At 35.0% G+C, this 72,089-nt stretch overlaps 1 protein-coding gene across 1 annotated transcript; it reads right to left on the bottom strand.

Moving 5' to 3' along the window:
• Window positions 1–20,102: 20,102 nt before the first annotated feature.
• LOC149785005 (putative ammonium transporter 1) lies at window positions 20,103–58,327 on the bottom strand. The gene is made up of 11 exons (XM_089931173.1): window positions 58,267–58,327; window positions 53,118–53,207; window positions 49,734–49,961; window positions 44,904–45,001; window positions 43,547–43,684; window positions 41,724–41,957; window positions 39,968–40,106; window positions 33,130–33,224; window positions 25,451–25,577; window positions 24,674–24,787; window positions 20,103–20,396 (listed from the first exon to the last, which is right to left on the bottom strand). The coding sequence occupies exons 1-11, from the start codon at window positions 58,307–58,309 to the stop codon at window positions 20,287–20,289; spliced, it is 1,416 nt and encodes a 471-aa protein (XP_089787299.1). The 5' UTR covers window positions 58,310–58,327; the 3' UTR covers window positions 20,103–20,286.
• Between the last annotated feature and the right edge of the window lie 13,762 nt (window positions 58,328–72,089).

Below are 72,089 nucleotides of genomic sequence, written 5' to 3'. Positions count from 1 at the left end.
CCACTTGGCGACAGCAAATGATTTCCAATAGCCGCATTGACCACTACAGCGATAAATCCACCGAAGACCATTATTGGTCTACCACTGCCAAGTACCGAAGAAATGTTATCAGAACCCACATTTACCTTGGACTCTTCAGTACCTTCAGACGAATCTATACTCGATTATCAATATTTATTCTTATGCTGCTCGTGTTCCAATGAATAGTATTACAGGTTCAGGATACAGGCAGGAATTTCTTGCACGCACAAGCATTTACTATGATCGAAGGAAATCTCATGCATCAAGATGATAAATCCATACGCCGATTGTGGTTTAGTCAACGATAGTGTCATAGCGTTATTTAAAAGCTCCAAATAACTCTTAGACGCAAGGAAGTTGAAGAATGCATGGACAACATTGCGTGGTCAGGACATTGACTGACAAGATACTCCAATGACTAGCTCTGGGCCCTCGATGATGATTCGCTAACGACATCACGGATAATTATGATAAGTGACTATATCTCAATGTACAAATTGCACAAGATTTAGTTGTTGATCAGCAACCAGCGAAAATAATAGCGACACCTGCTGAAGGTTTTGCTATTTAGGTTGGGATTCTCAGCACGTCGATTGCAAATTAAGTCACAAAGTCAATTTAGGTTTGTAATTCCACTAACCCATATTTTCGGATTTTGCAGGGGGCTTTTGAAAGATAGTTTTGGGGCAGAACACATAGTTGTGCTGGAACGACGTGGTACTGACGATGGGACAATCTTGCGTACTAAAGTTGCAGTAGCGGACACAATTGCAGCGCTACACGGACAGGTTACGATAACAAAATTGTCTTTGCGGATATCCACTCTGATACCATCGTTGACTGAAGAACAACAACTACATAGTTTTATGCAGGGCTGCAGTCAGTATGGGCTGAGGTGGCTAACATTGACACCAGAGGCGGTTCAAGGTGCAGCTGAAGGTCTGTTTATGTGGCAGATAGCATTTCGATATGGTGTTTCTGCACCACGACATGTATTTAGAGTGTTTCAAGATATACGACGGTTGATCTCGCTGATAAGGAACCCAAAAACTTCTGACCGACTTAAAGTTTCTGAACTATCGGTAAGACTAAAGGGACATGAAGAATATCTGAAGAAATCCTCGTAGATTTTCAACAGAAACACAGCATACCACAGACTTTTGAATTTCATGGGACACAACGAGAACTTTGACACAGGGCTCCAGATATCTCAGAAGGATTTCACAACGCTGTCTCAAATTTTATTTTTTCACTGAGACATCTGGATTGATTCAGACATTCCGTCGTAAATATGCATTTTTGAGGACGCTAGAGAGTATTACCAGTTGGTGCTATCATGTATATACAAGGAGAGATGGCGATTTGTCGGACAAAATACTACTTGTTGTTGGGATGGTGGACGAATGAAGATCATTGACGGCTCTGTGGAAAACCTTAAATGCGGTACTGTCACTCTGCGCATTTGACCATACCTTCTTTAACATTATTAACATGCCCAACAGCATATGCAACCACGGAGTCACTATCGAAATTACAGAAAAAGGATGGACATCTAAACCAACTGTTGACTAACAATGCGATAATCAAACACACTGGTGAGTGGGTGGATCAAATGAACTAGCGCTCTCCCATCAACAAATAAAGAACCAACGTATGGCCGAATCCAGATGAGTATTCCCTTTCTACTCAGCAGTACCATTAGCATTTTATGGTCTGCTGTCACCAGGAGAATTTATCAAGTATATCAACGCGAGCGGAAGCGATAAATGCCACGAACAATTACATCTGCACCGCTCTGGGTATCAACGCGGTAGATCCTCCAATTTGCGGGACAAAAGCTATAGCGGCACTTATTGCCGTGAAAAACTCAATCAATCGGGCGAATGCGTTGCAGAAATATAAATTGATGTAACTGTAATTACAGCATGACCACATATATTTATGAAGGATAAAACACACGGAGAGACGACAAACAAACTGCGTTCGGGGACACATCAAAAATTGTTAACAAAATACAATTTAACTGCATTGGTGGATTGTATCGGGGTAGATAAGGGCCAATTTATTTGAAAATCAATTTGACCAAACACAGGCTAGCACCATTAAAGTAACAGATACTGTTAATGTAATGCTAGCGTCGGTCGTTGCCAATTTGGTCAAAATCAACGGGTTAGGTAATTCTTAAAGATTCTGGTATATCCCGTGCGCTTATCGCAGATGAAGTACAAAGTTGTGTTTCTCTCGCCAGAGATACAATGCGGGGATAACTCAACATGAAAAACAATAAAGTTGTTGCTGTGCACGACCCAGAACGAGACCAGAATGTGGCGACAAAATAACAAAATAATACGTGGACGTCTAAATTGCTTTGCAGAAATATGTTCACGACGAAAACGTAAAGGCATTTAACTATTTATGGGAAACAAAATGTCCAGGACAATTCTAAACCTATTGATGAATTTTGTGGAAAGCTCAATGTTGTTGCAACCATCATGACGAAATTGCTACGATACTAACAGTGGAGAAAAATCGCAGGGTACATTTAGATCGTTTCAAACTGTTCTTGATCTAACCATGTATGAAATCAGAAAAATTTCTAATTAAGCTCCCCCTCGCGGGTTAAAAAAGAAAAGATTTGAAAAAGCAAATAAAGAACTCAGATAAACCATTCTAGAGTAATGTGTATGCAAGCCCAAATGTTTATTATGTTCAAATCGGGTTCGTGGCAACTCACTGATTCATCAAATAGCTGTGCTGGAGAGACGGTTCGATTCGGCCATAAGCATGAAATAAGTGGTGGCACACAGCCAGCCATTGAAATAAATAATAATCTATAAACAAACTTTGCTTAAAGGCTTTCTGACACAGTTGCATCTGGAGCAGGTACGTGGGGGAGAAAATCGAGACGAGTATTTTCACTTTTTACCGAAACACCATGGTGAGTAACGAGTGTCATTACAAAATTCATCATTATTGTCCATCACCCCTCCCCTAACTTGGACCGTCTACACAACCGATAAATCCAGAAGAAGGATAATATAACTAGAAAAATATCTCTGTGTATAATCGTTGCGGGAAAGTAGTTTTGTTAATTATTGTTTCAAAATTAGTCAAAAATGACCAAACTATACCTCAAGCAGGCTATCTTTAATGTACTGAACATATCTGCATTGCATGCAGAGTGCCACGGTACACCAACTACAGGTTAATAATTTGAATGTGAGCATTAGAATATAATGGATCATCAAAGCCGACGAATACTTCAGCGATATAACCGTGTAAGCAATCGTGGACGTCGCATGAGGTGTGCTTTCTGTCGCCATGGCAGGGGTTGGTGTAATTGGAATAATCACGTCTTTGACTGTCGGGGTGGGGGGGGGGAGGCCGGGTTTGACTCCAAGCTGCCTGCCGATGAATGTGTCTCTTTGAAGGCCAAGAATAAACTCAAACATATAGTAAGGACGACTGAGGGTAATAAACAAACATTTCGTTGTAATCAAGCAAAAAGAGAATAACAATCATTACTGTTATTATTAAATTATTTTTGCTGTAAAACGATTACATTAAAGTTCTACATTGTCTCTTAATCACAAATTTTACTCGTTTTCATGTTGATCCACTTCACTTCGAATATCGTCAACGATACAACCACGTATAACTAATGCTTCCAAATCAATTTCGGTCTCAGATATTAATGATTCAAATTCTTTGATAGATTTACCTTCACGTTTACGTTGTTTTTCTAGCTGCTGTAACTTATCAAACATTTCTATGTAACCCGCGGTTAGATTTGGATGACGAATGGTGTACCTTTCCGTTTAGTGATCAATGATAATTCACTACTTCTAAAGGAAATTTTGAGTGTATAGAAATGATTAAAATAAATGAGTACATTCGTCAAAGCTCGACTGTCTACTCAACGTAAAGTTTTAAATTGTGTATAAGTATTTACTTGCCCCGAAAGACCCTGTACAGTTCAAACTTTGATGTATTCTCTTATTACTAGTAACATGATTGATGTGCGTTTTGTGGTTGAAGGACTCACATAATCAATTATACATGATAAAGGGCACTAAAGCTGAACCAAATCGACTGTTTGGAGCATACACGTATGAGCTTCATTTCCGTACGACAAGATATTGTCAAGGAACGCTTACAAAGGGTATGTGCTCATCAGTTTTGTTATTCAAGGACCTATCCACTTTGCTGAATAAGGAATCTTTAAAGTTATTGACGTGAGCCACTCTCGAATCGGTTCCTATGTTGCTGTTTTCCCTTTTGAGAGTTTGATTTTCAGGTGCAAGTAACTGCTTTCAAATAGATATAATCTTTCGTTTGTCCTTCAGTTTCAGTTAGATTGGTGTTGCGGTGGTCATACAATTTTGCAAATATGGATTCTTGTATTTTTGTCATTGTGGCATGGTAAACATATCTAGGTTCGGCTTGAAACATTTACAAGAATTTCGTTGAATCAGTTTTCGTTTTTCTTTTTCTTTTGTAAACATCATGTTTATTTCAATCTTAGTCTGGATAATTGAAAACTCCCCATGCCGGGTCTACCTGATATTTACCAAATTCTGTATTATAATTTTAGTACTTTATACTACATCCTGGCTCTTCTTTTGTTTCTGAGTTTATATATATATATATATATATATATATATATATATATATATATATATATATATATATAAATTTTGTTTATCTAGAAATTATTCTTTCATGCTATAAGATCCTGAAGCACAGTCGTTGATGTGTTTAGTGTTTAATTTAATTGAAATTATTAAACTCAAATTTATTTTCTCTGGATATGCAATGTGCTGTATAACATTATTGAAAATAGACAATAACTAGGAATTATATACCTTTAATTATATAAATGTGAAGCAACAAAAGACTGTTGACACATATTTACAATTCAGGTCATTGGTTCAAGATGTAAACTACCAATCCCAAGTATTCATGAGGACACTAATTATGCACTCTAAGAGAGAATAGTGATAGCAAGTACAGCACCTGGCGTGTCCCAGGAAACCTATGTCTATATACCCCCATTCCTGATGTTTCAAACTACAACTGAATCACTGCAGTTGTTATCTTTGTCCTAAGTAGGCGAATCATGCTCTGGCTAACATTGTTGGGACTGGGTCTTTTCAGATACTTATGTATTTTGAATTTGAACATCTGGAATCGAGTATCAAAATTACAATAGCCAGGCATAGTCACATTAAACTTATAATCTTCATTTTTGCAAATCCCGATGAGCTAGTATTTCCAAGAATGGTTTGTGAGAACGAACTGACATCCATTGGTTAGTCCACGAGCGACATCGCTGTCGATATTGGAGTATCGTCATTGTTGTAGAAATAATCCCTGGGTGTTTAATGACTGGTTGTGCATTCCGTGACTGAGCATTTTCGTTTCTTTATGAATGATTCCATGATGGCTCCAAGTTAGTATTGACACATTAGACTTGCCATAATAGATAATTTTATTTTAGGTTTGGGTAGTGCGATCGAGAGTTGCGGGATTAACTGTGGTGATTGGTGTAGAAAAAGTCGCATATAATTCTGGCTTCGCTGATAAAATTGTAATCATTGTGGTGACGCTTTGGGTTGTATTTACAGATACGAAAAACAATGGAAAGTGACTACGACATCAGTGTCGTGATACATATCATTGATGTCCTCAGTGAGTTCTTGCATCAAACAACAAAACATCCCCAATTATTTGCTGTTATTGGTGAGCAGCCGCGAACAAATCGAGGCAGTCTTATTAATTACGTATGGTGCGTTGTTGCCTGCACGAAATGAGTCCATTAGTGTTTCCAACCGATCCACTAGTTCCATTGCTTGTTGTTGGTTCACAGACACGCAAAAAAGACGACGATCCAAATCTAGATATTTCTTTCGTTGCAGTGGAGGAGCTTTGCCTGCAAATGCCCGTTAAACATTCATTCATTGATAGTTTGCTCTTCCTGAAGTTTCTTAACCAGCCTTGGAAGGATCGGATGATCTTTTTGCACAGAGCTTGCAACTGCGTTACGCTAATCTTCGATGGCATTATTTGTGCAAGGTGTGTCTTTTTTACCGCTACAAAGTAATCCTATATCTCCATTGGATCCATTGCACCTCCTCTTCTTCCCCTACGCCGCGTTTGTCCAGTGAAGGTGTCTTCCAAGTAATTAAAAAAGAATAAATGATTGCAGTTTGATCTGCCCCTCATATATACGCACCTTGTCTTCATTGGGTAATAAGCCAGTGTTATAAGCATAGGAATGTGCATTGCAAAAACAACGTCGTTGTTCTAGTTGCCTGCAAACCCAAGCTACTGGAACTTTTGCCAAATGCATAGAACAAAATGGGAATGGCAGCCTTGAATCTTAGAAGCACTGTATTTAGTTGTGTTGTTGGTGGCCTCTTGTTGCCCACCCATTTATGACGGCCATACTACCTTTACTTCACCGGTATTATTATTACTGCTAATATCACTATAATAATAATAATAATAATAATAATAATAATAATAATAATAATAATAATAATAATAACAATAATAATAATTATTATTATTATTATTATTATTATTATTATATTTTAGCATCACCAAAATCCATAATCGTCGTCATGATTATCAGCAGCAGCATACTCTGACTACTTTATCTTTCACCAATTAACCATGCTACTTTACCTAATTTTCAATTAACCATACTACTCTTTGCACTACATTGAATCCCTGACATCCGTTATGACTCTATGATCTTCAACTAAGTAGCAGTAAAGAGGGAAAACCAAATATTTTGTAAAAATCACCAAATATTTCCCTAGAATTAAAAGTTACAATTGAGAAAGACCTTATAGTATTGTGAATTAAATTCCAGGTAGTCATAAACGTTTTATCACAGGTCCAGGTGTATGATGTTCCGATTCGAATGTATTCGAAATACGAATGTCTCGATGTGCCTGTAGTCGCGAACGTGCTAATGTGCCAGTTGCCCGGATTTTGGCGATATGCTAAGAGTCTTTTGATATATCACAATAATATAATCCAAAAACGTTCTTGTCTGAATTCACTATAATTCCTAATTAATGTTCCAGTCAAGGATATCATTGATCACTTTGTAATTCCAGTGAATAATAGTTTTATTCAATAAATCCACACAAACTAAAAACATAGCACAACAATAACAATTATTCTGCTTTTGAAAATACGGCAAGAACATGCAATGTAATGTAAACAACATTCAATTTAAAACTAAGACACGATACTAGAGCCCATATGTAGGTCAGTCTTTTTAATAAAACATTCAAAGTTGTCAGCAAGTTTAGAAATTACCCACTTGAAATATGATGTTATAGACCCAGATCCCAATAACCATGTTTACCTCCATTGATAATGATCCGAATATTTAATTCACACTCATTGATACATAGTAGCTCTGTATTATGATGTTTACAAAATAAATGTCCCTGGTCAGGTAGACAGTGGATTTGATTTTGGACAAGATCAAGCAGAAAAAAATGCATATGACATCTAATCATTAAGGAAATATCAACATTACTATTGCTATTTGTTGTTTTTTTTAAATTTCTAAATTTATTCTTCCATCTATTTCTTTCATTGCATCCGATCATCATTGTTACTTTCATCACTATGACTATAATATAACTTTCATCCTTCCCAATCATAGCCCATACCTTCATCCCTCGAACATTTATCCGCTATATCAGCCACCACAATCATTGTCTACAAATTATCTGCACATATTTGTAAAAGTTTCACATTTATCCTAATAGCCCTTATCACGACTTTTAACTCTTTTCAATATTTGTTGTATTCATTGTCTCGTCCTTTTCTTGGCACTTGATCTATTTTCACATACAAGTTTTGCTAATCTTTGTTTTCTTTGCATCAATAGGAGCAGGTCAGGATCAATATTTTTGCATGTGCTAAGCACCTTTGGTGCACAAGAAGGCACAATTATTTCTTGCAAGCTTTCTCTCTCCAATCAAATGAAGAATGTGCTTTGGTTTGGACTGCTGGATGGGACTCAGTGATAACTTATAAAATACATTTGATCAAATTAATTTCTGTATGTTTGAAGACCCTGTTCGTATTGATCTCTGACAATCTCATATACATGGTTGATACGGGGGATGAGGGTGACAATGTATGTCCACTTTGCACATGAAAGTAAAATTTAAAAAACCACTCATATACGGAAAAGTTTTTTCAGACATGCATGATGATTAGTGCTAGGTAAACATAGATGACTTCAATACATATTAAACTTTTAATAATAGTTAAAGTACAACAGTGATAAATGTCTTTTCAAAATGTTTTTTTGGCTAGAAAAGTGAGAATAAGTGGGGACTTGATATGCATCATGCTTTTATCAATGTAACTGAAGTGACAAAACCTTTTTAAAAAATATACATTTCGATGAAGGAAAGCAATTTTTAACGTAAGTGTCACAGAAAAATCGGAGACAAAATTATTGAGTATTTTTTCACTCAGATAAAACCCCGTTATTAGTGGAAAGTTTTAATGGATCTATTACGACCAAACGGCGGAAAATGTTTCTTAAAAAATGAAATCAGAAAATGTATAGATATATTAAAAGCCTTTAATTTTGGATGCAGTAAATGATACCAATGATAAAAATTGACATTATTTTCTTATAGTCTGTCTTCTTCGTTTCACATAAAACTACTGTATAAAAAAATTAAGGTTCTTTTAATTTTTTATCGTCTACTCTCTCATTATGTCTTTCTTTCTCTACCTTTATATGTCTCTGTCTGTCTATTTGTATGTCTCTCTCTCTCTAGCTTGCCTCGTGGGGAGACATATAATGTAAACCTGCGATAGCGATTTCTTTGTTTCGGTGCAAACCCAAACGTAGATTATTTTTCTCACCCAATATTTTCCTTTAAAGCAAATCTACTCTTCACTTTTGCAATATTGTTCACGCGCAAATCTTAACGGCGGCGCAATAATTTAAATATGTTAATGAAGGCTATGGCGTGACGATTCCATCCGAAGTACACAGTTTGTACTCGTGTGCAACTAAGACAAACATAAAATATTGTATAGTATTGATGCATTATCACATTTATGAAGTAGATTCTATATGAAAATAACAATAAATAATTAATATTTATTACAAGAGAATGTTTCATTATCGTCAGTTCCAATGTAGAAAAGGTTAAATTGTAAATAATGAAATGATACTAGGTACACAGCTCTGAATATGTTTTAACGAAGATTATAACAAGTAGCACGGTGACCGTGCTTGGATTAGTAATGGGTAATAGAGATCTGTGCCACTATGTATCTAACTCTCCTTTTCTTTGGAGGAGATGATAATGTTTGTGACATACTTGTGTTGGAATTAATATTGATTGTAAAATCGCACCCATGTATGTGTGGAACTCCTTACCAGCCACCGTAGACAACGCCAATTCCATTGATGCTTTCGGAGCAGGAGTTGGCATGGAGATTGCTTAGCTCCAAACAAGGGTGTGTTTAACCTGTTCGTAGCCGCATTTGGACCTCCCGTCACATGTACATAGTTCACAACATGTGCGAGTCACATTACTGGAAGAAAAAGAAGAAGAAGAAGAAGAAGAAGAAGAAAACGAAGACGAAGAAGAAGAAGAAAGACACTCCAAATATAGACTTAACCGATAACCATGTGCTGAACTTTCAAGTTCATGGTTTCTTGGAAACTTTACATTTTCTGTCTTGAAAATATTGCAAGTATTGCTGTTAGTTGTGAAAGGATGTGCTACATGGAAATATGGATGTGGAATAACGTGTGGACGTATAAATGATTCATTTTGACAAGTAAGTGCATTATTTGTAATCTTGTTATTGCACCTACATGATTGTTTCAACAAGGGCATAATAGTGATGTTTAATAAAATTAGAAGAAATCAGGTTTGGCATAACACATCCCTGGCTGTTACTAATTTTCTGTAGTTTTCAAGAGAGATGGGATGTTTGTGGCCAGTGATGTGTATAGCCTGAGTGTCTGTAACATTGTTTTCTATTGGTTTCTAGCATAGATATTTTCTCACGCTCGAGCTTTAAATGCGTTTTGAAGCCTGATCTGGCATGTTTGCCTTCAAAGCCTTTTTTTCATTAGTGAGTTAAGCTTTTCAGGGCTCGACTGGTGCCCGTAAAAATCATTTCTCTTTGGCCAAGGTGCATGCAGGTGAGTTACAGCGGCAAGGCAAAATGGATGGTCAAGGTCACAAAATTACCTGGACATTTGCTTATAAAACATTTGTAGAGAGTTACAGGACATCTATTTGGAAATAGAGGGTTATAGTATATCATTGGTTTTTCATTCCTCGTGTTTCTTATGTCCTCGTCTGGCCTCGTCTTCGTGTGTCTCTCGTTAAACTCTAAATATTCTAGTTTATGTTCACACTCTTGCTTTAATGATATCTTCCCACTTTATATTTATGTGTCCTTCACCCTCTCCCCGTACCCCAAATTGCAAAGTATCATTAAACCATAAAGCGTTCAGCAAACATGACGGTGCGCTTTCGCCCGAACGCAAGTATTCAAACAGGTTATCTATGTCATCATCAGTGATGGCGTCTGCAGTTTGTGTTTGTTTCCTTTCCTTTCTTCTTTAGATCTTTCTGTTTACTATTTAGGACCTCTACGGCTCGATAAAAGTCAGGGTCATAAACCAAACTGCAACTGTATCGTTTAAAACTTCCCATCATATCTATAATAAATAATATTTAATTATCAAAAGAGCAGTGGCTATATTGCTAGGGTACCGAATCTCTCTCTCTCTCTCTCTCTCTCTCTCCGTTGGGGGGCTCTAAATTGTTTTATGAGCCAATTTCTTTAATTTAACGTGTAATTTACCTTTTAAAACTATATATAAATCTCTTGTCAATTACATAATATTTATTTTGTGTAATTATCTATGCATCCATGCACTCGTTCACAAATTCATTTCTCTTTTAACAAGCTGGTAATATCTTCATTGCGCTATGCATCATTCTATTAGCTCATAAATTATTCTATAAATTAAAATTGTGTGTTATCAGTCAATATGAAGGCCTTTGTTACCTCACAATGCTCGTAATCCCTTCCATCATTCTGACGAGTTGAAAGGAAAAATCTTGAGAGAATGTTGTGTATGTCACGTGCCGGCACTTCATGTATAGGGCGCGTGTCATTGCTTTTCTACAGAAGATGTATGTGTCCCAATGTTTTATGTTTGTGACAAATTGCTCGTCCACTTCTGTAAATATGCTTTCTCTCTTCAGTTTCTTTTTAATTTCCACTCCTGATTTTGTTTGTTTTTTTACGACGAAAGTTGCTTGGATTTCAGAGACACATTATTTCTTTCGTTTCCTAGTCGTCGAGAAAACAGGAAAGATCTTCTGCTTCATGCTCTGGTACATTTTCAGGAATTACTAGTTCGTGTTTAGCAAAATTTGTGAACATCCATCGTCCAAAGGAAAAATACTGTATAAATGGAATAAGTACCCAGTGGGTGGACATATTTACGATTTTTTCTCTCCTACCTTTAAGAGTCAAGATGTTCCCTAGATTATAGTCCATTTTCTCTCTGTCTTATCTTTATCTTTTCGATTTTAAACTTCTTTTATAGGTTTTTTGGGGGTTTTGTTTTTTTTGTTTCTCTCTTCCAAAAGCTATTTTGGTAAATTTCTCAGTGTCAGCGCTGGTTTAATCGGAAAACAACCCCATTAAGCCAAGCAAGCAGAAGACAACAATGGTTGCGTCCCTTGATAAAGTAGTCCCTACCACGTGGACATGATGACTGACACGACTGGTATGAGATTACCAGACTGGGGTAGGAATAGCAAGGTTAGCAAAACAGGCAGATTTCCCTATCGCATGGGTGAGAAATGGATACGTATGTCTTCTTCTATAATGTTTATATATGAATATTATACCTCTCTACAACTGCTTCAAATTTCCATTAACGTTTTGTAAAACTATATCATCGCAAAAAAATGAAGAAAACTTTAACCAAAACCATTTTTAGTAAGAAACTGCTTTAGTCAGTTCAACCAATAGGCCTATCAGTTAAAATAATTTTGGTCTTATAGATATGACGTAGATATAACATGAACACACAAGCAACATCTTATTATGTGGTTGTAACTATCTGGGACTATTGAATCGTAGTTATTTCGAGCTCTAGTCGGATACAAATACTGTATATCTATTTTCCCAAGTTCATGGAACATTGTGTTAAAAAGTAGTCATTAGAAATAAATTGTTATCAGTTATTCTCATTTTACTGTATGCCTGCATAATTCAACCCATCTGGAATTAAACCATTTTTCATTTTCATTTCTTGTTTTATAGTATACTGTTTCCATGATCTTCTAAAATACTTGTAATAGCCAACTGTAATATGTATTATCTGGCTGAAAAAGACAGTTTACCTACCGTGTTATCATCTGGATGTTGTAAAATATATTTATTTTGTCAAGCTCATGTTAACGTAACTTTCTATTCAACAAGAGTAAATGAAAACAGTTAACATTTACACGACCAAAAGAGTTTTGTCTTGAATTCGAAAAATTGCCTCATTCATATTAATTTTCCTCTTCTAATTTTATTTTTAATTCCTCAATATTTCGGATTTCTGTAGTCTGTGTATGATTAATTTTATTCTCAGATATTGTAACAGATCAGAAACATATCCCTGCGTTATAAAGCATGATATTTTTCTGACCTTCTGTTACATAAACTATTGGGAGCCCCGAGTGGCCGAGTGGTCTAAAGCGCTCTCCGTTACGGATCACTGCCATCTCACCTCTGTCTGCGTGGGTTCGAGTCTAGGATTCAGCCAATGTGAGTTCCTTTCTGTCCCTGTCATACATCCCTTGTAAAGTACGTCAATTTTGTTCCTGTCATACATCCTTTTTAAATTGCGTCCTTTCTGTTCCTATCATACATCCCTTGTAAAGTGCGTCAATTTTGTTGCTGTCAAACATCCCTTTTAAATTGCGTCCTTTCTGTTCCTGTCATACATCCCTTGTAAATTGCGTCCTGTCTGTTCCTGTCATACATCCCTTTTAAACTGCGTCATTTCTGTTCCTGTCATACATCCCTTCAGCTCCAATCTGACATCGTTCTTGCGCCATCTCAAAATGCCCTTCATTTTGGCTAATCAGATATAACAGTTTAAAAATAAAACACTTTGAATATATAACACGTTTTCCTAATACTACATTTATTCAATTCGTCAAATCTAAAATTTAACATGGATACTCTTGCGTATCACCTTCTCAATCGCCATATCGATGCTATGCTGACTGATCTTTTAGCATTCCTTATTTGGAATTTTTAAATTATTGTGAATGTTCTCCAAGTTGTTTTCCAAATTCAATTCTGTGTTCATATTTCTTCATTCATGAAATTACCTTCTCGATTGTGCTAAAAACGTGTTCGCTGCTCTTTGGAACTTCTTCGTTTCTATAATCATGCACGTATCTGCTTTCCTCACTAACTTTTTCTCATCTCTCAACATCTTTCGGTTATTTGACAAGTTTTGCTAATTATTAAGCTCGTGTATCAACTATATATCAGTGAGAAAAGCCACTCGTAAGTAGACTCCAAATACTGATATGCAATTTGTATCTAGATGCATGAGTGTGTGAAAAGAGAGAGGGAGGCAGAAATTAAGAGAGAGAGAGAGAGAGAGGTAATTAAGTGAGTGATCACGGTAAAGTCAAAAGAAAGTCGCGGCCTTACAATAAATCAGTTTTTTAGACAATGTTTTCATGTAAAACCTTTAACTCAAATGAAGAATTGGCTGAAAAACCTCGAGTGCTAAAGTGCCCTCAATTTACCTACCACGCCCTTGTTTGACTCCCCGCCCTCAGATATCTTGTGACGAATCCTTAAAACGACTCTTCATTCGGCATTCACAACTCTGAGCACGAAATGGATGTAACTTTTAAAATGGCTGATGATTCTTGGTCTGTGAATTCACAACCCGTTCTGTTTGATATGGATCTTCCGTCAAAGTTCCTGACACATAGATGAATATTACAGAAATTTAGACTCTTTTCTATAATCGAAATTTTATTTCAAACCTTACCATTTCTTTCGATTGTGTTTTAAATGCCCATTTTTCACTTAACACTTCTCTACAAATCTATTTTGTTTCCGTTTCTACGATTATTTATTGATTGTATCTGAGTTTATATGTGTGTTGCATAATATCCCTGATTTTATCTAAATGTGGACATTTTTTCTTTTTGTAACTGCAGGCTGAAAAATTAGTTGGTGCCAAGTCTATTGTGTCAGCCTGTTTGATCTGAATTTTACCATATTCAGGAAAGAGAGACAGACAGACAGACAAAGAGAGAGAGAGGGAGGGGGTACTATAACTTTGGCTTGGGTTCTTATCTCTAATCAAGGTGCCGACAAGTTGATAACCCTCTAACATTCTTCACATAAATAAAGATGAAGAAGATATCAAGCTGTAAAAGCTATTAGAAGGTAATGTGTTTAATAACTGTCTGTTTCGTACAATCTCTGTTTCATATTAAAAGGTAATGTGTTTAATAACTGTCTGTTTCGTACAATCTCTGTTTCATATTAGAAGGTAATGTGTTTAATAACTGTCTGTTTCGTACAAGCTCTGTTTCATATTAAAAGGTAATGTGTTTAATAACTGTCTGTTTCGTACAAGCTCTGTTTCATATTCGATGATTTTCTTAAATGCGCATACTTCTTTGACTATATCCCGATTAAAATTTTCCATAACCATCTATTGTGTATTTCTCAGTTCAATTTCACAGTCAGCGATTATTTTTAAAGGCTTACTTTCGGGTAATATATCTTTAAAAGAAAATATCAGATTCTAATAAAAACGGAATATTTTTCTGAAACTATACCGTGACAGTCTTGCGAAAGTGCAGTGTTTTCTTGTCAGTATATCGGTACTTGCACGAACTTTGAGAGTAAATATATAAGCGTCAGTGACTAAGCATTAGTCTTAGGAGTTACGATCAGAGATTTTCTTTTTTATATAAACAATTCTGCTATTCCTTTCAGGCTTACTGTTAAACCTCTAGGTCTTAAAATTGTAACAGAAATAGGTAAAACCATAAATTCAAGCATCAATTAAACAAGCAATTAATTTCTCTAAATTACAAAGTGAAGTTTAAAAAGCACTCACAGTATTGTTAACTAAATCCCAAACAATCTGAGATGTCTAATCCAATAGTATGTAATGTTCAGAATGAATTTCAATAGTCTTGAATGTCCAGATATACCACAATAGTCTTTAATGTTACTGATATACCACTGTTAAGTCCAAAATGTCCACCAACTATTTCAGAATAAGTGTTTTCCATCTAAAAGTCAATGAGCACTTTGTAATTTACAATTAATATTTTGAATAATTCCTCTAACATTATAATTGAACTCAACTGTAAGATTACTAGATTCTGAGAGATTAATCATAATACAAGAATTATAGGTTACTGCATTAGTATGTGGAAATATGAATGTTTTTTTTCTGTAATGCTCCACGACCCTGGGAGTAAAGTATTGGTCCGAAAAAGCGAGTTCATATTTTCTCTTTTCTGCTTATGAATGACTGGGCTTATTGGGTCAGTTCATGCATTAAGGACAACGTTATTTCAGTTGGAAATGTAGTCGAAATTACAGTACAGTTTCAGTGTATACCATGGCTTTCATGACGTGGGTCATGACATTCGGATTTTCAGAACTAACCAAGAAATAACATTTGGAGGAAGTTCAAGATACATAAATGTAAGTATATTTATTACCATTCGTATTACCAGCCACAGAAGACATCTTTATCCCATGTCACTAGCATGTTTGCTGTTGGGTTAACCCCATCTATGACATTCGGCTTGTATCGCTAACCTGACATTGTATCAAAATAGTTAAACGGGGACAATTGCAAATCTGCTTTGTGAGACAGTCCAATTAGCCAGCAGAGATAATACTTTATCGTCGTTTTGGCTTATTAGTTTTGATGCTGTTAGTTTCCTATCAGAACCTTCAAATGCATTTTTTTCTTGAAGTTAGTATTTTGACAGACTTGTAAAATAGTATTTATCTCATAGATATGCGATAGTCCTTGGCCTCAATATGCTTTTCTATGCTATATTTCTATAGACTCTAGCGAGCACTGGTCATAGTCTAAACCATTCTAGAGAAGTAACGAATATTTATTTTAAATAACTGTTAAACAGAATGGTATTTTCAATTACTGTATCTTTCATATTTGTTGTTCACATTATCATTAGTTTGCTTTTTTGAAAGTTTCGTTTGTGACTCAGCGAACTCGTCGACATCGTAACTTTATTATCTCTACTTTAAAAGGAAGAAATACCTTGCTCACAAAAAGATCTAATCAACCAAAAGCTAAAGCGTCTACCACATGAGTGTATGTGGTTTGTTTACATAGTAGTTCATGATACACTATACTATATTTAGGCACACGTGTCGTACAGTTTGAAGTCGTGCAATATTGAAAAGTACTACACAAATCTGACATTGTAAAGTTAACGGGAAAAAAAGAACATAATGAATAATCTTGTTTACCACAACCTTGTATGAAAACCTAAGACCTTAAAATGGCTAGGATCTGGGACATAACTTCGCTTATTGAACATCGTAGTAAATAAGGCAAGACCATGAACTCAGATCAGTAAAAAGAAAAAAGTTTAGAACTTAAAAACAATACATAAAATACGAGAATAGTCAGATAGGCCAAATCTCTACCCTCAAATACAGAGAATGGTCAAGCACATAGTACTAATTAAATATAATTACAGTTGTAAAAACCTTATAATTTTGGTGTATGATTTAAATCCAACTCGGTCTAGAACTTCGACCAACTGAGTACTGTAAGTACAAAGTAATCACTGTGTATCTGGCACCAACAGTACAGTCATAGATCATTAAATACACCTCAATCCACATCGATTTCGGTGCATGACGTAGTCCAAATAGCGTTTGTGAGTAATTGCCATTAAACGAATTCTTGTTTGTAACTGATTTTGCGTCCAGAATTTTTACTTATTGATTTTAATCTCTTACATATGTAGCAGACCCTACATAAGCGTTAATGCAATCTTGGATCGCCAGAAATATTTAAAACCATTTGTTCTTAAGTTAGATAATGCTCGATCGATAGTATGAGTTCTGACACGTCATTTGTTTGGAACATTGATTTGCCGACCGTAAAATCAGTTCATTCTATTTATATAAAGATTTTCTCGTCGACCAATATGTACCATTGTCCACAGTCTTCATGATCTTTGAAAATTAGTATTGTCTCTTGTTATAGTATATTATTCACCATCAGTGTGATAACGTTTATTCTTTGACCATCAGTGTGATAACTTTTATTCTTATGTCAGATTTAACAAGCTAACTTCATATTTAATAACTGTTAAGAAACCAAAAAAAAAATTCCACATAAAGCAAACTCAACAATATTACCAGCAAACAACCAGTTTCAGTGTTCATAAAATATTGGAAACTTACCTAATTTGAACAATATGTTTGCCTGATCTATAATTTTTTCATGACATTATCAACCAAATCTCAAAGTCTTAACAGCTTCATAATGTTTCTCATCATTTTAATTTTGCATGATAATCTTAGTCGGAGTTCATGACGTGACATTGCTTGCAGTTTGTAGTCAATCGTTATGTGTGTCCGTCGTTTGAATTGGTAGTACATGCTATAAATAAACAGTACCCTACTCATTACATCACCATTTTCTATAAATTTACTGCCGATAACTGAGTTTATTTTCACTCCAAGATATCCGGGGATAAAATGTCCTTGGTACTGGGTTTCATCCTATAGTTCTCGATATCAACCAAATATGTGTATGTGTGTGTGTGTGATACATGTATTAGGCAATGCATGCTAGAATTAGTATACATTAGGCTCTTACATTCTTTGTTAACTCGTCAAGATGTATTGTGTACATACAATAAATTAATTGCTATGAAATGAGGTATTATCTGAGTAAATCATTCGATATGAATGTCAACAAATAATAATAATAATAATAATAATAAGAATAAGAATAAGAATAATAATGATAATAATAATAATAATCATAATGATGATAAAAATAATAATAATAATAATTATAATAATCATAATAAATAATAATAATAATAATAATAATAATAATCATAATAATGATAATAATAATAATTATAATAATCATAATAAATAATAATAATAATAAGAATAATAATGATAATAATAATAATAATCATAATAATGATGATAATAATAATAATAAATAATAATAATAATAATAATAATAATCATAATAATGATAATAATAATAATTTTAATAATCATAATAAATAAGAAGAATAATAAGAATAATAATAATGATAATAATAATAATAATAATAATAATAATAATAATAATCCTCTTCATCCTCCTCCTCTTCCTTATCATCATCATCTTCTGATAGACATAGGTCGTTACAATGATATCGAAAGAAACTGTAGACTTTGACAAAGTGTGATATGTTAGATGTTTAATAGCTACAAATATAATGCAGTCATAAATTAGACATAGAAACATAATTGGCAAAGCTCTGGTATTTATTAATTGGTATAAATGTCTGGATTGCTTAAAAAAGCAATTAACCGATCTTAAATATGCCATAAACGGGTTTACAATGTATATCTAATTTATTACTATACAAATAGCTATATATTAACTTAAGTACACACTGACACAAGCAAGCGTCACTTCCTTTAAATTTAGGCTATTTACGTATCTAAGCTCTCAAGTTTGCGACAAATTATTATTATTATTATTATTATTATTATTATTATTATTATTATTATTATTATTATTATATTATTGTTATTATAAAGAATAAAGACGGGAAGAAAGTCAGATGGACAACAAACAAAAAAAGGAAAGTAACATGTATTTCAGAATCCAAGAATAAGCCATTTAATTTCAAAGAATTAGCTTTCAATAGCTTTATACTGGTTTGTATATGACAATACAAAACGTGAAATGGTTGAACATATTAAAATAAAATTTAAAAAATATCAAATAATGTTAAAGTCCATTCAAATATCAGTATAAAATTAAAAGTCATGAAAATAAACCGGTTTAATTAGGTGTTATACATTTATCCAAACCACTTTTCTTTTGCAAACAATGGTGACAATGTAGATTTTGGTCGATATTATATTGTGACATTCTTATAATATACGCATTATTTTGCTACATCGAATACGGCAGCTATTATTGATGGAAACAATAAGCATTGGGTGTATTACGTTATGAAAAACTGTAACAATAAAATTACGAATGTCCACACTGGTGCAGGTATTACATGGCATCTCAGTTTGGCATGGCAAGCTTCTTGTTAAACCAACGTATTGGTAACGAGCATGGAATTTCATCAGATACATCTATAGGTAGAGATCATGGAATTTCGTCACCAATACATAAATCTAGTGGTTAGGAGCATGGAATTTCATAAGCAATACATCAATATAATGGTAAAGAGCATGCAATGTCATCGCCAGTGCATCGCTGTATGGTGATAAGCAGAGAATTTCATCACCAATGCATTAATCTTTCGGGTTGGGCATGAAATTTCATTTTCATGTAGCCCGTGGTTAACTCTGAGTTCGGATATCTACCTGCGAAAACCAAAGCAAAACTTACGGAACTCCGAATCGTTCAAATTTGAAGAGAAAAAAGATTGGTTATTGGGCTGCAGTAAAAGAGAGAGAGAGAGAGAGAGAGAGAGAGAGAGAGAGAGAGAGAGAGATGGGGGTTAGGTGGATTAATCGGCAACAATCTGCAGATATCTTAGGTCCAATCAGTTGTAAAGAGCGTACGACGAGGTGGATAGATAACAGAGCGGAGGTTTGGTGGGTTGAGGTGGATTGTCATGGGCGACCTGGAGAGAACATGTGGCTAGCAGTAGAGAAGGGGTGGGAGTATTAAGGAGCTAGTGTTACATAACCTATGGATCTACTTTGTGTTATTATTTACTTCTTCAACTAGTACAATTGGTTTAAAACAAATTACTAACATTTCTCAGATAGTTTCAAGTTCTAAAAAGAGCAGAAATTTATTTAGAATTAAAATGAACAAGTCAAGGTATTTACATTAAAAGAATTTTACTTTTCTCCTAAACTATTCTCAACCCTGCGTTTTCTACACAGAAGGTTGCTGAAGGAAAACTAAGACACATCCATTTAAAATTTGGTGACGGTGTCGTTTTTTTTTAGTGCTGCCTTCACTTCCGGATGTTCGTATGGACCCTTGTCGTCCAGTTCCTGCAGCACAAACGCCAAGTTTTGGTACGCTGAAATTAAGACAAAGATCACTCACATATGATTTTTACTATGACAAAAGGACGAAAATGATGACGAAAGTAACGACGCTGACGTCGACGATGTTGGCGATAAGGTGACAATCAAAAAATTGTGGTGTAATTTCTGTTGCATCGTCTTGTTTGGTACAATAAATGACAGATTGGTCGTAGATGATGATAAGACATTTATATTTTCATCGGGAAAATCTAAATCTATATTTCAGCGTAAACAAAACTAATAAAACTGCATAAAATTGTGACATATTATTATTATTATTATTATTATTATTATTATTGAGACTTTCAAAATGACTGAGCACCACGCATGGAGTAATTGACGAGACCGGATGATACCAATACTTTATCTGAGTTATTTAATAAGTATTAGGAGATCGACCAAAAATGTACATGAAACGAAACAACTAATATTCGTCATGAACATCTGGAAAGTAAAGTAACTAAATTAGAAGTACAACATGCTATAAAACGTTCAAAGTCGGAAAAATTAGGAGTAATTGATGAAAATTTGAGTAATCTTTTAAGGCAACTATATATATTACGGTACATATCTTAGCATATATGTTCAAAAAATTATTTGATCTTGGATACTTCCATGGCAGTTTTCACACCCATTCCCAAAAAGGGGAAAATAAATATGCCTCAAACTTACAGGGTCCTTAGCTTTGTACCATATTTACCTCCATTTCAAATGAGAGAATAGATAAATGGATCAAAGAAAATGATATTTTAGGTGAAGAGCAAGATGGTTCCAGACTAGGATATTCCACTGAAGATAATATATTCACCTTAATCAAACTGATATGTCAATATCTGAGGGAAAAAAAATGTTGGTTTTATGCCCTTTGTGTTGATTATGAATACGACTTCGATCGTATTGACACAATCGCTTTATCATAAATTAGTAAATGAAAATATTAGTAGTAGAACGCTTACGATACTAAAAGCCATATAAGCGAATATCAAAGATTTTGTGATTGACAGAAATATTTAACTGTCTGAATGGGATGAGGCAATGCTGTGTTTTACCAGCTATTTTATGTTCATTGTTTCTAAACGATGCAAAGACGTATTTCTAGCCGGAATAAGTGTGTAACACTAGAATTTGCTGATTTATTTCAATTGTTGACTGCTCATGACTTGGTTCCTTTAGCTGAAACTGCTACTCAACTTCAAAGAATTCTAAATAAACCAGAAAATACAGCAACATTTGGAAATTAACGATAAACCTGGTAAAAACAAAAAGTATAGTCTTTCGAAAAGGTAAGAAAAGTAAATTAATCATGCACTCCAAATAACTGAGAGACAAAGAAAGAACTTATCCATTACAAAGAAGAAAATCTTTCGATTAGCTACAAATAAGTAGGAAACGGCGTGGGTGAAGAATGTGTAAACCACACACTTATAAATTTTGCAATATATAGAATATATCGAACATAGTTATTATATATATATATATATATATATATATATATATATATATATATATATATATATATATATATATATATATGGGTTACTGCATTTGTATGGGTAAATATGAACGAGATTTTAGGATGGAATACTGCACGAACATGGGAGTGCAGTATATCCATTCGACAAAACGAATTCATATTTTCCCATACAAATGCAGTAACCTTTTTATTATATGCTCATTTTCTTATTCTACCTAATGCTTAATTACATTAACCAAATACACTACAGGAAACAAAGTTACTGATTGTATGCCGTATTCCAAAACTAAATACACAAGAGCAGATTCATCTTTACACAACAACATCATTATTACCGCGCACATAACTCCGCCCAGATAAATTTGAACTTAGTCGCACGCTATCATAACTTTGGAAAGAAAATGTGTCTAGTTAAAATTGAAATTTAGAGTCATATTGTGAATGAATGCGCATTGCACCAACTTTTCCATTTGATCTGGAATGATTCGATTTCGTGATTATGGACTGGATTTATATATGGCAATTCCACATGAAATTTATCGGATTGGGAAAGCGAAGGAGAAGCGTGTTGACATCTGCAAATGTGTTTCTGTTTCTGTCATTGAATGTTTGAAATCATAATATGGGAAAAATATGAAGTCTTTCAATTGCAATTATCAAAAAGACGCGATGGAATTTAATGCTAATTTCATTTTGAGTGCAGTAAGGATAGATATAATTGCACTTATATTCGAAATTACAATATAATTTTGAAATGTGTAATCAAGATTGAGAACCTGTGACATGGCTCATGTAATTCGGATATGCAGAACTAAGAAAGTACATTTTGAGGAAACTCAGGATGTAAAATTGTAAGTATATTTATTTGCCATTCTTATTGCCAGCTAAAGAAGACAGCTTATACCTTGTCACTTTCATGTTATTTGTAAAGACCCTCTTGGACGTCTACTGTATAGCCAGCCTAATACCGAAACATTGTATCAAAAAAGTTAACGCGGAATGTGCCAAAGCAGCTGGTATGTGGCAGTCCACGAAACACCTGCTTTGCTTCATTCAGAAACAAATTTAATCAAACAATACGTAAAGCGCCTACTACGCGAGTGTACATGATTTGTTTACAAATCAAAAGTGCTAGTGTCTGCCTCCATTGTTTGTTTTTTTTTTTACAGTAGAAAGTAGTTCCTTTATGAATGCAATATGAAATTGTGCGCGAGTTCAGTATCCTAAAATACTGAACGATTCTGACAATGAAAAGTTAACGCAGAAAAAAAATGAACATAATATATATATATATATATATATATATATATATATATATATATATATATATATATATATATATATATATATATATATATATATATATTCTTTCTCTATGTTTATACCTGATATATTTCATCGTGAAGTATCGAAAACGTGATATTGTAACGTTGAAATATATCGTTTTTGATACCACAAAATCAAATGCATCCGGTATTGGGAAAAATTTCATTCTTTTTATATACCATATTTGTTCCAGAAACTAAGTTTTCAAGATTAAGGTTACTCTTCGGCACAACACGCCTACCCCCATCCCCTTTTCGTAACTTTGCATCACTTTCACAGCCTGATCATATATCATATTATATACGTTACTCAAGAAAGCTATAGGATTGGACTGACCTCGTCTATCTTAGTTAATATCATTTTTGTCATCGGGTTTATCGTTGTTATCAAAGACATAAGGGACATAAACTCAGGGAGACGCGAACGGTGTCTGATTAGATGTCTTTATCAAAGATAAATTTCCACGTCTGAAATGTAAGGTGGTTTCTATTTATTTGTTTTAGTTCACCAATTACTCATTTCCTTTGCTGCTGGTACAATTTTGTAACGCTCACACAATCAGGTGTTGTATGGTATGATGGGAAATCTTTCATTTTAGTATGTGAATATGAATGAAAAATATGAAATGTATTTCCCCAAAAAGTACTAATATTTCACACTTCAAAATCCAAACTTAAGTACCAATATTTCACACTTCAAAATGCAAACTTAGACAACTATTGTGTATGACTGCACAAAGTCTATGCAGGAGAAAAATCAATTAAGACATGATCCAAATAGTTACGTATACTAATTAGTTCGTCTCCAGGAAAATATTAACATAAAAGAATAATTAAATAAGAATATTATATCAAAGTGCGTGGTGTTTGGTTTTAAGTTCAATGTTTCTGTAAATAAGAATATTATATCAAAGTGCGTGATGTTTGGTTTTAAGTTCAATGTTTCTGTGCAAATTGACAGGGATTAGACTGGTGTATGCATTAAGGACGAGGAGATGTGTAATGCTGTGTTCGATTGGATGCAACACAAGAGTTAACTGCTCCATTCGTGATTCAAGGGATTCATGGGGTGGCCGTTTCTTTTTTCTCATTTATCTGCATCTCGTTCTACAGGCACTGAACGTATACCAATCAATATATAACTATCTTCATAACATTGGCAGAGAACAATGTTCCAGCCGGTATTGACTGATATTAGCATTAGCCACCACATAAAAGTAACTCGTGTCTGATGTATCGTTATCATGAAACGATTACTTTGAGTTTCTTTAATGTGGTAATCGCCTATAAAAACGTCTTTATCATTTAAGCAGATTATGAGATTGAACGAGATGTTGTGTCAGTGAGGTGATTTTCGTCTGACCCGATTGTAGAGAAATTACGTTGAACAATTTGATATTGTTTTGCCTCCACAGAGAATAACTGTAGAAAACGCAAAGTGTCCTAATGTCATAGGAGTAGTTTTGCTTACAGTGAGAGACCTCCATCGGGGTGTTTTCGAGGATCTGTACGATCTTTTCCACATGGCCGTGTCCATATGCCTCCACTGGGTAGGCTGGCTCATTGTGGTGGGGGATGTCCAAACCTGAGAATAATGGCGGTTGGTCAATAACGCTAGTTATGCCGTTCAATTAAATAAAATACCAGATATGAAAAAGATGCTAAATGTAATAAACGTAGACACTTTAGGTAAATAAAAAACGCCCAATGTAATCTATTTCTCTTCATTAAAAAAGGAATATATTTTGAAAGTACAAATTATAGTCAAAGAAATATAACCTTCACAAAGAGACTGGGTCTATGAATCATACTCTATTCATGATAACTATATTACATATATTGCAATCAATCACGATATATCCACCTACAGCAAATTTGAATGCTTATTTATCTGAAGCATTAGTGTATGAAGGGTGAAAACTCTGCATAAGCCATATGTTATGCCATATTTCGTCTAATTATGCGAAATCCCGATTGATAGCTGGGGTACTAACCTATACAAAGAACAAAAATATGTTACGATTTTGTAAGGTGTCAGGAATAATGGCCGAAATCTTTCTACGAAATAACTGTTCAATTGCATTTTACTAGCACAACATATTTATAAAACTGATGTAACCAACATAGCCAATTTGGCCTCAATACAGATGGAAAACTGCAATACATATACATATATATATATATATATATATATATATATATATATATATATATATATATATATATATATATTCATCAAGAGCCTCACCTTTGAGTTCCACCTCCTCTGGCACTCTCAAAATCTTTAATAGCTTCATAATTCCAAACAGCAGCAAAGTCCATGCTGCCGTCCACCCAATAATGGTGGCCAAACCGGCAAGTTGCCAGGCAAGGAGCTGAAATTAACGTAGGCATATCGATTTTATATAGTAATATAGTATATGTTCCAGTAGAAGACTTTAGTGTTTGCATTGCCACTGATTGTGAAAGAGACCAGGTACAACAGAAACGGTTTCCGTGACCATTATACTTTGGGCGAAACCACAAAATCTGACAGCATGAAAGTTAATTTATTCGTCGTATACTGCTTTATTTATAGAAAAAAGGTGTACTTGTGATTTTCAAACATTCAACGGAAAATTCGTCTTGAAACAATTGCTTTTCATATGGAGTGAAGTAATCTTTGGTAGGACTGAATAAACGTGTTATCCTTGAGATAAATGATTTGTATGATGTGTCGTGCTTATTACCCTTTCTAATGCCATTTTATGTAGCAACAATATTGTTATATTATTGTATTCCATGATATACCACCCAAAATGGATAGCAGAGAACTCTAGACCACTCATTTTCTACTTGTCGTATGCATACAAGAACAGCAGAAACTAAAATTTAAAGTCGTATATTTTTGTCCATTACTACCTTGTAAGGGTTTGTCTGGTTAGTTACATGGATGGTTTTCAATGACACGTCTAGCACATTATTGGCAACCTCATGCTGAAGACGCGAGAACTAATGAGAACTAACGAGAACTAAATCCCTTTCCGACGTATACAACTATGCTACCGACCGAAACCGTTTGTTGGAACTTGTTTTAAAGGTCAAAGGAACTATTCACACTGATTTTCAAACCACACCGAAACACAAACAAATAATTATAACCTGGATTGTAATCCGCCAAATGGGATATATCGGCTTAATCAACTTGCCATAGATGATCAACTGCAACTATTTTAATTTGACTTCTGGAAAATTTTCGTCATATGAGTTGGTGTAACGTGTACGTCCATCGTGTTTGTAACCATTGTTGCATATCTTGCAGACGTAAATTGTTACATTTGGATTTTGCTGGACGATTAAATTTTGAATTCCTCCGAAGTCAGCGACACTGAGAGGATTGTACTAAAGAATGGCTAAAAGACGATCCAAGTGGTTATTGTTGCTCCACTACTTTCGGTAGACTAATCCACACGCTTTGGCAATGATGGTAGCTTCTTTCATGGAATCGATGCATCCGTGATCTAGAAATAATGGTCGACAATTTTCACAACAACGTAGCTATATCTCTACATTGGCTATAGAATATATCAACATTTCTTCTTTACAATCCAAAGAGTTAGTCTGGTACCAGGCGCAGAAAGCTTCTTGCCGTTCTGTTCACACAGCATCCGAGTCATTATAGTAAGCGGGAGTACATCACGTCGACTGGTTTCTGTTTCGAAGAAGAGTGAAAAATGGCCTTGAGCCATTTGTCATTGCAAACGTTTTAGGAATTCTACTTAAAACTTAATAACTAATGGAATCATTTTTTGTAAATTGTACATTTCCTAATTTAATGTAAATGATTTCAGCTCTGTTCATCGACAATTTTGGAAACTCAGATCCTTGTTTGGAATAATATCTAAAAAGAAATTGTCCTTCGTATCCCGAGAAATTGTGACCAATAACGGTAGCCTGCGGAAGATAGTTCTCCGTAACGATGCAACTCCTCTTCGTTCCATGTGTCGTTAGTGGGGTATAAAACCCACTCATCAAAATTAGAAAGAGTATTAAAGCCAACACGGGTTTGAACTTTGGCCTAGTCAAACCAAAGACTTATAAAAATGGTACAGATTAGTGTTAGAACTGGTCGTCCTGTTGTCAGTATAATGTGAATGGGTGAAACGTGATTCCACATGTCTACATGTTAGACATCACTATAAACCACAATGCTGGCATCGTAAAGATGTGACTTAAAGTGGTAAAGATATGACTCAAATTGTTAAGGCTACGTTAAATTAACACTGATGATCAAATTCAACGACCTAGATACAGAAATGACGTCTTTTCTTTCTTGGATAAACGTGTTACTTTTGGTTATTCGTACGAACAAAATGTCAGCAAGTGAAACACGTTTTCTAAACTATGCAAGCACTTTTTTGTTGTTGGAAAACTTACATGCAATGTTTCTCGTAATATGCTTAACTGACAAATGTTCGCTTGCAACCAGAGCAAACAATCCCGTTTTGTCCTTCAGGAATTCAAGGTTTGGAGGCGAAATAGTCACGACATCAATCTCCACAATGTTTTTCCTAACTGGTAAATACATGGTCACGTTTGTCGCAATAACGACTTGACCCAGTGAATCTTGTAATAGCTTGGAAATGATCTTGGTGAGGATAACTTAATGTACATTCCCTCTCCATCGTTGAGTCCTTGAAACATTAGATCTTCACTAGGGTACACTTTCAGTATATAGCATAGGGCCAGCACGTCTTGGTCTCTTTGGAAATGTGTGCTCCTTTGAAAAAGGTTTGCTTGTACTCGTTGTTTTTCAAATGCTTTTCCATAATTGTTTCCATTATTTTGTAGAGGTCTTCCGTGCGTAGGTACGAGCCACCATAATAGTAGGGCCTAATCATTCCTGATCTTCATCGTTATTAATCTGGACAATATGTAGTTAGGTACAAAAAGTTGTTCCTACAATAAAAGTTTGCGTTTTCCGCTATCGGTCTGATGAGAAACGTGTGTCATGTGAAAAGCAGCTTAACCATGGGCCATGTCAAGCTTATCGCTGGATTGTTGAACACGTTGACTTTTGTCCAAAATTTTAAAAGAAATTAATTCTGCAGGTATACTAACCTCCATCAGACTATAGTGAGTAATGGATAGTCTCAAACTGTCATTTTAATACCTCTAAGATAAACTCCAGCAAGTGTATAACTAGGCCTCACTATAAACTGCCACACTGCAGACATTGTAGTGATATGAGTGAAAAATTGTTAAAGCTACGTTTGAAATACAAATTACACACACACACACATGCTCTCTCTGACTCTCTATTTGTCTCTGTCTGTCTGTCTGTCTCTCTCTCTCTCCATCAATTCACTGCGAGTAAACCAAAACCGTCCTCGACGCCAACATCACTTTCAACACCACCACCAGAGTACACTAAACCCCACAATTTCTATGACTTCACGTCAATATCACAACTAAAAATATAATGACTGAGCCATGTATTGCATGAAACACGGTTAAACAAGAATATAAAAATATACATAACGCTAAAGCGCACACGAATTTACTTCGCTACCCTTTAAATCATTCCATTAGAACTCATAATCAAGTTTTTACCCGATAAATCTTGTAAAAGCTTGGAAATGATAACTGAATGTATATTCCCTCTGCATCGTTGGGTCCTTGAAACATGAGATCTTCACTAGGGTACACATTCAATATATAACACAGGGCCAACTAAAATAATCTCACCGAATTAAAATAACTCGATCATTACTTATGCTTTAATGTGTGTAACGTATGACTGAATTCAGTACATCTGGCGGGGCCCCGAGTGGCCGAGTGGTCTAAAGCGCTCTCCGTTACGGATCACTGCCATCTCACCTCTATCTACGTGGGTTCGAGTCTCGGATTCGGCCAATGTGGGTATATGAGAAAGCTTGCCAGTAGCTTCTCGTGGGTCGGTGGTTCTTTCCGGGATTTTCCAGGGTTCTTCCTCCACCATTAATACTGGCCGCCATATAGAGCCTCTCACGTGCTGAAAAATGGCGTTAAACCCTACAACAACAACCACAACAGTATATCAGTCTGGTTATAAATCTGGCTAACTTGTACTTAAGCAGTAGTATATCGTATGAACTCTCGTAGTTATATATATTGAAACCGACGTAACGAGTTCGCTTTTTTGGGAAGATGGAAAACACATAGTGACTGAATTATGTTACATTCGTTCTGATTGGTTGATCTTGCCAATCAATTTCGATCCAGACCAAGACTATTTATAGAGGTACGTTCACCCATATATCACCTATTCTTAACCCAAACCAAGAAAATGGATGCGTTGTGTGGAGTCAACGGCTATTGCTTCCAGTGTGCTCTTCAATCCAGACTACCCGGTGTATGTCAAGGCAACGTGGGCAATCGTATGCATCACAAGAGAAGAATATTTGTGGAAAAGCAAGGATGCCTCAAGAGCGTTTTAATCTATGGACTCTTAAAGCAGACAAGCTTTCAGAGAAGATCAATGAAACACTGCCACCTGTGTTAGAAAATTTTAGGCTTACAACACCTAACGGCCCTGTCAGGGCCACCCAGTTCTTTTAGAAACAGAGATACTGTTCGATATGTGTTTTTGTGTTTGTGTATATATTTGCCTGTTCGCGAATGATTCAATCTTAAATCTCGTACTCATCTTGTGTGTGTAGTATAGTGTGTTTATAAACTCTCCTACCCTTGTTGCTATGTGATAGTGTGCATATATTTAATCCGCTTTCATTTAAATCCTAAACCTTTTATGTTTATGTGATAGTATGTTTGAATGTTTCTAAGTATAATTTGTGTAAGCATTCCAAACAGTTTTTGATTCTTAGTAATTGTAAGGGTCTCGGTCATTTCCACCGTGTGTTGGATAGTATATAAAAATAGGTGCTGAAGTAGTTTATCAAAATAGATGTTGAATAATTTATTTTAAAAAACAGACATTAAAAAGACTAAGTCAAATGTATTTAGCATTAAGCATAAGTTTTATCACAGGCAAAGCAAATAACAGTAAAACAAAACTCATTGAAAGACATTTTAGATGGTGAATTTATGTTCTACAAATGTTTACAATAGCATCCTGACTAAAACCGCTAAAAATGTGTCATACAATCTGTATTAAATTGTACAAAATCAACAATATGTTTACAGGATGTAACTGTTTTCCCCTGTCGGTCTAGTCATTGCTTTAGGACATTAATCTGTTCCAATCAATTTTGCTTCCCTTAATCCTGACTATCGCGCCGGACTTTTTTAGGCTGTTGTTTTGTTTGCATTATGTACATCTGGGCTGGTTTTGGCGATGACTCCAGTTTATAAGTGATATAGCGGATACCTATGATCAGCAGAAATCAGGAGAAGAAGTGTTCCAAATCATACTGTTACCAGATTTTCAAGTCTTAAACTCGTCGCCTTCTATTTGTTCTACTTCTTCAACTCCTTTTCCATGTTCATCTTCATTTGTTTTAGAACCTTATCAATGTGTTCTAAATCTTTATACTCGATTCGTTGCAAAATAATAAATATGTTAAAAGTCTCCTTCCACTGCCTACAGTGTGTCGATTACTATGTGTACTATTTCTCTTTGCAGTGTTAATTCGTTTTCCAGTTCTTTCAATAAATCTTCGTTGTTATTCGTTTGTTTGATTGAACATTGCTTGCTTAACAATATATTTTCTTTTTGTTGTTCTTCTTACATTACCCTTTTGCATAGACTTCGGCGATCTGCTTGCTCCCCTGAGTGTGCTAAATTCATATATCGTGTAGGGATGATGTTTTTAACCTCTTGTATTCAACTCCACACCGCTTGTTGGTGAAAGCAACAGCGGAATTTCGTAGGCATCGTAAACGGGCATTGAACACAATAACTGACTGCCACTAATTGGCAGTCAAATATCAACTGCTATCTCATCCTTTGGCATGATAGTCACATAAATCCACTATATGTCTCTAATAGTAACCTAAGCCCACTACATGTCACTTAGAAAAGTCAGGGAAGAGACTCAGTAGTCAGCCCGTACTATAACATGTCTGCAATGTTGTAAATTTAAAGGACTTAGCAACTGTCCCTAACCACGCATCTCTCGTTTCAAGAGTTTCATTCAGAATACGGTTGAATAAATTAGTAGGTGTTAAAGGAGGACCCTGATATCAATTCTATGCAGTTAGCACACTTAATGTTGGTTGTATCAATTTCAATGTAAGATATTGCAATATACTATTCAGCTGCACACAAAGTGTACAATATGGCCATTTAGGCGCATGCCCATTAGCCCTACAAAGGACCAAATTGTTGACTTTCACGTCAGGCTGGTCAGGTGTCTTTTGTTTATAATTTTTGTAAAATCAAATTTGGCTTGAATATTGATTTTTATTTTTACAATACGAGATCAAAATTTCGTTTACATTAGTATTCTTTTACTGTTCGTGTCTTTTCAACTAATAAGTACTTGAAAACGTCCTATGTGAGGAGAATGTATTGGATAAGAACGTCCCATGGGAGGAGAATACACTGGATCATCACAAGACATACGAAATCACGTCATATCCGGCATGGGTTTTTAGTAATCATACGTTATAGTGACGCTGCTGCTTGATATGGTGGTGGCGTTAGTAATCAGATTACAACGTGACAAGTTTACGAGCTCTTTGTTCTTAGGGCGAAGTCAGAGTATAAACACTATAACTGTAATATTATATACCACATTATCGTAAAAGAATAGATCAATTCAGTTAAAAATGTGCTTCTAATACTTTCAAATAAAAACCGTTTTCTTTAAACAATCAAATCGCATTGTGTATTCTTTATTACAAATGAATCACCTTTAATAGATTCCTTGACGCGACGTTGTTTTGTTAAGTATTGATTTTCCGTAATACATATATGCATACACAGACCCGAATGAGTGCATGGCAGCGTACAACAATATAAAAATCTACATGATCATGGCATGCAGTGAAAGTGCATCGAAAGTTTCATGATGGGGGATCTCAATGGGGTCAGCTGGATTCACGTCATGCAAGCCGCCAGCTGACTCTGATATGGGTCCTTCTTATCTCATAAAATTCTCTGTCGGCTCAGTAGTAAAATGCATAATTAATTCAACCAAATGAAAACGTTCATTTCAATCTTTGTTTAATGAATCATTCCTGTTTATATATTCAATTTCCTTGTGTTTCATCTGGAAAGTATTAATGTTTGGTTGATCACAACACCATCCGTTTAAGCAAAACGTGATGTCAGATGGCTGTCACTAATATTGAGTCCCAACACGTATGTGAATGCGACACTACCTCATTGGCAACATTTGCAAAGAAAAGTAAACGATATACTGTGGAAGGAGGTTAACGCCCTCGTGATATTTCAAACCTCCATCTAACGAAATGCTCAACAGAATTATTGTATGTGTGCTTGAATCCTTTTTATTTCATTTTTACTTTGGCCGAGTTTAATATTGTACTTGTAAATCGAAAATCAAAAGATGCGTAGAGTCGTAACCCCATGCCATTGGGCTTTTTGTTATATATGTTTCATTTTATTTCGTTCCCTTTTGAGGCCTTTGTATTTTCAGAACATTTTCATACGTTTACAGATTATTAGACAATTTTCTGATAAGTACCTAAAATATATCAATAGGTGAATAGAGTTCGATATATTTCAGTCTTAAAGATAAATGATAACCGCGACTTATATATAACTCAGGTAGTGGTTCCAAGTTTACTATGAAAAAGACAATTAACAGAAGTATTCAGGGGCTTAATTTTTGCCATTGTTAAGAACTTAAAATGAACTTAATATCAATAAGTAAGTACGTAAGTTACCTCTAAGAAATTAATTCTGTATTTAGTGAATTAATTATTACAGAACTCCGCCAATACTGACTCAGAATAATATATTTCTTAGTCATTCCTCACCAGCCCTGCCTTTGGATTCCAGTTGAAGACAATTCCATTCTTTCTGTCCAAAAAAGCAACCATAATGACGCCACATACTCCTCCGCCGAAATGGACTGGAAGACATTGGTTTAGATATGAAAAATACATCAACGCTATATACTGTTAGGAGTATATGTTCATAAAATAAGCAAACGAAAAGAGTGAAGACAACAAGCTTTGTAAAATTTAACAAATATTGTATTTGCCTAAAATACTAAGTGAAAAAGAGAAAACTGAGGTATTGCGATTTAAGTCCATAAATAATTCAAGAATTATAAACAGAAGTCGTATCGACGAAAATTTCTAAGTGAATCTCAGTTTGAATGCGGATGAAATTCAAGATAGAAGGTGATGACGTCCTGAATATCCTACGAAGTGCTGCAGTGTCCACGCTCTCTTGTTGAACCATAAAAATATTATTCCAGTTTTTAATTCAGTATACATTTCAACAAATGTCTTGTCCAAGAATTATATCAGAACACAACTGTATTTCCAAGGAAAATATTCACTTGAATTCAATAATTTGAAGAAATAAAAACTCAGCCCAAAATGGTCACAATACAGCGCAAAATGCACACCTTAACGTGCCAAAATTTAGAGCCCGACTGACAAACCTTTTTTCAGAACATCAGTTATACGACTGATTACGACGCAAAATACATTGTTAGCATATGAAACGTGGTAAACATCGCGTACTTCAAGTATGACCTTGACTCAACTTAATGATTCTTACTCTGAGAAAGAATTTCAAAAATGAAAAAAAAGTTGCTTACCAAAACTGTCACTGATTTTGAAACAAGGTCATCGACTGTATACAAAGTTTAATTTACCCATAGAGCATAATGAAGCTATTTTTAGTTGTTTACACCAATGAAATAAAACAAATATATAAAAATGTCAATCGAGTCAAACAGAACTGAACTGAATTCTGGACAAGGTCAAGTTCAGTAAATAATGTTACATTATAATAGCATGTAATGGAATAATGGAATTAAAAAAAATTAAACCAACGGAAAAACAATTAAATTAAATATACGTAATAATACAGTGTGCAAAAAGAATGCTTAATGCGCATTTGTTTAAAGAAAAGACCCATTTCTTATTGCAGGGGATCTCATAGCTACAACCAAAAAGGTACAAAGTACTGGATTACACACCCTTATCAACAGCAAACAAGTGGACTAACAGAAAGAATGGATCGCACGGCTTGAGAAATATGATAATAGCGATTGATTTTTCTTTGGATTATTGTTACATATCTAAGTCAAAGCCTTCTCCATCACATTTATTTTTATCCACATTAAGGAATTGTGCAGACGTGTGTGTAACAATTTTGCCACTTCGTCTTTCATCGACGCGTCGTGATAATTTGGCTTTGCGGGCTCGCGTGTGATGTAAAGACAAAACCATGGGAGGCCACAGATTAGTAAAAAGAACAAACCGCTACTATCAAACTACTTACCTGTCCTTGGGATTGCCAAATAAACTTTAATAGCGTGTTAATTACATGCCAGTATATACAAATCCACGTTCTCTCTCTCTCTCTCTCTCTCTCTCTCTCTCTCTCTCTCTCTCTCTCTTTATATATAGGGGTACAAAGCACTGGATTACACACCCTTTCTCTCTCTCTCTCTCTCTTTATATATATATATATATATATATAGAGAGAGAGAGAGAGAGAGAGAGAGAGAGAGAGGGAGACAGACAGACAGACAGACAGAGAAAGAGAGAGAAACAGGCAGACAGACAGACAGAGAGAGAGAAACAGACAGAGAATTAATTATTAATATACACCAGACAGAACGGAAAGTGCTATCCCTGGATTCTATAGAAAAATGATTGATAGTAGGCGATGGGTGCCGTTTACAAGCGGAGCTGGGTTCGAATCTCCGTAGAGTACGTATTAAAACACATTCTCTAACCTTTATGATAGTATTATTTGTATTAAAATATTCAATCTGCCTACAGTTCTTTACTGTACCACAGAAAATAATATTCCGGTGTTTGAATTTCCGAATAAAATTTCATTAGATGTCTTTGTCCTAGAATTCTATATGAGCACTTAACTCTTCCTAGGGAAAGAGAATTAATAATTCCATAAAATAGAATTTCAAAATCAAACTGGTCACAACAAAACGAACACCTTGATATCAAGTGTTTAGAAGCCTGACTCACTAAATTTTCTATAAACAAAGGTTATACATTAACTTGAGACGCAAAACAGATTCCCGGATGAGGGCGAACCCTCCTGTAAAACCAGAATTTCTAAAACATCGTATGTGTTATTTACGTCTAAAGTCACGTAGTCCCAGTCAGCCTCGATTCCACCCTATGAATCACACATTAAGAATAATAAAAAAGAAGGTCTTTCCTCGAACTGTTACTAATTTTGAATCAAGGTAAGGTACTAATTCAGCATTAGGTGTTTACGAATAAATGGTCAGGTCAAACTAATTTCTGGAAAATATCAAATTCCAGTAAACAAAATTACATTTCTTTAGCATGTAATGAAATAAAAACAAATTGAAACTTACAAACAGACAATTAAATTAAATCAAATATAAATTTAATCAAATATACATAACAACTTATGCGCTTCGCTTATGTGGCTTCACTCGTATTGTTTCGGAATTAGAGACCATTATCATCACTTGTAATATTTCATAATAAAGTAGAATCATAATTGTGCCTTTTCTTTTGGTTACTGATCTTTGATACCCCATGACTTTGTCGTCACATCACAAAGCAAAGACACCAAGAGGCACGCATGCAAATCTTTGGTGAAAATATCATTGGCATGTTGAAGACTTTGACGTACATAATTAATAATAATCCAAAAATTCAAATCTTCTAATATCATACTAATCTTTGCTATATGGTGACCCGTTTAGTGAACAAAAGATGCATTGATTTCCCCACGCCATGTTATTGCAGATATTGAAGCAATAGAAGCGAAGGAGGAATCACGTTTGAATTTGTCTCTGTCACGGAAAAATATACACAAAAGAAGCAAAAGCTTCACCACCAAGTCAAGAGAAAGACATTGTGTTTAATGTAGCAGATGAAGTATTACTTCAGACAATAAGGAAAATAACCAGAAAAGGAAGGAAACGTAGTGCCTTGTAAACTGGACCATACACTGTCGAAGCAATGTGAAAAAAAGTACTTACCGTTTACTGGGATACACACAGTGCTATTAATTATAACAGGCTGAAAACTTATAAAGAACCTCGAAATGTAACAATAAAGACATATAAACGGATGAAACACAAAATCCAGACACGTCTAATCAACAGGACAATGCGGACGTAGAATATACATGTATGTGCACCGGTACAGTTGACACAATATTCTACAAAAACATAGACAAAGAATAGGAAAAAATGGCTGCCAATATATTAGGTAGGGGAAGAAGCCGAGAAAACCCGGGGAAGATCCACAGTAAGCTATTTGCAATCTCTCTTGCATGCATATTTCCTGAAAGGTGAACCTCGAATAGGAGTGTGTAGACTGACAATAGAGTACATTCTTGTCAAGTGCGTCGACTTTCAACATGTAATACATAAGTATTTTGACGTAAACGTCTTGAAGAAAACTGTACGAAGACGTACCACCCGAGAAAAGTTTTGACTATGTAAGATAATGCGGTTGATAAAAAAAATTGTGGTCATGTTTTAAGGTGTTACATGTGCTAACTTCGCTTTTACATACATCGTACATATTTTTTTCCAATTTACTGTTTACTATTTTATATTGTATCTACGTTTACATTTATTTGGAAGAAGTGATCTTCCTGTAATTTTGTGCAATTCAATTTGTTTAATACATTTTTAATATATCTACCTTCGTTTAGTACGATATAGACAATATTGTGCTGATGAGCCGTAAAGGTCTGTCACAAAGAACCACTAGGCCAGCGTCTAGACCCCCAGCCCCACTCGTGTGATCTGGAGCGGTGCAGTACCACTGGACCATGAAGAATGATGGGTAATATCTTCCATGTCACACTATCGCGCTGTTGCGGCGAAAAGTGGCAAAAACAACAAAGAAAGAAACGCAACAAAGCGATAAAAGTGACAACGCGACAAAATAGCTCGAGAAAACGACAAAATTAGTGTGACCAACCGAAGGTATCATTTTGTCGCGTTGGCATACGATAATGTTCCATTAACTCCATGATTTTGTTTGGAACTCCATGATTTTGTTTGGGTTTTTACTTTGGCACTTTGTTTTGCTCCGTGTTATAACTTTAGCCACTTGATTTTGTCGGGTTGTCGCTTTGTAGCTACATTGTAGTGTTTCACCTTGGCGTTTTGACGTCTTAACGCCTTTTCGCTTTGTTGAGTTGGCGCTTTATCGCCTTGTTTTTTTCGCATGCGATTTCACACAATGCGTATGGTAAAACAAAAGTATTCTTACACTGCATTTACCCTATTGCTCGAATTACTGGCAAACTATGCCCGTAAATGATAATGTCATCGTTGAGAATTAAAGAGGAAAAAAAGCATTATTGTGCATGTAGAAAATGCATAAAATTGTTTCCATGCAAAACAATGAACGAGGAATACTGCTATCTTGTAAAGTTACTAGACTCATCTTTTCTTCCTGCTCCAGCCAAGGTATAGTATGCGGGGATATAACACTAAATTGCAAATGGCAATCTAAAAATACTTACATTACGCATGTCAACCGGAAGCTGACAACCTGACAATGTGATAAAACTACCATTTGACAAAACCAACAAAACCACCTAGCAAAACGCGACAGTTCAACAATATCCAGGCGCCAGCTCGACAAAAATGGGCGAAAGAGCAACCATATAGCACTGTTTTGTCGACAAAGTTTTGTTGGGTTGTTGCAGTAGTTGAGATTGTTGTTTTGTCACGTTAGCACTTTATCGCTTTGTCATGATACTTTGTCTGCTTGTATCTTTGCTGGCATTTCTTTGGTTTGTCGTCGCTACGAAACGACAACATTACATACATCGGCCACCATACAAAGGTGGCTACAATGTGGCCTCATGTGCTAACCGTCTTGACAGACTGAGCAAAGCAGAAAATATACAGTAGCACAATTATGGCAGTGGAGCTGTGCTTGTGATGGACAAAGGTCATTAGGTCATGTTCCACAATATTTAATTCAACATCGACCGATATCTTAATTTACTTACTGTATGTATAATAAAAAAACTGTCTCAAATTATATGAAAGAATTAATATTTAAAGGATTTAATAAATTAATTAGCTGTATCAACTTGCTTGTTATCAAAATAATGCCTCAAAGGAGAAAAGTCCATCAAGTAACTTTGGGAACAGGCGTACCTCGAAATCAAAATGCGAACACATGTTATCAATGGTATTACTGGTAACCATGAGTCATTTTCATGTGTGAAGTAATTCCAACTGGCTATTAGATAAGTGCAAATTTTCAGGCTCCTAAAATGATTAAAAGTTTCGTTCACATGATTTTCTTTCGCAATAGCTCAACAAGTATGGTTGTTGTGTGGTTTATTTTTTCTTCCAAAAATAGTCCCAAATGTCTTTAACCGTATCATCTGTCCAAACAGTTGACAACCGTATACAATAACAATATCTTAAGTTCGATTATCAAGTTTACAGGGGATGATAGCTGAGTTGTACGAACAATATCAAAATTGGATTCGGTTATCCAGTTTACAGGGGATGATAGCTGAGTTGTACGAAGAATATCAAAATTGGTTTCGGTTATCCAATTTACAGGGAAAGCTAGTGTGCTGGTGAGAATTGGTTTTATTTTCAATCTGTATATAGTTCATTGCAAAACTGGTTATTTGTGGGTTATCCAGTATTCAATAATTGAAATGTGACCCTCATCTGTTGAAAAGTGAACCTTGATCATGTTTACAACGGGGTCAAAATTCAATCGAACACCCGCACTTACAGAAACGTGTATCTAAAGACCGCTTTCAAAATCATTCCGAAACTGATCGTTAAATAAAAGGCTGATAAAAATATATATTTTAGAGGGAACTTAAGCAAGGAGGCAATAGGAGCGCGGGGGAGCGAAACCTAAAGAAGTTCCTACTTTTTAAGTATTTCCGGAAAATAATTGTAACCATCTAACTGTAAAGAAAACTTTCCCTAGGTAATGTTCCACCTGTATAGGGCTCGTGTTTTTATTTTTTTTATTTATTTTTTTTTGGGGGGGGGGGCGCTTTTGTTTGTTTTTCTTGGTTATTTTTCTTTTGGGAGGAGGAACTGAAGCTCACGTTCCACTCCCACCATCCTCCTGGCTCTACTTCTTGTTAAAGTTTGTTTTCACTGTAATATATTCGCCAAATTTTACATTGAAACAGGATGTTACAGCCATGAATCTCATTTTAGAACGTATGCTTACTTTGACTTAAATCAGTTGGGGGCCCCGAGTGGCCGAGTGGTCTAAAGCGCTCTCCGTTACGGATCACTGCCATTCACCTCTGTCTGCGTAGGTTCGAGTCTCGGATTCGGCCAGTGTGGGTATGTGAGAAAGCTTGCCAGTAGCTTCTCGAGGGTCGGTGGTTCTTTCCAGGGTCTTCCCGGATTCTTCCTCCACCATTATAACTGGCCGCCATGTATAGCCTATCGTGTGCTGAAAAATGGCGTTAAACCCTACAACAACAACAACAACAAACTTAAATCAGTTGCATTTTTATACAAATTAAAATCAAACAAATAGATATATTTTATTCTGGGCCAATTGAATCATTTGAAACTCCAGTGTAGTTTTTTATTCCAAGACTATTATTATTATGATTAAAATTAGTAGTAGTAGTAGTAGTTGTATTAATATTTCATCTTACCCGCTACAGCGTCCAGTGGGTCATCCACACGGAGACTTTGCACAATGTATGACCAGAGCTGATAGGAAATTGCAGCAAGTATACCTACTACGCATGCGCCCCATGGATAATAAGCATTGCAACCAGCACAAATTGCCACCTGCAACGTAAAACTTTTCATCATTTCCCTTTCTTTTAACTGTACTAGGAAAAACAGCGATCGCAGAAAAATAATATAATCTATTTGCTACTGCTGAATAAAGTGAAAGTACAGAACAAAAGAACTAACCTCAATTTAAATAGAATATATATATATATATATATATATATATATATATATATATATATATATATATATATATATATTATAGATTCTTTTCTTTTCTCAGTAACCGTATCTGAGTGGTCCAACCATACAGTGAGCATAAGGTGAACTTAACCTTTAACAATATTGTTATATATGTATGTATGTATGTATGTATGTATGTATGTATGTATGTATGTATGCATGTATGTATGTATGTATGTATGTATGTGGGGGGTATGCGTGAGTGTAACTCTATGGTCTTAGAGCAAGTATTAGAAAAGAGCGAGAAGCAACAACCTTTGTAAAATTCAGCAAATAATTTATTTCCTTAGAATACAAAAAGAAAATGTAAAACAAACATACTTACGTATTGCAAATTAAATCCCAAATAATCCTATCTTCACAGACACAATTCCTAATTATTAAACTTCTGAATAAACTTTATTGGAAATCCAAATTAAATCCAGTGATGAAAGTGTTGATGTGCCTGTGGTGGACTGTGTAGTGGTGGTTTACAAGCAGTCTTTAGTTGGATCACAATTCTAAAATCCAAGGATACATCCTTTTTTGAAATTCGACAGTAAATTCAAGTCTATATTTTCAAGAATGTTATTTTTATGTGCGCTTTATATGTCCACTGAATAAATAATTTGATTTAATAAACTCCAGCCCAATGAAACGATGGACACAAAAATAATACAATTGAATTTGCTAAGATCTTAAAGCACAATTGAGTTAGATTTATACAAACAAGATTATAGATTCATCTACTAGACTTCAGGTCACAATTAACAATTTCTAAGAAAAAAATATTACCTTTATCGAAATAGCCTGCTAGAAGATTCCTAATGTTTAAAAGATTTTTATAATTAGACTATAAAATATGGTAAACACAAAGTATTTGTCTCATGCGAAGCTAATAATCATGATAGTTAACCCATACACATAGAGAATATTTAAGTTGTTTACTGAATTAAAGAAATTCAACGATTCAGTTCAAATAGAAAACGAACTTGGAGTTGAACATGGTCAAATCCAACATGTTAGATCAATAGCATTTAATGAAATAAAATAAATTTTAAAAAAATAACAAATAATGCAAATGACATATACATAAACTATATATATATATATATATATATATATATATATATATATATATATATATATATATATATATATATATATATATATATAAAGGGAAAGAATACAAACGACAAAACGGACAAATCTTGCTACATGTCTGCGGCATGATGCCCCATTGCTAGACATCACTAAAAAAATCCAACATTGCAGACATTGTAGCGATATGACTGAAAAATTGTTAGAGCTTTTTAAAATCCAAATCACACACACACACACACACACACGATACGCCAGCCAGAAATACATACTGTGAGACCACCGCCAGTTTGGCAGACAGAGGGAAATACAGGCTGAATAAGAACATGGTTTAACATGGAACTATACCATTCCGGCGAGTGACCCGTTGATAGCATTCAGCAAACTCCAAGAGCTGTTTCCGAATATGTGTGTTCTATTGATGAAAAACGCAGTAAAGGCGGCAAAGGATGCCGAGATGAAAGTGTTAACGACGGCAATGCTGACAGCGGCACCGTCACCCTCATTCTGAATGGTAATTTGTGATCCGCCGTTGAATGCCAGGAAACCGAAAAATAGAATGAAACCGCCCAGAGCTGTAATCTGCGAAGATACATGAATTATATATATATATATATATATATATATATATATATATATATATATATATAGGAGGACTTTGTGTAGCTCCTAATCTTTAGAAGCTCTAAGCGCTTTACGACATTAGAAAACACCTATAACATAAGAAACATATATAATGATATGATTGCAAAAAACAAACACCATGAAATTAGAAAACATAAAAAACATGCTGAAAATATTTAAGATAGGGAACATTATTAAGTCTTTAAGTTTGTTCTTGCAGTCGAAATAAGTGAGCTTTAAGTGCACTCTTGAATGGGATCACTGTGTCTTTGTGTCTAAGTTCAGTGGGCGATTGCTGGGCCCTGGTATGCAAAACAACGTTGTCTATATGACTACGTTTTCATAGTGGGAATAATGAGTATACGGTTGTCAGATGAGGAGAGTAAGTATCTTGCTGATGTGTACACATGGGTGAGGTCGGATAGGTATGTAGGAATGGAGTCCGTCAGTGAAATGTAGCACAGAGAACAATTTTTGTGTTTGATTCTGGATCGAATAGATAGCCATTGTAGGATTCAGAGCGGCGGGGAGGTGTGCTCTGATAGGGGTACTCTAAGTATGATCCGAGCAGCTGGGTTTTGAACATTGTGAAGTTTCTGGAGTAGATATTGAGATGAGTGAGACAAAATTGAGTTACAATAGTCCAATCTTGAAAGTACTAATGAACACACAAGTGTTTTAGTGACATCAGCTGAAAGATGTTTGCGAATGAAGCTGATGCGTCTCAGCTCAAGACATGTAGACTTGCATATGTTCATGACATGTTGGTGCAATGTGAGAGTACTGTCCAGAGTAACACCTAGATTTCGTACTGACTGTGTGAATTTAAGGTTGGTGTTGCTGATATTTATTATTTACCTAGATTTCGTACTGACTGTGTGAATTTAATGTTGGTGTTGCTGATATTTATTGTTTGAGGTAAAGGATGTGAATGAGAAAGTCTTTGTGTTGTGATCAGAATGGCCTCAGTTTTATCATCATACATCTGCAGCTTGTTACATGTCATCCATGATTTCACATCAGAAATGCACCTCTCTGGGTGTCGTTAGCGTACCATTGGTGAGATACTGAATGATGATCTATGACAATTGAGAGCGACTGAGTGTATAGAATGAAGTGAACATGTCCAAAAGCAGACCCCTGTGGAACACCACAACATAGATTAACTGGGCTGGAGTGTACTCCATTTGCAGACACAATTTGGATCCTGTTGACCAAGTAGGACTTGAACCACAGTAAGGCTTTATCAAGATTGCCAAATAAATACTGGACACAGTGAAGCAATATATAATGGTCTATTGTGTCAAATGCTGCAGACATACGAAGGGGGAGAGAGACCAGAAATGTCACCAGTTAGACATAACAGAAGGCATACATATTTCTGTATTTCTTCTTCAAAGGAAGAGGTAACAAAGCAGACTAAACCCGACTGCGATGTCCAACCCGATATGTCACCTAACAATATAGTCTTGAAAGCAACACAAAATGGCATACTGATTTTCAATAAATACAAATGTAAAATATTTTTGATAGGTTAATTGACTTGCCGGTACGGAATGTCCCCTGATCTTGGCTACAATCTTTGCTTTCTTGTCAAATCTACCTATCCGTGGTCCCAACAGCACGGCCCCTACGAACGAAGCCACTCCCCCTACCACGTGCACAATTCCACTGCCGGAGAAGTCCTTAAAATTGAAAGACAACATTTTACAATGATTAAAAATGAAAATTGCTATTTGTTGTGGGCACAAAAGGAGTTGATGTACGACGATTTCAATGAATATGAGTGTACTTCACAATACGGGCACGATACTAGCGCACACTATTTTTACCCATTGTTGCAGGAGTGGGCAGAGGATACCTAGTTTCAATATGACCTGCTCCTAAATCCATTGAATTTACCATCTTTATACTTCCTAAAGCCACAATTGTCATTTATAATATAGTACCGCGAAATATCGATATTTCGGACACACATGACAGTAATATTTGGAAATGAAACACACAGCATCCGCACTTCCGTCAAATATACTCTTCGCCGCTTGTAAACATTGTGTACTCATATTGATCGTGGCACACTCAAAATCATTTTACAAAAGCCTTTCGTTTTATTCATGGACGTTTAGAAACATTGTATCATGGGAGTCTCGAGATATTAAATGTAGGTAAGCTTGCATAGGAGGAAGAATCTGGTACGTGGTGTTTCCTAGTTACTCAAGAAAGGAATGTGGTATGTACCTGAAGATTTCAAGCAGGTAAAAATATCCCGGTAACCTAACTGCATTTCAAGTGTGGCAGAAATGAGACCTTGAATTGTAGTACAATGTTACCCCAGTGCTAGATATCACACTAGATATCACTTTATAAACTGCCTTACTGCAGACATGTGACTGAAACTTGGTAAAGCTACATTAAAAATCCAAATCAGACTTACACAAATTTAAAACTTTCACCATTCACGTTTTGACAACAAAATCTCAAGAGATATTCCTGATGAGACGGTTAACTTAATGCAATGTCTCTTAACACTTTGCATCGTAACCATATTATTTGCAAGAAATATTTACACGTTGAATTCCAACCACAGACTTGAAACTTTCCTCTAATACTTTGACTTTTAGCCTTACAGGAATGTTTGATTCCTCCGATACAGTTGTGTTGTTAGATAATGATATTCCACCCATGCTTATCGAATTCACTGAGTTTTCAAACACACAAAAAGAAGCTGAACCAACATTTCACGCAGAACATGTTACTGACTGAGAACGGACAGTAGGACATCAATGATGACCGATGGACGAACAGCATGGCTGCTATATATCATTTACTGTGACATTCATCGCCGACGGACAAAACGCAAGAACATCTGTCAAATTTTGAATCTGAACATATCACGTGACTCACCCTGTATCCTACGTGTCCTATATCGCCTCCGTAATCTACTCCTTTGTAGAGGAATCCCCCAGCCCACGTCCAGTGAGTCACTAGTGGGTAGATGATGCCTGGAAACATGATTAAGAAATTTTTTGTATAAATAGTAATGGTTGATATATGGTGTATATGGGATTGCTATTATCCAACAGCAACGGAAGAAGAAGAAGAAGAAGAAGAAGAAGAAGGAGAAGAAGAAGCAAGAGGAAAACAGACGAAAAACATGCCTAGAATAATTTCAAATATATCATTAAAACACGGCGTTTCCTATATTGCGCATTTCAATGGGGGGGGGGGAGGTGCACGTTAGTGGCAGAATTCTGTAATTCTGCGTATAATCTCGCAAAAAAACAGATCGCCGTGTGTTAAGATCTGTAGGATCTGTGACATTATAGTTTCGTTTAGGTATGGAAATGAGTGGATTTTAGAACCGATTTGCAGGTAAATGACTTTAAAACTTTTAATAGCAAATATGCACTTAGTTCACCATGGCAAGGATATGATCAGTGCAACACATGATATTTCAAATTTCAATCTTGCTGAGGTCTTTAGAATTTCAAAGGATTTAATTTAAAAGATAAATTGCTTAATTTTCAACTTATAAACTTTTGTACAAAATCAAACATTTCCGAAATTGCTGCAGTGGGGACGGGCCTGTGCTCCAATGACGGCTTATGAAATAAATGGATACAAAGTTTAAAAAGGTTGTTCATCATTGATGAAAAAGTACTTACTTAGTCTTTGACATTTGATAGGCTGAGCACGTGCCAAATATAGACGATATTCCAACCAGGAAATAAGAGCAGGGTGATTTCGGGTTACTGTTGTTTGAATTTATTTGCATTCACCCCCTAGACGTGTGCAAGCAGAACATAGGAAGATACGGGTTGACTAGAATCACGTGCTTTCAGTGAAATGGTGTACCTAGTTGTCTGGATAAAAACGGCATTACTGAACACCCATCAAGCCCTGATAGTGGTTCGACTTTACGATCAAAAGTTTATGTAAAATCCTACAATTACTTTATTTATCTAGAATACAAATCGGATACTAAAACAAAAGAACTTTGGAAACTGTGAATCTGAAATAATGCTAAACGTGTTTTCACAAGTCCAAATGTTTGAATTTTCAACTGATTTCAAGAGTATTCCAATTAAGTTCCAGTATTGAATGTGTTGGTGTTCCTGTAGTCTCGAATATGCTAATATGCACTTGGATGATGTAGTAACAGTCTTTTGATGTATGACAATAATATAATCCCAAAATGTTCTTGACTTAATTCACTATAACTCCAAATTAATTTCCAGTCCAAGAATATTATTAATGAATGCTCTGCATTTCCAGTGAAAAAAATTCAATAAATAATTCCACCGAAAAGAAATCTGAACACAACAATAAGAATGATTCTGCTAAAGATGTTAAAGCACGAATGAGTAATTTTCCCCAGTAAACAACGTTACATAAAAACTAAAGCACAAAAATAGCACAAGGATGAGGGTCAAATGTTCATTTCTAGAAAATTTACGTTGTCAGCAAGGTAAGTTTTATTAATTGAATTCTAATAAAGATTATGGCAGACATCAGGTTGACCGGATTTTGTATGGGGAAAATCAAATATCCTAGACCCAGACCCAACATATTTACCTATAATGAAAAAGATCTGAACATTTCACAAACACTCGTGCAGAAAATATTAGCGACGTATTCTGTAGTTTACACATAATGGTTAATGGTCAGGTACAACATGAACTTGATTTTCGGAAACAGTCAGGTCCAAATACAATTTTATATAACATACATGGAGAAAAAACTAACAAACAATACAAATTAAATATACGTAACACTTCCAGTCATAATAAGAACGATTTGTACACTAACATTTTCTTTAAAATATTAGTGAAATGTACATGTGAAAAACATTACATAAGATGAAGTCTTAGGAATGACACAAAATTTACAGAAAGCAATAGAAAACTTCTATGCACGTGAAAGTGCATCTGCAAGTTGATTATCTTCTCTCTTGATGTGCCTGATGCCAATATTGTATTCCTGCAACATCAAACTCGACCATAATAATTTCAAATATTTGTTCTCATCCTGCCAATGGAAGTAAGGGGGTTGTGATCACTGAATCCAATAATGAACTTATATACACTTCAAGGTGTTGCACAGCCAGTATTAAAGCCAAACGTTCATTTTGGATTGTGGAATAATTTCTCTGTTGCTTATTTAATATCTTTAAAAATAGCACAATGCATAATATGATCTACATCATTTTGTCTTCTTGAATACATACTCCACGCAGCCCAACATCACCTACATCAACAAGCTAAAATTTGGAGCTGAAAGAACTGGTGCAATCTTAAATAAGACCTTCAGCTTATCAAAAGCCTCCTGACATTTTTCAAATCAATGAAACTTGTTTTGTTTTTTGCCTGATCAATAAAATGGTCCGGGTTTCACCAATTATGACAGTATTAGAACTCAATTTCGACACTTTCCAGCTATACCCGAGGATAGCATAAGTTCCTTCTTATAGATAGACACAGATAATTTAGAGACACCCTTGACCTTAACGTCTGTAGGCTTAACCCGATTGTGTATCACGATATGTCCTAGAAGTGTAACACATGTACGGTGAAACTCTCTTTTACTGAAATTAAACATCAAATTTGCATCACTGAGTCTATCAACAAAATTCCGAATTGTTTCAAAGTGATCTTTCCAAGTGTCGTTGCAAGTGTAAGTTTCACGATTATCTACACCAGATATCATGTCTATTAAACTTTGGAAGGTACAAGGTGAATCCTTTGTCCCAAACGGCTTCACATTATACTAATAAAGTTAGTCTGGAGTTAGCAATGTCGAACTTTCCTTTGCCATTTCTGTCAGTGGAATTTGCCAGAATCTTCTTATACGGTTAAACAAATGAACGTTACTAGTCAGGTACACATAAAACCTGATTTTGGACAAAGTCGTGTCCAAAATACAATTATACATAACATACAATCATGGAGAAAAACTAAGAGAAAATACAAATTAAATATACACAATAATAGAATATGGCAGAATGTATCTCTATCACGTATCGTAGTGATTACACTTGTCTCATTTTAACTGAGCATTATGCATAAAGGTTGTAGCCTTCGGAATACGCCCAAACCATAATCTCCTATAAGTCCTTTGCATTTAATAAAATGGTTGTGTTTTTCAAAATTACTTCGACACCATGTGTTTAGGGTTATGCTAGAATTAAAGTTAAATTTCTTTTTTCCACAAATTGATATCCAAATACAGACAAATTTATATCTTAATACAACTCACATTTTTATTCTAATGCAACACAAATTTATATCTTAATGCAATACAAATTTATATCCTAATAGACACAAATGTCTCATTGTCACAGTTTTTGGAGATATAACAGACCTGTAAAAAGCATTCTCAGTTTCGCCCACGTGTTTGCAGATTATTTCAGAAGTAATTGGGAAGTATTCCGCGCGTTGTTATTATATTCTCTCTAATGGAACGTTTATTAATGATATTGATATGTACATGTTCTTCATCTGACAAGTCATTTCGAAAGTCCTCACCAGTTGATCAAGCAATTAATCACTTAATTTTTTTATATTCAGCCTTAATCTTCTACTTCAGACTATTTCAGCTATCTAATATGTCACTCTAAATATATTCTATATTTAGTTTATTCTTTGTCCACTTCCTATTTCGCTAGTTTTGCTTTCAGACCGTGCGCATTCATTAAAATCTACCATTTCAGCGCAATTGGTAAGCATTGTGTCTTGTGAACGTGGACTGAGCAAACAAATACTTTCTACGACCCGTTGTAAGTTTTCAATGAGTTTTCATAAGCTTCTTTGCTCTGAAACGTTAACTCCTAAAATCGTTGCAAGCATATAACTTTTGATCAGTGTCCGAATGATTCAGTTGAAACTATCCTCTTAGTTGTCGAAACAAAAACAGCTAGCGGGTATTTAATATGACCGAATATGATGTACCCTTGATGAATCACACATGACACCGCCTGGAAAAAATATATGCAGTAAATACCTCTTTATTGGACAGAATATATTCTGTTCTTGATGACACCGTCTGCGCAAAGGATGCAGGTACGGGCTGCAAAGTTCAGTATGCGCATCTAAAGAAGACGGAAGACTATGAAGAACCTCCGGATACCTCGATATCCAAAACCAACATTCTTCACAAGTATGACAAAAGATTTTCAATTAGTAGCAGGGACCCTGACGCAAATCAGTTGATGATTTTTTATTTTAAATTCAACAGGGGCAGATGTGATCTTCAACGTTTTAGCATATTGTGTCAGTTAATTTATATGATATAATCTGCCCTCCGGCGCCAAAGTAACGAGGCCTCTCTTCAATCAATAAACATAGACCTCATCCTTGGAATGAACCAAACAATATTATCTCATTTGAAGAGGCGACTTACTCGGTATTTATCCATATAACGTCCCAAACTTCAATGGTTACTGTAATACGAACATAAAAACTGGTTTGGATTTGACCGGAAATAAATGCATGAAAGGGATTAAAGCCTATATCTCCACGACTGTCGAAATTTTCTTTCACGTAAATTTGTTTATTAAGTGAAATTAAATTGTTAAGAATTTGAAAAGAATACTTTAGACAAGACCAAATGTATTCAACTACAGGAAACAGCTTTAACCTATGTGATGCTATACAACACCAAAATTTGGACAGTTTTGTGCACGGAAGAATGAAGCCATACACTTTTCAGAATGCATCTACGGTAGATGAATAGTACCTGTTATGAAGAAGCTGTATACTAAGTAGGCGAGAAATTCACACCTCTCGGCCACTGCCCCAGATACGATGGTGGAGGAGGTGGAAGCAAACGTATATTGGAAGAAGAAGAATGCGTATTTGGTGTCTGGGAGTTCAGAGGACGCAAAATACTTCCAACCAATGAAATCATTTCCTTCTCCATAGGCAAATGCGTAACCTATAAGCCAATAGGCAATTCCAGCTATGACTGAAAACGAACAGAACAAATATGTCATAGATTATTACATACCCATGTAAGATGAAATCGGGAAAGCTAAAAGCCAGAGAGCAGCTAAGTGACTTCTAGTGATGTCATATGTGTGCTGAATGTCATCGAGTGACACCATTGAGATTTGTCAGAAAACGGCATGTACGCTACAATAACCGACGCAAATAAAACAGTTATATCGCAGAGTAGATATTGAATGTTTTCATTAAATTAAGTTTTCGCTGGTTAAAGGCGACACGTATCTTTTTCGGTGGCTGTTTTAAAATGGGCTTCGTTGTTGAATAGTAAAAAAAATAACTTGACTTTGAGGCTGTCTGAGATAGTTTAGGCACAACCACCTTGAAACGAATTCTTGATCTTTCAAAGTGAATGCAGATGGAAATTGTATTTCCTTTCCTTTAATAACCATTGTGAATAAAGATAAAACTTAACTAAGTAGGTTTAATGTGTAGTGGGCTTGTGTTATTTTTGTCAGAATATCTATTGAAAGATTATGGCATAAGGCAACATTTAATATCATATGAATTCTTTTATATTTAAAGTCCTTTAGTCTCTCAAAATATTTTGGTGTACGTATTTTCTGTGCATTACAAGGTACTTCAAAAAATATTCACCATATATTTGAAATAATGGTTTTAGTAGAAAATAAATTAAAATATATCAAATGTATATGCATATGTTACAGTGGTTTCTAAACACGGGATATCATGTTTTAATATATAGGAACAGGGGAGCAACATCATACATATCAAACATTTAGCATGGATTATGGGGAATGTTCTTCAAAGCAATTAAATGAATCTGAATAAAATGACTTTAGTTTTTATTGGCCGTTCTGTAATTAATAATATCTGTCTGCTTTGTCAGATCAAGCCAAAAACAAGTGACTGATTTCTTTAAATAATTTTTCCGGCATTAGTACTGCTTTGTGGTGAATAATATTCTTCAATGGTCCGTTGGTATCCAACAAATGTTCATTATCACTTAGTATACTATTATAGGCCGATGGACCAAGTTTGTATTTAATATAAATTTCTGCCTACAGAAAAAGATTCTATCACAGAGTACACATCTTCTCTCTGAAATGCTTTTAAAAGATCTTTTTTAAAATCTAAACTGCAATTATAGGTTAAAAAAACTGAGATATCTAGGCTTCCATGACTTTCATTAAGTAGATTTGTTAAAAATCAAATTATATCATTGTAATTATGTTCTTTGAGAGAATATATCTATAAGAAATGAAATCACGCGCCTGTATGATGTACAAATAATAGTTAATTATTTGCTGTCCGGTTTTTAAGAGCGTTATTAAATAATTTTTGTTATGTATTAAGTAGCTTCATCATTGGCAGTTCAGTTTTTGAGTACCTAATTAATTTTAAACTCATAAATTGTTCAACCTGCTATTTTTCGAGTAAGTTGATCATGAACAACGTGCAAGATTAAATATGTAACGTGCAAACTCGCCAGTACGAGATTGTTATGTATTGTCAGTTTTAATGGAGATGGGGTCTCAAAGATAATCAGTCAGTTTTAATGTAAGGCTTTAAAATATAATCAGTCAGTTATAACTGAGCAAGGCTTTAAAACATAATCAGTCAGTTTTAATGGAGTAGGGCTTTAAAACATAATCAGTCAGTTTTAATGGAGTTGGGCTTTAAAACATAATCAGTCAGTTTTAATGGAGTAGGGCTTTAAAACATAATCAGTCAGTTGAATGGAGTAGGGCTTTAAAACATAATCAGTCAGTTTTAATGGAGTAGGGCTTTAAAACATAATCAGTCAGTTTTAATGGAGTAGGGCTTTAAAACATAATCAGTCAGTTTTAATGGAGTAGGGCTTTAAAACATAATCTGTCAGTTTTAATGGAGATGGACTTAAAGCATAATCGTTATGTTTTAATGGAGCAGGGCTTTAAAACATAATCAGTCAGTTTAATGGAGTAGGGCTTTCAAAAATAATCAGCCAGTTTTAATGGAGTAGAAGTTTAAAACATAATCAGTTTTAATGAATGGAGTAGGGGTTTAAAACATAATCTGTCTGTCAGTTTTAATGGAGTAGGGGTTTGAAACATAAGCAGTCGGTTTTAATGGAGTGGGGCTTTAAAACATAATCAGTTAGTTTTAATAGAATATGGCTTTAAAACATAGTCTGTCAGTTATAATAGAGTAGGGGTTTTAAACATAATCAGTTTTAATGGATATGGGGTTTAAAACATAACCGTTCAGTTTTAAAGGAGTAAGAGTTTAAAACATAATCAGTCAGTTTTAATGGAGTTGGGCTTTAAAACATAATCAGACAGTTTTAATGAAGATGGGTTTAAGACATAATCAGTCAGTTTTAATGGAGTAGGTGTTTAAAACATAATCGTTCAGTTTTAAAGAAGTAGGAGTTTAAAACATAATCTGTCAGTTTTAATGGAGTTGGGCTTTAAAACATAATCTGTCAGTTTTAATGGAGATGGGGTTTAAGACATAATCAGTCAGCTTTAATGGAGTAGTTGCTTAAAACATAATCGTTCAGTTTTAAAGAAGGAGGAGTTTAAAACATAATCTGTCAGTTTTAATGGAGTTGGGCTTTAAAACATAATCTGTCCGTTTTAATAGAGATGGGCTTTAAAACATAATCTGTCAGTTTTAATGGAGTAGGGGTTTAAAACATAATCTGTCAGTTTTAATGGAGTTGGGTTTAAAACATAATCAGTCAGTTTTCAAAAACAGTGTTCGCAATTAAATCGTCCAAGTCTTCGATAGATAAAATCATATAACTTGCATATTGCATAATAACGACCTTTTGTATCCAGTCAATCATTAAACTAATAATTGTTTAAAAACAATTAACTAAATAAATTATTGAATAAATATTGCTGCCAATATTATTAATAAATATATATCCTGTTTCAATTTCCACAGTGTTTGAATTAAGAACAAAAACGGTAGCCTTACATGAGATAGATAATGGAACAAGGCGTGTAAGGTCCATATCGTTAATTAGATGATAGCCTGTTGGTTCATTTCGTGATGTCAGCAGAGTAAACTATGTCATGAAATAAGCGAATTGTTCATTTTATAAAATTATCAAGCTGAGCTCTGCATGTTGCCTAAATGAAGTTAGAAAAAAAACATGTAGACTTACAACAGTCAAAGAAATTTTTGACTAGAATGTTGGTAGCGTTCTTGCTTCGTACTGAGCCTGCCTCCAGAAATGCGAAACCACATTGCATAACTAAAAAAGAAACAATGCTACTGAGACGTTTTCATTCTACATTGATTGCACATCCGGTTATCATAGTTTGTATTATGATCGCAATTATTTTTCTGGATGGATGCTACGGATCAAAACTTAAATACATAATTATAAATAAACTGTGGAACTATTACATTTAATGCCATGTGTGACGGGTAAGTATTTATTCTTTAAATGGTTATCTCCTCTTTTCATTTCAAACCAGCACTATTTATGTTGTTTCTTCCCACTAGTTTGTTTATACCCAAGTGACCTGTCAGCATACAATTAGACACAAGATTACAATTCCAAGGCATCCACGCATAATTATCTGTAAAAATGTACCGGTGCTAATCCTCCTATGCCTGTACAGCAACCTATTATGAAATTGTAGAGAATCTCATAAGAGCCATTAATGCCTTGCCTTGCCGATGGCCTTCGCTTCACCAATTCAGTGTTGGGTGGTCTCTCTCCATTACGTTGGTACATGCAGATTAATTATATATCTTCATCTGCTTCTTGTAGGTTCTTCGAGGTGGTATGCGTATCGGCCTATCAAATCCGTAATTGGAGCATCGTTCTCCACAACAGACTTCCTAGTCCAGTGTTCACCTTGTTTTACTTTACACTCATCTTCTTTGCCTAAATGATGTAATCTCTGTCTTCAGTCACATCTTGTAATTGACGTAAACCCTCACAAAGTCGATCATGATCATTCCAAAATATCCACAATTTAGACTATTTATATGCAACATTCTTAATCTTCTGACATGACCTAAACGTGTCTTGCACCTCTTAAGAGCTAATACAAACAGCATCTTCAGCAACACAACTGCCTTCGTTTACCGTGTCATTTCTATTACAAAGTGCACATCAGCTGCCCTCCCTAGGTAACTATCCATTTCAAAGGGATTTCTATTACTACTATCCATAAAAGAACGGAAGGCCTTTAAATACAATATCTCAGCTTCCATACATCCACTATCCTTAAGTTCCACTTGAGACAGAGATTATGCCGCTGCCCAAATCATTTCCATCTCAAAAAGCTTGGGGTTGCCTCAGATCCATTTTGATTGGATCGCACCGTCTAAGCTACCACTCCATCAGCCTCCCTATCAGTTATATTCTCTACATACTGGGCCATAGTCTGCGTTATCTCTGCTGGTACCTATCAACATGAACCTTCCTCTGGCTTGTTGATATCTAGCCCCACACCTGGGCAACCCAATGCTCTGTCCACTGACTCATATCTTTTGGAAACAATCTCACGAGGTTGTATGAAAGCTTTTTTTTTTCTTCACACATTTGTTAAATTCATTCCCCACTTCACTGAGATTAACATTTCCATTGCTCTTTCTCGATACATTTTTACCAGGCACACACTTCAAAGGTGTCACCGGGGCAATTCCTGTGCATTTGCAATCTCAAGAGCTTAAACATTCTTGACATTGCATTTTTATATAGCCTTCCTGATATGTACTCAACAATGAAGCCATATGCTGACGAAATTTCCAACCATCTTGCTACTCTCACTTTTTGTTCCCTGAAACTAAACATCCAGACTAGAGCTTTATGATCAGTACTGGCTCTAAACTTTCTGCCAAGCAAATACTGTTTACATTACTCTGCAAAGTAACCCAACGCTAACAATTCTTTATCTGGCACGCTGTAATTTCTACCAGCTTTATTGAACGTTCTACTTCCATATGCAATCTCTCTCTCTCTCTCTCCCTCTCTCTCTCTCTCTCTCTCTCTCTCTCTCTCTCTCTCTCTCTCTCTCTCTCTCTCTCTCTCTGTGCATTTGACTCTAGATTGCTCCGATGGCCATATCATTTGCATCAGTGTCTAACAAAATTCTTCTTTTGGCAGTGGGTGACCCGTTATCTCAATTCCTATCAAGGCAGTTTTAATTTCTCAAACAACTTCTTGGCATTTCTCATTCCACGTGTACTCTTTGCCATTTATTGTTAACGTCTACCTTTTTCACCAGAATCTGACGGTAACAGGACGTGTGATCAAAAGTTACAAATAAAGTTGCTTCAGTCAACAAGTCAAGACAGTATTGTGTGCGTAGTACCGGGTGTAAGGTCGTCAAAATTGCCAATTCAAAACAGTGATAAACGAAGTTTTCCACATTGATAATTGATCTTTGGGAGACCCAGTTTGTTGTTGTTATGTAACGGGATCTACCAAACGGGTGATACGGCGAGAGATGGACATCGAGCTGGGCATATCTGTCGTGGGTCCATCTCGATCCTGCATTGGTGTATTTCTCCAGCGTTTCGAAGATCTTTTTCAATGCTTCTGCCGATTTCATCACAAATGACGCTGTTGTCTTTGATGTCCAGGATTACGCGGGCAATACTGTGAATCCACGGTGTAGCAGTTTTAAATCTATACTTGTCATAACTAACATGGCATAACCAAGGAAAATGTTTGCTTAAACCCCAGCGTGGCCAAAGCTTTGCAACACCGCTACTATTATTGGAAGCATAATCGTCAACAGCTGTCTAGCGTCTTTGTCTATTATGTGGATGGAATATTGGTTACGTGATTTTCCATCTCACTATTACGTTTTTGAATTTGAAGTTATGCACATGTGATTGCTACGTTTTCGTACGAACATATTCAGCCGTTTCAGTATTGATAGCAGATGCGAGACGCAGACTACGGTTTTGTTCATACTACCGCAAGGATAATGGCTTTTCTTGCACCTTTGGGCATTCGGATGCAATACTCAAGTGAAAATTGTTTTACTTGTTGTATCGTTGTTGCTGTTGTTGCAGTGACAACCACTGGTGGCGTTGGATTAAGTACAAATAAGGGGTCTCAATAATTCAAGCGTTTCTCCTAAGACTTAGTATGTAAATTCCATTTTGCCGTGCGAGCTTTTTTAGCTGTGACCTAGTAAGCATGTTGATAACAAGAGGAAGGTGAGGCGTCTTTCTGATGGAGAAATTTTGTCGATGGCTTGTTTAAGTTTTGGTATTTTATCAGGATCAGATGCTTTTACCCAATAAATCCTGATTATGATTTCATTTATTTATGTTGCTGTGCTATCTTTTTTGCTTGGGCAGCGTCAGATGTTTCTTGTTTAAATTTGTTTTCTACGCGCTTTATAAAATTCACGAACAAATTCACAAAGCTGCCAGAGATGATGCAAATGCTGGTAAATTTCCTCAATTGTTTTAACTTCATGGCTTTTAGCAACAGCTTCATTAAATTGTTTCAGGTGCTTGCATCTCTCCTTTTATGGTCGGTGTAAAATTTTCGTACAACCACTGAAGACGAGTCCGTTCGGATGCCATTATTATACTTATTGCCCAAAACATCTATTTCATTAGTCTGCCTTTGAACATCTTCGCCACTGACCTCATTATAGACGTCACTCGCTTCAGGTACAGTGGGTGAGCTATTATGTTTCATCTGAGAGTGCACTCTTTCATGCACGATATTCCGCGGGTTATTTCTAGTTTTATTTGTTCTTCTTCTTAGGTCACTCCAGAGTTAGCTTGCTTAACAATGTGTTCTGAAATTGTTTTGTAAAATTCGTACACCTTCTGTGCTTCTTCTGTTCTTCTTTAATGAACCTGTATGATGCATTCAAACGATACAACATCCTCAATTTATAGGTAACATTTTTGACATTCCATTCATTTGGCATGTTCCAATAGTTTTGCTACGACTCAACAATTGTATCTACCTTTCTTCAATGCGAGATTATTCACCACTCGTCTCAGGCCAACTATATATTTCTTTCTGTCAGTAAAATATTGTGAACGTACATATACGATACTACTGCGATTACACCACACTGTGAAGAAAACCAATACACAGCAGAGGCTCAAAAAATAAACTCATTCATTCATTTGCCTGGGTCTGCGAGCAGCGTGTATCTATTGATCGCAACCATAGGCTAGCCTGTATAAGCAAGTACATCCTTCTGCGGGATTTTGTTTCTACCAACACAGAGTAGCAAGAAAGGCTTGGGTTTTGACTCGACTGGAGCTCTACGCGGGCATTTCGATCCGGATGAGACTCTACCTCTTTTGACTGGACCAAGTGACTTCAAATGTCAGTTTACACCCCCATGGGATGAAATTAAAGGTGAGCAAAAGGCAAAGCTTGCGTGTGGGCTACATTGCAATGTAGGCAGAGACCAGAACGGGTGGAAAGGCAATAAAGAGAGTAGGGCAACCCCGTCATTTTTATACTACTAATGAACTGGATCAAAATTATGAAAGAGTCAGACCTATGAATGCATACTATACACACTTATTCAAGATGCAAAATAATTAAAACACAACAATACACAGGGGTAAATTAAATAATCACCAAGTATCTAGATTCATGGAATGCATCTAGTGGTGGAGATGCGAACTTAGACTTGGGGTCACATAATGGGGTATATTTCTTGTTCGGTCAATATTTTTACTTGCTTGCAGTCACTGAAAAATATCACGATCTTTCTGTATATGTGAACTGAGTCATGTTCAGTTCATTTATCCTTAATATGGGTATGAGGATAAAGATGGAGACGGGGGCTAAACTAAAGTGAGGATTCTCTTTATTCGTAAAATTGACAATTTTATGCAGACAACTACTTTATTACTTTAAATTCCTCCTGACATTCATGTCAGAAACTATTACATTGCAATAGTTCAGGAGATAACTACTTGTCACATGACTGTTTCGAATACAGACAAGAGCTTTGTCCCATTAACAGCATCCTACATGAAGTTCATTAAAGTGGGCGTTTCGGTCTAAGAGCGACTGATATTTAAAGAGAAACATTTGCATTCAAAATCACACATACATTTATAGAATTTAATAGGTGTGATGTAGGGAGAGAAGTATTCTCATTCCATTACTACTTATTATGTTAATTAGATTGCAATTTACTAGTTTTACGCCTAGATAAAATTACGGGTATCGAAAGTTCAGAGATAGAACAAACGATAAATACAACAAATATGCTGAACATTTTAACTACAACACCACCAGCAAAGATCACGATAATAATAATAATAATAATAATAATAATAATTAATATACTTACAAATAATACACATTCCAATGATGATCAAGAAAAACTGGTCCATATTATCGTCAAGTGCTCCCATTTCTGTACGGAAGGAATAATTCCTGTAATGGATATTTTGCCTTGTTTTTTAATGAGTTTGAAGAAATAATCACATTATTCAGTTGAAATTTTGGCACTAATCGGAAAAAAAATGGTTATCATACATTTTGACATTTAATAAGAACTTTTTGAAACAAAATGAACTTGGATTTCGATTGTACAAGACAACAAAAACTAATTCGATAACTTCAGTTAATGATTTGACGTTTTTTTTTTAAACTCTAAATCTCCAAGAAACTTACTGTACAAAAATTAAAAGTTGATTAGAAAAGGTATTGTTCAGTTCCCTGTAATAATTCAATGTTTACTTTAGACTTCCACTCACCTGAAGCTTTTAGTCATGTACAAACCGAATTGCAACTGCCGGATTTATATAGCCTGCAAGCGGAAAATAATCAAAGCTGTTGATTGGATAATTCTTTCTTCTCTGATCTTTCAGTTGTAAAAAAAACACCAGTCTAATCTAATCAGGTTCTAACCGCATCTTAAGAACACTTTTTTTTAAAAAGGATAAGCAGATATAGCTCCATTTTATCCCTATGGGCTCTAGAGATCATTGCAGAGTGAAGAAATTAATATAATTTATTTTTTAAATATCCAGAACAGAAACTTTGAATGACATGAAGGTTATTCGCCTCCTTTTCTTCGTTCAATTAAAGGTTTTTAACCTACTCGATTGGTTTCAACCCAGTTACGCTGATCTTTGATAACTCAAATATTTTTATATGTGGCTAGGGTTTTATCATGAAAGTAAACATTAAAAAAGACAACAGAACACAATAGTCTTAAAACCTACTGGGTCATGTTGCAGTGACTATAAAGTTACTTGAGTGCAAACCATTACCAAGATTTAAAAATTCATACAAAACAGAAAATATTATGATAATCAGACTTGGACATTTTTGTGAGTCTAAGAATTTCTGAATTTTATAACTGAATCCAGGTAAAACGTGTGCGATGGTGTCAAGTGTGCAGGTGAACAGAATGCATGCGTGTTCCTATACATTATTGTATGTATGATTGCACATTTAAAATTACATGTATATTTTATCTACATCGCAAAGGTTAGTGACATGTTGACAATTTTTTGAGCACTTGTTGACGAAAAAAATCCACCGTACAAGTTAGTCATTTTGTTCAACTAAGTTGCCGAATGAACCAAAATCTTGCTAGGACTGGGTTAACCGTATCAAGATGCACGTAAAAATTGAATGTTGACTATAAAAAAAACTCTTTTTCACTGAAGAATGTGACAAAATAAATCATGCGAGAAGTAATATATAATTTGCTACGAATAACTATATTCTAGCTATGCTTTGTGAAATATTTTCCAATCCACATTAAAAATCTAGTTGTGATTACAAATTGTGTAATTTGCAATAGTGGACAGGAAGTCAATAAACTTACATAATATAGTGGACAGGAAATCCATAAACTTACATGACACAGTGGACAGGAAGTAAATAAACATATAGGACATTTAAAGCCATAGAGGTTGATTTTAGCCAAGCATCAAATTCGCTGAATATTCAACTTCATACAACTGATTATTTCTTAATAAAATGTTTAGTCTAAAATCAGGATGAATTCTGATATGTTTTTCTCCTGACATGGATGATTTAATCATTTCTTAGCAGCATATATTGTAGTTTGTCGTGGAATACCTGCGGAGAAGCTGTTAATAGTTGCGTAAGATTTATATAACTGAAGTCATGCCAACGCCGTTCTAAACGTTTAGCACAACGCATGTTTTATGTTTGCTTATTTACTTTTTTGTCGGTGCCTCTTGATGAAGTTAGCGACTCGTTTAAAATTTATTGATCTTGATAGCAATATCATGCGCATGAATAAGTCGAGAAAGGTAAGACTGTCTATAGCGAAAGGGAAGAGGTTTATACATTTTCACTGACTACATCAATAATACTAAACACAATGTCAATCATAACATTTATGACTGTGCAAAACTCAACTATTCTGCTTTGTTACAGCCCTTACAAGGTACAAACATTTTCACAGTGATTTTGTTTCTTACCCAAGTAATGATCATTAAAAGAGGTTACTAATATCTACTATATTCATACTATATGAGTTACACAGAGGCAATAAATTAAGACTGCATGCTATACCCAGACATACTGTGTATGAGTTACAGAGAGGTAATATATTAAGACTGTATACTATACCCAGACATACTGTATGTGAGTTACAGAGAGGTAATATATTAAGACTGTATACTATACCCAGACATACTGTGTATGAGTTACAGAGAGGTAATATATTAAGACTGTATACTATACCCAGACATACTGTGTATGAGTTACAGAGAGGTAATATATTAAGACCTTATACTATACCCAGACATACTGTGTATGAGTTACAGAGAGGTAACATATTAAGACTGTATACTATACCCAGACATACTGTGAGTTACAGAGAGGTAATATATTAAGACTGTATACTATACCCAGACATACTGTGTATGAGTTACAGAGAGGTAATATATTAAGACTGTATACTATACCCAGACATACTGTGTATGAGTTACAGAGAGGTAACATATTAAGACTGTATACTATACCCAGACATACTGTATGTGAGTTACAGAGAGGTAACATATTAAGACTGTATACTATAACCAGACGTACTGTGTATGAGTTACATAGAGGTAATATGTTAAGACTGTATACTATACCCAAACATACTGTATATGAGTTACAGAGAGGTAACATATTAAGATTGTATACTGTACCCATACATACTGTACACAAGTTACCGAGAGCTAACATATTAAGACTGTATACTATACCCAGACATACTGTGGATGAGTTACAGAGAGGTAACATATTAAGACTGTATACTATACCCAGACGTACTGTATAGGAGTTACAGAGAGGTAACATATTAAGACTGTATACTATACCCAGACATACTGTACATGAGTTACACAGAGGTAATATATTAAGACTGTATAATATAACCAGACAAACTGTGAATGAGTTACACAGAGGTAATATATTAAGACTGTATACTATACCCATACATACTATACATGAGTTACAGAGAGGTAATATATTAAGACTGTATACTATACCCAGACGTACTGTATAGGAGTTACAGAGAGGTAACATATTAAGACTGTATACTATACCCAGACATACTGTACATGAGTTACACAGAGGTAATATATTAAGACTGTATAATATAACCAGACAAACTGTGAATGAGTTACACAGAGGTAATATATTAAGACTGTATACTATACCCATACATACTATACATGAGTTACAGAGAGGTAATATATTAAGACTGTATACTATACCCAGACGTACTGTATAGGAGTTACAGAGAGGTAACATATTAAGACTGTATACTATACCCAGACATACTGTACATGAGTTACACAGAGGTAATATATTAAGACTGTATAATATAACCAGACAAACTGTGAATGAGTTACACAGAGGTAATATATTAAGACTGTATAATATAACCAGACAAACTGTGAATGAGTTACACAGAGATAATATATTAAGACTGTATACTATACCCAGACATACTGTGAATGAGTTACACAGAGGTAATATATTAAGACTGTATAATATAACCAGACAAACTGTGAATGAGTTACACAGAGGTAATATATTAAGACTGTATACTATACCCAGACATACTGTACATGAGTTACACAGAGGTAATATATTAAGACTGTATAATATAACCAGACAAACTGTACATGAGTTACACAGAGATAATATATTAAGACTGTATACTATACCCAGACATACTGTGAATGAGTTACACAGAGGTAATATATTAAGACTGTATAATATAACCAGACAAACTGTGAATGAGTTACACAGAGATAATATATTAAGACTGTACACTATACCCAGACATACTGTGAATGAGTTACACAGAGGTAATATATTAAGACTGTATAATATAACCAGACAAACTGTGAATGAGTTACACAGAGATAATAGATTAAGACTGTATACTATACCCAGACATACTGTGAATGAGTTACACAGAGGTAATATATTAAGACTGTATAATATAACCAGACAAACTGTGAATGAGTTACACAGAGATAATATATTAAGACTGTATACTATACCCAGACATACTGTGAATGAGTTACACAGAGGTAATATATTAAGACTGTATAATATAACCAGACAAACTGTGAATGAGTTACACAGAGATAATATATTAAGACTGTATACTATACCCAGACATACTGTGAATGAGTTACACAGAGGTAATATATTAAGACTGTATAATATAACCAGACAAACTGTGAATGAGTTACACAGAGATAATATATTAAGACTGTATACTATACCCAGACATACTGTGAATGAGTTACACAGAGGTAATATATTAAGACTGTATACTATACCCATACATACTATACATGAGTTACACAGAGATAATATATTAAGACTGTATAATATAACCAGACAAACTGTGAATGAGTTACACAGAGATAATATATTAAGACTGTATACTATACCCAGACATACTGTGAATGAGTTACACAGAGGTAATATATTAAGACTGTATAATATAACCAGACAAACTGTGAATGAGTTACACAGAGATAATATATTAAGGCTGTATACTATACCCAGACATACTGTGAATGAGTTACACAGAGGTAATATATTAAGACTGTATAATATAACCAGACAAACTGTGAATGAGTTACACAGAGATAATATATTAAGACTGTATACTATACCCAGACATACTGTGAATGAGTTACACAGAGGTAATATATTAAGACTGTATACTATACCCATACATACTATACATGAGTTACACAGAGATAATATATTAAGACTGTATAATATAACCAGACAAACTGTGAATGAGTTACACAGAGATAATATATTAAGACTGTATACTATACCCAGACATACTGTGAATGAGTTACACAGAGATAATATATTAAGACTGTATACTATACCCATACATACTATACATGAGTTACACAGAGATAATATATTAAGACTGTATACTATACCCAGACAAACTGTGAATGAGTTACACAGAGATAATATATTAAGACTGTATAATATAACCAGACAAACTGTGAATGAGTTACACAGAGGTAATATATTAAGACTGTATAATATAACCAGACAAACTGTGAATGAGTTACACAGAGATAATATATTAAGACTGTATACTATACCCAGACATACTGTGAATGAGTTACACAGAGGTAATATATTAAGACTGTATACTATACCCATACATACTATACATGAGTTACACAGAGATAATATATTAAGACTGTATACTATACCCAGACAAACTGTGAATGAGTTACACAGAGGTAATATATTAAGACTGTATAATATAACCAGACAAACTGTGAATGAGTTACAGAGAGGTAATATATTAAGACTGTATACTATACCCATACATACTATACATGAGTTACAGAGAGGTAATATATTAAGACTGTATACTATACCCAGACATACTGTGAATGAGTTACACAGAGGTAATATATTAATATATTATCAGTAGTATTGCCAATCTGCTACGATTGTATGTTTAAAGATAAAATCTTAAAGCTGCTGCACAAATGTATGTGTATATATATATATTAAAATGACAATTAAATTTCAATCTCAGGAAATAAATCGCAGAAGCAAAGGTGTACAAATGCATTTGTTTGACTCTGTGAGACCTGGCAACGTAACTGGCATTAATCATAATATGTTACTAGAGGTTTAAACTACGTTACAAGAAAAAAAGCAAAATCCAACAAGCATTTTCTAGTAAAAAATATAATTTTCCCTACAATATAAACTTAAAAAAGTGAAAGAATTAAGAATAACTTACTATACGGTATGGATTCCTAGAATTTGCTAAATGTATTATCAATTTCACAGTAATCAGCAAACGATCCAAAGGTTTTCCGCCTTAAAGTTCTAAAGTGCTTATGTGATAGCAAGACAGAAGAATCATTGTTATAATATTCAAAAGTATTTACTTGTTGAAGGTATTACAGTAAAGTAATAATCGTTTCATGAGATATGCTAACTTTATAGATGAAGTTAATAGTGACAGAGTTGTTGGCATAGAATTCAAATTTCCCGATATGCAAAATGTATATATTTTTTGTGTATATATGCCGACCCTATTATATGGCATAGATTGTTACAAAGCGCAAATTGAGTTGATTCAAAATCTCTATGATCAGTACTCACAGCTGGGGGACGTGTATTTTACTGGTGATTTCAATGCAGTAGCTGAACCAGCCACTTTCAGAGATTACAAAGATAGAGTATTTCATGAGTTCTTGCGATATAATAATCTAGTGAGTGCTGGACATTTAATAATATGCACTGGTTCCCGCTATACGTTCACCCCAGCAAGAACGATGATTGATCATTTTGTACTGTCGGATCAATGCATAGGTAGATTACGAAGTGTGCACATTGTTTCATATCACGAAGAGCACGCGATATCTGACCACCTCCCTATCCTTACTTCCCTTCGTACAGTGACCTGTGGGAGAGACTTCAGACAGTCTATGAAGAGAAACAACATAGCCTGGAATAAATTAAACGCTGATATCTTGAAAAACTATCAATCTGAGCTGGACCTTCGCCTGAAAACTTTAGATACAGATACTATTTCGGACAATGTTGATAGCTTTTACCAGCACATTGTTAATGCAATACAGCAGTCAAGCGACATCGCGCTTCCAAAGTCTAAATTCAATTATCATGCCAAACCATACTGGTCAAATGAACTCAAAGAAGCACATAAACTTCAAAGACAAGCTAGGTATACTTGGATAAATGAGGGAAGACCGAGGGGTAGTCAATTTAATTCTTACAGAGAATATAAAGATAAGAAGAGAGACTTTAGAAACGTTCAAAAACTGGCTGTGGAAAAAATATATGGGGGAGGTGTATGAAGAAATTGAAAAAGCACATGAATGCGATGTAAGACACTTTTGGAAAATGATCAACATTAAGAGAGGGAACAATACAAATTTTTGTCAGGAACTATCAACTGATGGAGTTTGTGTCCGTGATGATGATTCCATCGCAAATGGCTTTGCTAGATACTATGAGGACATTCACACGCCGAATTTAAACCATAGTTTTGACGGAAACTTTTATGAATTTATAGAGAGAGAATTAAATCGGGGTCTACAGGACGAAGTAAGCCATATCGAGGCCTTACAGACCAGTATCAGATTAAATGAAGTAAGAGAAATCATTAAAGGTCTAAAGAAATCAAAAGCATCGGGCCATGATCAAATTTGCAATGAACATTTGATCTATGGCAGCGACTACCTCATCGAGTGTATGACAATTTTATTTACTCGGATGATTGATCAATCTTACATACCTGTAGATTGCAAAAAAGGGTTAGTAATACCACTGTACAAAGGTAACAGAAAATCAAAGAACTCCCTCGAAAGTTACAGGCCTGTTACTTTACTGCCTGTTATCTACAAAACCTTTGAGAAAATTATTCATGAACGTTTGGTAACTTGGCTCAAAGATACTAATTCTAGTATACCCAGTTCACAACAACATGGTTACCAAAAAGGTTTAGGCTGCACAACAGCGAGTTTTGTGCTGTTGCAATCAGTACAATATAATGTAAACATGGGTTCACGGGTTTTTGCTGCTTTTCTTGATACAAAAAAGGCATTTGATACCGTGTGGCACGAAGGACTGCTTTTTAAATTATTCACGTTGGGAATTACGGGTAAATCCCTTTTGATATTTTCTAACATGTATACAAATTTACAGAGTAAAGTTCTTGTAAATGGGCAATTTTCAGATTGGTTCTCAATTGGCCAAGGAGTGAGACAAGGGGGTGTTTTGTCAACCTTGATGTACACAATATTTATAAATGACTTGCTGCTACAGTTAGAAAATAGTGGATTTGGAGCAAAGATTGGATCCTTAGCTGTGGGAAATCCAACCCTAGCTGATGATATTTCACTTTTGGCTATATATCCTAGCAATCTACAAAAGCTGTTAGATATAGCATACGACTACAGTAATAAGTGGCGATTTGAGCTTAGTGTTACAAAGTCATACATTATCATTTTCGGACCCCAATACAAGAATTTTATCAATATGAAATGGTATCTTGGCCCGTCATGTTTGCCGGTTACCGATTCGGCAACACACCTGGGTCACCGGATTAACTCAAAGCTGACGTCGCATGACGCAATACTCGATGCATGCAAAAAAGGGAAAAAATCTTTTCACGGTCTGTTTGGTATTGGCATTAAACCGAATGGTTTAAATCCTTTGGTTGCTGCAAATGTAATTAAAAAGGTAATTTTCCCTTCAATGTTTTATGGAAGTGAATTATGGTGTAACATTTCAAAAAGTGACCTCGCTTTATTGGATAAAACTCTGAGGTATTTTGCCAAACATTTACAAGGTTTTCCAATACATACAAGATCAGACATTGCCCTGGGAATGCTAGGATGGACATCAGCGCAGTCCGAAATTGATAGAAGAAAATTGATGTTTTTACACAGATTGTGTTTGATGCCTAACAATGTACATACTAAACGTGTGTTTAACGTTGCGTTATTTCACTTCATTCTGAGCGGATGCATGTCAAGCTGCGGGTTAATTTCAAATTTATATTATACCTCAAAGAAGTTTGACTTGCTCGGGTATCTAACTGATTATTTACATCATTCTGAAATTCCAGATAAACATAATTGGAAAGAAATTGTAAGGTCAAAAATTGTTGGTCTTGAAAATAGCCTCTGGAGAGTTCGTATGTCTAATCAAGCAGATTTTGATAGATTCTCTTCGATACACGAATACTTACGACCTGCCTCAGTGTGGCAGTCGGCTAAAACTAGACAACACACTAAGGTATTTACATATGTAGCTAAACTATGGGCTGCTGTTCCACAAACACAGCTTGATATGTGTATTAGATGTGGGAATGTTTATACAGACTTGATACTTCATTGTTGTGTTAGTTGTCCTTATATGTCGAACTTTCGAAATTCTTTCTGGGATTTCCTTACTGATAAATTTCCCCTGAGCCTGCACATTACGTTATTTAATGCAGAAGATGAGCTGCAACTACAATATCTTTTAGGTAAAAGGTTACCATCAGGAGTAATCGACAAAGAAAACTCCAAGCAATTCGTCCTGTATGCAGCATACTTTGTCATGCAGTGTGCAGCTATCTACTGTAAATAAGGTACTGAAACTTGCAACTTATGAGTTGACGAACACTTTGTTGATTGATATTGCGTAAGAATTTGTATTCCAATATAGAACATTTTTTTTTTTTTTTTTTTTTTTTTTATAAATATTTATTGATTGTATTCAGATGATTTATTCTTATATCATGTAATCTTCCATGGAAGGAAATAAAGATGATGATGAACAAGCATTTTCTAGTAAAAAATATAATTTTCCCTACAATATAAACTTAAAAAAGTGAAAGAATTAAGAATAACTTACTATACGGTATGGATTCCTAGAATTTACTAAATGTATTATCAATTTCACAGTAATCAGCAAACGATCCAAAGGTTTTCCGCATGAAAGTTCTAAAGTGCTTATGTGATAGCAAGACAGAAGAATCATTGTTATAATATTCAAAAGTATTTACTTGTTGAAGGTATTACAGTAAAGTAATAATTGTTTCAGCTCTGTAATTTCAACGTTCAAAGTATAAATAATTGAAAACCCCTCTTATAAGACTCACACGACAGGTACAGCATAGAACAAAAACGATGATTATCTAATTCCTTTATAAGATCCCCATATACGCAGCAGACAAACAACTCGAAATCACTAGAATATAATTCCACGTATTTTTCAATTATTCTATATTGCGAAATATTTCAGAAGTCAATTTTTGACCGTCGTTTACAATTCAACCAATCTCCGGCAAGGGCCGACTTAACATATCTACAGTACAAATGTACTAACTAGATCACGTGATGTTAACCTGGCCTGCATTCAACACTCATGGTCTATTTAGACAGAAATAAATATTGACGTGAATTTCGCAATTCGACCTAGATTTATGAAAGGAAATAGTACGTACATGTATTCTTTTTATTAAATTTGAAAAAACTCGGGGAACCCTTCATCCCATACGGCATTACTTCGTTTTGGTAAAGTCCACCTGGAGTCACGAAAGCGGAAATGTCCTTTGCTCCCTCCGTAAGTGGAATTTGACTGAAACCCTTGAAAGGGTCAAACTTAGTGACGTATCTAACCTTTCCAATCCTGTCATATCCGAAATTGATTCTGGAATTGGAAACGAATCTGTCTCAGTCTCACTATTTACTTTTCTGTAATCAGTACACATACGGAAGGTCTTATCTAGTTTCTTCACTCGAATACGCAGTGAAATCCAGTCCAGTTTACTTGGTTCGATGAATTCATTCTCTGGCAAATACTCAACTTTTTTCTTCAAATAGTCTAGTTTGAGAGGATTCATCATATAAGGATGTTGTTTTACAGGCGTTGAAAATTTTATTCGTGTTTGAATATCTGGAAATAATTGTTCATTATTTTAGCGGCTCTTCAAGTTCCTTCATCTTTTATGACAGCAAATGCAAAAGTTTCTGGTCCCAGATTGTCATATAATTTAAACTTACGAAGATTAGTCACCTCAAAGCCACCACTATCCGATTTCTCATCTTCGTTCAAATGACGTTAAGTGTGGAACTTGTGCTACTAAATTAACTGAATAATTTATATGACTATCTCTGTCCACAATGTCCTAAAATATTAACATATTAACAGTTTACCATGACAAAATTATTTTGCCACCCAGGAAAACGAATACTATATTTTAAAGTCACTTATTTTATAAGGACAACATATCTACTCTGAAAAGAATAGGAAACAACAACAAAACAAAACAACAACAAAACAACACTCCGAAGTCAAATGTGCAAAGCAATATCACCAAAGCTTCTACTAAGGTCTTCGTTTTAATACTCCTTGAAGGAATCGGCTCTGGAAAACGTTTCGACGCACACATAATCGTGAACAAGTATTGGTTACCTAACTTGGTCTTATGTAAAACAATCGATAAGATCTACCATTTCTCTCCTAAATGGTTCGTCAAACGCCAGAATATATTTCTATACCATTTGACAAGCATGACAGGATCTAGTTTCAAAATATCATGCTTAATTTTCGACCAATAAAAATGATTGAAGATCTTCTGATACATCTTCCTGATTCCTCAATGACCAGACAGCGGTATTTCGTGGGTTAGTCTAAGACTTCCTGTCGATAGGACATATAAACAACAAATTGACGGCTTACGGACCACTCATTGCCATCGGATACCCCATGTGACCTCCATTGCCTCAGAAGGACTCTGTTCTTTAAGAAGTAACTTGATTTACATCAGTTTCACTAATAGCCCTGCGCATCAAACATAGGACCTCAGAATGTTCTGTCTGTAAAACAACATGTGAGTGTCTTTTATCACCCTGATTATAATTATGAGAATGTGCAGCCAAAAGAGCATCACTGCGATTAATACTTCCTGATTTATCCACCAAGGAGCAAACGTGGCCACATTAATTGTCTGTCTCAAAAAGGTGTCAGCTAATGAAAAACCATCCTGATCAGCATCATTCTCAAAATCATGTTTTGCTGTAGTTCTAGTAACTGCTGAAAATACCAGGGATTGCTTTTGCAGTAAGATCAACCCTTTGAGCCATACAAGACTTGTCAGAAAAATAAATTACACCAAAACAACATACACTGAGAAGCTTTGTCTCAACATCTCCATGGCGGTAGCTTTGTCATACTCACTAACAAGTTAAACTGAACCCTTTGACATGAGTAGTTCGTATTTCTTCATAATAAAATCAGACAATGGTTTGCTAGACATAACAACAGTGTTTTTTTTCAGTACATGACTGAGACCTGGTCCTCTTAAAAAGAAGAGCATTTGGAACAGTTCTGTTATAATTATGTTGCTTTTCCCACCATGTGGCAATCAGAAATAGCATGCCCTTTCCTCCTACAATGGATACACGTGGTAAGAGATATGATTTTTGATTTTCCAATCAAAAATTGAATTCATACAGTTTTTCCAGTTTGAAACTTCAACGTTCTCACACAAAATGAAAATGGTTACATGAAAAAAATCTTGAAAAGATGATTTTTTCGAAACGGAAGCTTGTGAGTCGAAAAAAATTCATTAGCTGTTTTAGCTAACTTCTGTAAAGTTTCATTCCCTTTCTCTTCAGGGTAAGTTGTAACGTCACGTCGAACATGATTCTCCAACTCTTCAATCTTTCTGTGTATTTGCGTCAGCTCTTGTTCTGCCTAAAGTAAAAGCCTTCCTAACTCAGCTTCCCTGTTTGACTGACTAAAACCTGTAGACTCTCGATTCGATAAAGAAGTCTTCCCTTTCCTTATTATTTGCATGACCTGCTGATGCTTCATGTACTTTAGTTCTTCCCCTTCTTTAAAATAAAAATTCTTTAACTTTTCCTGTTCTCTATTTCTCTCTCTCTTCCTCATTCTTTCTCTCCTGAATTTCTTTATCATGCTTCTCTCTGTGCATTTGCATCTCTCTATCTCTGTCTGACTGTCTCTCTCTCTCTCTCTCTCTCTCTCTCTCTCTCTCGCATTTCTTTATCTTGCTTCTCTGTCACCGGATTGGATTTCGGATTTATAACAGAACAATTTTGATGGTCATACAAGTACAATGATTAATGATGAATGACTTGAATGAGAAAAGAATTATGATTAATACGTGCATGTTCACGATCCAAATATAAGATTAATTAACACAATCCGCACGAACCTAATAATGTAACATAAATGTGATTATAAGTAAATGACCTTACACAGTACAAGGACAAAGATTTGTGATTCACAGTAATTTCACACGAAGCAAAGAATGATGTGTTTTACTCAAATAGTGAAAATGATGTACTTTACTCAAAGAAAAATGTATTCACTCAGATAATGAAAAATGAGGTACTTTACTCAAATAGTAAAATGATGAAATGATGGGGCAGATATCATACAAAATCTCTTTACACTCCGAAAACGCCAGATATAACAAACCCCAAAATTAGCCCACGACTAGAAGATTACATGTATGGAATTACAACAAAAAAACACTCCGTCGCTAGAACACTTGGCTACCAGTCACACTGGCCAATCGAGCAGTCAGCATTACAGGTGGTGACCGACCAACATACAATTCCTTGGTCAATCAAGCAATCAGCACTAACCAATCGGTCAGCAACGCCCGATTACCTGATACTCAACCAGCACACACTGTTAAATCAAGCTGCACGGCCACCGATCAACCAGCTCTGTCAACAATTCCATCAGCAGCTCCACATCCACTATAGCCAGCACCATGGTCATCGTGCTCAACTTCTAAGGTCAGCTCTACAGCTGGTACCCCGTCAACCCTGACCACCATGGTCATAACATCAAGTAGTAAGCGTGATACATTTAATGATAATTTCAAAAATATTAAACATAGTAATCTTGACTATAATCTTTGAAATTTCGCAATGGCTATTCACTACTTTATATATATATATATATATATATATATATATATATATATATATATATATATATATATATATATATATATATATATATATATATTATTTTCTAATAATGAAAGGTCTAATGCACGTTTATTATGTCGGCTTCACTGGTTTTGTAATCACTTATTCTTTTCTAAAACCTGGGGAA

Source organism: Sinohyriopsis cumingii, chromosome 13 (genome assembly GCF_028554795.1).
Source record: "Sinohyriopsis cumingii isolate HCF-2022 chromosome 13, ASM2855479v2, whole genome shotgun sequence".
NCBI lineage: Eukaryota > Metazoa > Mollusca > Bivalvia > Unionida > Unionidae > Sinohyriopsis > Sinohyriopsis cumingii.
The sequence above is the reverse complement of the archived record's forward strand: the minus strand, read 5'-3'. Positions and strand labels throughout refer to the sequence as shown.

Excerpts from the sequence above, each read along its gene's own strand:
- LOC149785005 (XM_089931173.1), bottom strand. The coding sequence starts at position 58,309 with ATGGACCAGTTTTTCTTGATCATCATTGGAATGTGTATTATTT. Across the intron at positions 41,958-43,546 it reads TCAGGGGACATTCCGTACCG|ATTACAGCTCTGGGCGGTTT; the intron begins GCAAGTCAATTA and ends GTATCTTCGCAG. Across the intron at positions 20,397-24,673 it reads CCCGATGGAGGTCTCTCACT|CGTACCAAAACTTGGCGTTT; the intron begins GTAAGCAAAACT and ends TCTTAATTTCAG.